Below are 69,246 nucleotides of genomic sequence, written 5' to 3'. Positions count from 1 at the left end.
GATAGATTCCGATTCACCCCCGACTGAGCGACCCCCACTGATGCATTGTGCCCCCCTCTGGCACACAAAGGGTCTGACCCTGCGCTGTCTGGCAGCCGCCCGCTGCGTTTCGGGCCCCTCAGGTGACGCCACGGCTTTTATCTCTTTTTCAGCCATAAATCCTCGTCTTGCTGGGTTATTTATTAAGGTGAAGAATGCGCTCGGCCGCTGAAACTGCAGCCTCTCCCGCCCTCTCTGACTGTCATATTTATACGGCCCCCTCCTGTCACGGCGTCTACACGCCTTCAGCACAAGGCCCCCCGACCACGGGCATAATACTGGCCCATACTCATTAAGCTGACCCCCGTATATGAGGTTAACCCCGCGGATATGAGGTTAACCCCCCGTATATGAGGTTAACCCCGCGGATATGAGGTTAACCCTGCGGATATGAGGTTAACCCCGCGGATATGAGGTTAACCCCCCGTATATGAGGTTAACCCCCCGTATATGAGGTTAACCCCGCGGATATGAGGTTAACCCCCCGTATATGAGGTTAACCCCCCTCGTATATGAGGTTAACCCCTCAGATATAAGGTTAACCCCACGGATATGAGGTTAACCCCACGGATATGAGGTTAACCCCACGGATATGAGGTTAACCCCCCGTATATGAGGTTAAACCCCCCCCGTATATGAGGTTAACCCCCCCGTATATGAGGTTAACCCCCCCCGTATATGAGGTTAACCCCGCGGATATGAGGTTAACCCCCCGTATATGAGGTTAACCCCCCGTATATGAGGTTAAACCCCCGCGTATATGAGGTTAACCCCCCTCGTATATGAGGTTAACCCCGCAGATATGAGGTTAACCCCGCGATATGAGGTTAACCCCCCCGTATATGAGGTTAACCCCGCGGATATGAGGTTAACCCCCCCGTATATGAGGTTAACCCCGCGGATATGAGGTTAACCCCGCGTATATTACATGCCGTTGACCGTTTCTATGTAGTTATTTTGTGGCTAACGCGTTCTGCGTCTCACAGGCTTCTCTTGCGCCCGATTGGAAGTCTACGTAGAACAGGCGTCCGTGGTGGTGGTGGAAGGGCAGAGCATCACGATCCCCGTCTCGTACGCCTCCGTCTCTACGCAGAAACCCTACGTCACCTGGTATTTTGAGAGGCCGCCCGATAAAGAGGTCCAGGTGCGTCTGCCAAATCTTGCCGACTTACCTGTCGTTAGTATCTGTTTTAGTGTTCCCTCTGAGGCGAGCGCTCGGCCCCTGGTACAGCGCTGGGCAGGTCACCTCAGAGGGGACACTTATTGCAGCGTCACCCACTTCATTGGATGTAATCTAATTCTGAATCGTTTTCACTATTTTTGATGTTACTTCCAGATTTTGAAGTATTTGGGGGAAGTCACCAGCATCGAGGAGCCGCAGTTCAGGGGCCGCCTCAATTTCGTCTACCCCATGCCGTCGAGGAATATCTCCATCTTAATAACCAAGGCCCAGGAGATGGACTCCGGGCGCTATAAATGCTACGTGGACGTGAGCGATGACAGCAGCTCCGGGGGGAGTAACGTCGGACTCATTAACGTTACCGTGTTAGGTGGGTAAAAGGACACATTAACCCCGATGGCGCCTGTTTAATTGGCACATTTCACTTCCTGTGGCCTTTATTTATTTCTAGGGGTTTTTTCGCTAAGAGGTCAACTGTGACGATGAATGTCAGCTCTTGTGTTCGAAGTGCAGGGGGGGGGAGCTGTCCGGGGCCGGCCCCTCATAACACAGGGTTAATGAGATGAAATGCTGGTAATGAACCCCCCCGCTGCGATACGTGGTGTTCTGCTGCCACCTAGTGGGTAAACTGGGGTACTTGTGCTGTATTTAGAATCCTGACAGAGAGGACCTTCTCCTCCGGGTGACGGATGCAGGATCCTCTCCCCGACACGTTTATTAAAGTCCAATAAATATCTGATAATCTTCATGACGTATAAAAAAGAAAGAGACGTTCCGTGACATTAACCCCCGAGGACCCATATGGCGGATACTCAGAAAGTGGCGCTGACGCCCCAGTCATTACTGGGCACGCGATGTAACGCAGATGCATGCGCGGACCCGAGCTGGGGAGGAACCCTGCGATTCCTGTGAAAATGTTTTTAACTCCTGAAGAGCCAATAACGCATCATTTTCGCAGCTATTGGGGCGTCTCGGGGGCTCATCGCAGAAGCCAGCAATTATTTATGTTTTTCATGCGAAGGATAGTAAAACTTGATCCTTTTTGAAAACAAGGTGAATTCAGTGTTTTCTTTTGCTGTGACTGTCAGAATGAAGGTGACGTGTGTCCTGTCTTATTCCTTTCAGTCCTGCCATCCACGCCGAAGTGTCAGATTCACGGGACTCCTTACATCGGATCTAACGTGACACTTAGCTGTCAATCATCGAGCGGGAAACCCAGTCCCAATTACTCCTGGATACGGTCGGCACCCAGTACCCAGGTGTTTTTTGCCCCGGCTCAGGGTAAGAAACGTGTCAGAGAAAGGGTTAATCTCCCCTATTGGCTATAGAGCTTTGCTTTCTAATCACACCTCAAAGTGCAGGCTTCCATGTCTTGTTGTCCTTATGGCTCTTACAGTCTGATTCAGAGCGCTGTTGTCGCATCTTTAATGTTAACAGAAATGGTGAGAAATTACCCTAAAATTTAAATCAGATGCCAGGTGGGTAAAAAGCCCGTTTGGGATCCAGTGCAGGGAGAGACACCAATGAAAACTCAGGACTGGTCTCACCGAGCGATTGGCAATCGATTTGTTTCATGTTTATTTTTTTCCATTTTTGATCCAGATGCTGTGAAGGGAACCCTGACCCTGACGAACCTCACGTCCCAGATGTCGGGAATCTATGTCTGCACATCCAAGAACATGGCGGGGAGCTCGTCCTGTAACATCACCGTGCATGTCACCTCCTGTGAGTAGCACATTAATCTCCGCTGGGATCCACTTGTACTGAATACATTAATCTCCGCTGGGATCCACTTGTACTGAATACATTAATCTCCACTGGGATCCACTTGTACTGTATACATTAATCTCCACTGGGATCCACTTGTACTGTATACATTAATCTCCACTGGGATCCACTTGTACTGTATACATTAATCTCCGCTGGGATCCACTTGTACTGAATACATTAATCTCCGCTGGGATCCACTTGTACTGAATACATTAATCTCCGCTGGGATCCACTTGTACTGAATACATTAATCTCCGCTGGGATCCACTTGTACTGAATACATTAATCTCCACTGGGATCCACTTGTACTGTATACATTAATCTCCACTGGGATCCACTTGTACTGTATACATTAATCTCCACTGGGATCCACTTGTACTGTATACATTAATCTCCACTGGGATCCACTTGTACTGAATACATTAATCTCCACTGGGATCCACTTGTACTGTATACATTAATCTCCACTGGGATCCACTTGTACTGTATACATTAATCTCCGGTGGGATCCTCGAGATATGTATACATTAATCTCCGGTGGGATCCTCGATTACTGTATACATTAATCTCCGGTGGGATCCTCGATTACTGTATACATTGATCTCCGGTGGGATCCTCGATTACTGTATACATTAATCTCCGGTGGGATCCTCGATTACTGTATACATTAATCTCCAGTGGGATCCTCGAGAACTGTATATACTAACCTGAAATCTATTTTTTTTTCCAGATTCCAAAACGGCTGTGATTGTAGGAGCCGTTATAGGATCCATTGCTGGAATCTGCTGTTTGGTGATCTTGGTGGTCGGGTTAATCTATTGCTACAGAAGAAGGAAAATGGAATTACAGGAGGAGGTGGAGAACGAGATCAAGTGAGTGACGTCACATACTCAGGATCCCATCGCCTAAACAAAACATTCTTATAAACGTGTGACCAATTCCCCTCCATTCTGATTGGCTGGTAATTTGCAGCCAGTCTGCTTCATCTGATACATATCGGGGGTGTCTTCCCCTGTATGACATGGTCTGGGCCCCCTCTAACTAAATGGTGCTAATTTATGTGAATATAATGTTTGTTTTTTATGATGATCTGACCTTTTCCTGTGTTTTCGGTCTTTTTGCAGAGAGGACTCGCAGGCCCCGAGACCAACGACCTGGGCAAAGGGTAACGACATGGACTTCAAAAACGGCACATTGTCATCAGTAAACACAACCAGAGACCACAAGGCTTACAATTCAAAGTCCCCGTCAGACAGCGCGTCGGTTATCACAGCGGCCGGCAGCAATGTCGGCTTTAAACCAAATGAGAGAGCCCAGGTCACGACGCCAACTCCCAGCATGTCCAGCCAGTCCTTACCCTCGTACATGGCCCCAGCGAATGGGAGTTATTACAACAATGCAGCGGCTCCCAGGGACACCGTCCACAGGCCAAACGGACACCCCCCGCCAGTGCCGAGAAAAGAACCGGCAATGGTGTCTGGAGTCACCCCTTCCAACCTGGTCAGAATGGGCGCTGTGCCCGTCATGGTCCCGGCTCAAAGCCAAGCGGGGTCTCTTGTGTGACCGCAAACTGCCCTTTCTGCCCCAAAAGAAAATGTTTACAAAACTTCTCAGCCAATAACTGTTTAAAACACGTCGGCAACAACACATTCATCAGCCGCATGCGCTGCCGGGTGATCGCTAAGAAGAAGATGGCCTCGGATGCGTTCAAGGGAATGACTTGTTGCCTCGGTGATAATTCCGGGATGTGTTGGACCCTCTTTGCAGTCAGCAAATCAAATTCATTGTTTCACGACCTCGGGGTCTCCCGGCCACTTCCAGCTCCGCTGACCACCCGTTCCCTGCAGACCTTCTCCGGGTTTCTCACTCTCCGGGTTTATTGTGGGAGATGCCTTCGACGCGGCTTAACGGGAAACGCGGCGGGAAGCGGTATTAACGGGGCGGGAGCCGGTATTAACGGGGCGGGAGCCGGTATTAACAGGGGGTCGGGATGCTTCATGTTGCTGGCGCAGTAACGAGGAGGAAGTCCTTGGAAACGCGTCTGTCTTCTGGCCGGGTCACCGCGTTACGGGGAGATTTCCCCATTTATTGACTGTTTGCATCAAAAAAAATTACCAAACGCTGGAGAATTAAAAGCGAAAACGGATCTCCTTCCCACCCTCATTACCCGATCCCTGGACGCGCGTCTTATAACGTTTAGGGGCTGTGGAAACCGGCGGTGAAAAGCTCAAGGGATACAAAGGGGAGAATTTTATGTATTTTACAGAACAAAATGGGGTGAAATAAGTGATAAAATAAACGTTGCGAGGAGAAACGAACATTAACCAGAAATACATTTAAATACATTTCTGATAAAAAATACGCAGCCGGGGCTGGCCCTTCATCATGTATAAGTGCAACTGGGGGCTGCGATGCCCCAGGGGTCTCATTGGGTGTCTGTGCAGAGTGTCACGTCTGTCAATCTGAACTAAAGCGCCCCCTGCTGTTTGTGTCCTAACACACATGCTCGTTACATGTTTTATATCGCACGCGTGTTTTATGTCCTGGGAGTTCGTTACATGTTTTATATCGCACACGTGTTTTATGTCCTGGGAGTTCGTTACATGTTTTATATCGCACGCGTGTTTTATGCCCTGGGAGCTCGTTACGTGTTTTATATCACACGTGTGTTTCATGCCCTGGGAGCTCGTTACATGTTTTATATCACACACATGTTTTATGTCCTGGGAGCTCGTTACATGTTTTATATCACACACATGTTTTATGCCCTGGGAGCTCGTTACATGTTTTATATCACACACATGTTTTATGTCCTGGGAGCTCGTTACATGTTTTATATCACACACATGTTTTATGTCCTGGGAGCTCGTTACATGTTTTATATCACACACATGTTTTATGCCCTGGGAGCTCGTTACATGTTTTATATCACACACATGTTTTATGTCCTGGGAGCTCGTTACATGTTTTATATCACACACATGTTTTATGTCCTGGGAGCTCGTTACATGTTTTATATCACACGTATGTTTTATGCCCTGGGAGCTCGTTACATGTTTTATATCACGCGTGTCTGAGATCCGGGTGTCATATTATTTATTCTTCCGGTAACGTCATGTTACACGCATCGCATGGACCCGACGTGTTATTCACAATTCATTCCGCTCTTAGCTTTATCGACGTAGCTTTAAAGATGGCGCTCGCGTGTTACTGTGTATGGCGCCCGCTGCAGCAGGAGCGCAGTATCAAGCACACGGGGATTGCAGAAACCCATCGATTGTATGGACTGCGGACTCGGGGTTATTTTTTTATAAATGTTATGCATTTTCTGTGCCTCGGGATGTTGTGATTATAAACGTTTCCGTTAAAATGTTTCATCTAAAAAATGTTCAATTCTATGTATGTTAAGACTCAAAATACCGTATATTAAAGGAAAACGAGAGCCAAATAATGTTACAAATATCTGCCATTTCTGGCTCCTTTGCGAGTTTGAAAAGCAGGCCGGGGGCAGTTATAATCGCGTCGGGGGCAGTTATAATCGCGTCGGGGGCAGTTATATCGCATCGGGGGCAGTTATATCGCGTTGGGGGCAGTTTGGACGCGTTGGGGGCAGTTTGGACGCGTCGGGGGCAGTTTGGACGAGCGACCGGATTCATTTGCGTAAATATGACAGATCGTATGTTTTCAGGGCCCAGGCCGGCCATAGGCAGCCGCACTCCCCCCCCCTCGCCATATTTACCGCGCAGCTCCGCTAATGAATATTCTTTCCAGCCCCGCGGAACGTCCAAAAACCTCAGAAAAAATTATTTCATTGTGTAAAATTTGGCTTTTTCAGGGGATGCTTTATTGTCATGTGACAGAAAGGCAGCCTCTGATAGGTCGTTGCCGTACTAACAGGAAACACTTAACGTTTGTGTGATTTGTAAGTAAGAATAAAATATGTTATTTGCTGAACGCAGTAGAGGGAAATGACCGTTTTGATCAGATTTTTTAACTCCCTGTTTCAGCTGCATACACTGCGATAAACATGTCATATTCACCAATATGCTTTTTTTTGCAATAAAACGCTTTCAATTTGTTGAAATTATGCCGTAAAGGTCGTTATCGCGGCCGGGGCGCTTCATTCGCCTCTCCGCGCCTCAACGTGACTAGCGGCTCATGCGCGACAAACATCTCGGCGCAAGCAGAAAAACTATTTATTTCTGAGAAAACTTATATAAACGCTGCGAGGATGAGAGAAATGGAAATAAAAATCATTGCAAATAATCCGGTGTCATTTCTCGTATTTTTGGTTCATTTTAACAATCGTTCATTTTATCCACTGGATAAATTATATTTTCTGTTTTGTAAATGGGCTAAAAAACGATTGATTCTGACCTGGTTGTGTTAAAGGGAACCTCGAGTCCCGCACCAGTTCTAAAACTAGATACAAAGATTTAAGAACAGGTGGCCAATCAAAAAAAAAGGTCAGGTGCATCGTGGGAAATTCTAAGCACAGCAGACGGGGAACGACGCTACAAACCGAATAAAGCGGCAGAAAGTTCTCTTCACTCACATCATTTATCATCGTTTTTATCACTTTTATTATACAAATAATAATAATTATTGTCATTATTTTCCTTATTATTATACAAATTATTATTATATAAATTTTTATTATACAAATTATTATTATTATTATTATACAAATTATTATTATTATTATTATTATTATTATTATACAAATTATTATCATTATTATATACATTTTTATTATACAAATTATTATTATTATGATTCAGAACAAATAGCGAAAACGGGATTTGCTGAATATTTCTCCCAAAGGGTAAAATGACGTTTATTCACGTTTCTGCCCATCCTCCGCTCCCCAGCAGGGGGCGATAGCGCTTTGATTCGCTGAGCTGCCCCGAGACTCATAAATATTAACCCCTTCATGGTCCATCACGAAGATTCTACGCAGCGACAGCCAAATGGCTGTCATTTATTTTTTTGAGAGTGTGAGGTCTTCATTCAATAAACCGAGTGAAGACGAGCGCTGCGGTGATCCAGGCCGCTCTCTGTATAGAGACACTATGGGGCCGCTCTCTGTATAGTGACACTATGGGGCCGCTCTCTGTATAGTGACACTATGGGGCCGCTCTCTGTATAGTGACACTATGGGGCCGCTCTCTGTATAGTGACACTATGGGGCCGCTCTCTGTATAGTGACACTATGGGGCCGCTCTCTGTATAGTGACACTATGGGGCCGCTCTCTGTATAGTGACACTATGGGGCCGCTCTCTGTATAGTGACACTATGGGGCCGCTCTCTGTATAGAGACACTACCCCCGGCTGTATCCCGGGGGGAATTATTGTTAGGGAGCCCCCTTTGTTGGAAAATGGATTGAGGCCCCTGAGATTTACTGGTCGGGTCCCAAAGACGTAACCCTTTCAGTGCCTTGAAGGGCTTAATCCCCCTCCGGCCCTCAGTGTGTTAATTAATTGCCCCAGCAAAGAGCGAGGGGGTGGGAGAGGAGGAGGGACGCGTGGGATCCCGTCTGGTGGGAGAGAAATCCAGGCTCCGAAATATCACAAGTGAGAGGCACACGTTGTCATGGCAACTCCAGGTTAACCCTTAGCATTCGATGGCTTTCAAAGAGTTAATCCTCACTATAACTAAACGCGTCGGCTGTAAAAACGATGATTTCTTATTTCTCCTATTTTAAGGAAGTGCCATAAGGTTAGATTGTAAGCTCACGGGCCGAGTCCTCGCCTCCTGCTGTATCTCTTTGTGTACATATTTAACTTGTACAGCGCCACGGACTCTGTCAGCGCTTAATAAACAAACATCCTAAGAAGTATAAAAGAGGAAATGTTTGAATAAATGAGCAGGGAAGGAATCGCAGGCCAGCTCTATGTGTTTCCTCATCACGCTTTCAAGTTTAGGCGACCGATGTTATGGGCAATGTGAGCTCCCCGGGGAGGAAAAAGGAGAGCCCCAAATAACTGGGATTTCAGAATGAGGTGTGTGTCACAGAAGATTGAAGATTAAGGGCCACAAATAAACCCCGGGGCCCATATTCATTGTAAAAGGTGCTGGATAGAGCTCTAATAACTACCCTTCAATCAGCTCCAGGGGCAATAAACAGGAGCGCGATGCGCGGAGAAATTGAAGGGTTAAACTGAAGTTCCCCTGATTTTGTGGCGTGGACGGGTCGGCGGCTCCGGGTGATACTACCCGATACTCATAGTCAGTGTTTGCTCCGCATTATCAGGTGTCGGACTCGCCCTTTCTATCAGCTCCTATTGGGTTAATTATTAATCAGAAAAAATATCAGATAGAAATGACCTCCGCCACTGGAACCGCCGCACGGCCGCCGCCGCTCCGCCTCATTACTCTTTGAAAGGGCAGTTTTTTGGGTGATCAGCATACCTGCCAAGTGTCCTTGTTTCCCCTCTCTCTCCTCTCACTACTGAGATTCAATGGAAGGATTTTATTACTTTACTGAGAGGGGGGTAGATAAGAGGAGCAGCCTCCCAGCAGAGGTGGTAGAGGGTAATACAGTGAGGGGATTAAACATGCATAGGATAGACATACGGCTCCTGAATCTACGACAAGACCAACGACTGATTAAGGTTCAAGGGTTTACTGCAGGAAGAACGGGCGAGTAGACGGGGGCCACCAGGGGCCGATCTGCCGGCTGGTTCTGTGTCTCTGCATTCAGATCTGGGGTTCAAATAAACGCGGGGTTCTTATTATTTGGGGGCCGGTTTCCTGCACCCTTTACTGACCGGTTTGGGCTGGCGGGTGACGGCTTCCCCTTATCAGTGAGTCAGAGCTCTTTGTAGTCGATAACATGCGCGGCGTTCACTCCACTCTCCAGCTCCAGCGAACATGACACAGAAGTCTCTGCTTCCCCTCCTGATCTGCCTCACTTCATGGAGCGGTAAGGAGCCGGCGACCCCCGACGCATTCTCCGGCACATTCCCCGATGCATTCCCCAACGCGTTCCCCGGTATAGCCCCCGACGCATTCCCCAACACATTCCCCGGCGCGTTCCCCCGGTGCATTCTCCGGCGCATTCCCCGGGGCCCCTGATGCTTGCAGCGGGGGCCGCTGGGGCCGGTCAGGCTTTAGCTTCTCTTCGTCGGCTACATTCCTGCGATGTGTTTTAAATTCATCAGCCAGTAAGAGCCGCCCTGCAGAGACTATATTCGGAATATCTATAGATTGTAAGCTCCTGTGCGCCGGGCCCTCCTCACCTGTTGTCTCTGTTATGTTATATACTATTTGTTATGTCCTCTCCACCCATTGTACAGCGCTACGGAATATGACGGCGCTATATAAATAATAATAATATCTGAGAGGTGGCTCTATCGGTCGCTATTAGAGTGTAAGCTCTCTGGATCATCTGTCTGATAACTCCTCGGGGTAATAAAGTTTCACCCTCATATGTTTGGGAGGCGCTGACACAGAGTGCGTTTAACAGACCAATCGACTCTGTCTCTGGGTATCTGCGGCCCTCGAGGACTGACGTTGGACAGCCTCGGTGGGGCAGTCAGGAGAGAGTCACCCCTCCCCCGGCCTCATCACTAAATAAATACCCCGAGCCTCGTACGGCCCGGCGCTGATCGCTGAATATTATTGGCCGATCCTCGCTTATTTTACACAAAACTAAATCTCAAAAATAAAAGAACCAAATATCAAGAAAAACTAAATTCCCAAAACGCGAATTTTCCGGATCTCGGGGAGCTGTGATTGCAGATTAACCCTTCGCTGGTCATTAATCCCAACGATTTGGTTTGGATTTCTCTTTAATAATCAGTAAAAAAAAAGCTATTTTTCCGAGATCGTTTTGCGAAGCTGCAGATTTTTTGACGTTTCTCTCATTCTTGCTGCGGGGTTATAATCCAGCATCGCACTCCCGACACTAAATGCCCCAATCACAGGTTAATAGCGGGCAGGCAAAGGGTTACTGGGGCAGGCGTATCGCTTTGCCTGCCCGCTATTAACCTGTGATTGGGGCGCTGGGGGTTTTGACACAATGTACCCCCCGGGAGGCCGATTCCGATGCATTTTTTGTTTATTTTTTGCCATATTTGTTTTTTATCAACAAATTCAATGTTCTGACCTTTTGGCGGTGCTTGCAGTAGTGATGGCGGTGCTTGCTGTGCTTGCAGTAGTGATGGCGGTTCTTGCGGTGCTTGCGGCAGTGATGGCGGAGCTTGCGGCAGTGATGGCGGTGCTTGCGGCAGTGATGGCGGTGCTTGCTGTGCTTGCAGTAGTGATGGCGGTTCTTGCGGTGCTTGCGGCAGTGATGGCGGAGCTTGCGGCAGTGATGGCGGTGCTTGCGGCAGTGATGGCGGTGCTTGCGGTAGTGATGGCGGTGCTTGCTGTGCTTGCAGTAGTGATGGCGGTTCTTGCGGTGCTTGCGGCAGTGATGGCGGAGCTTGTGGCAGTGATGGCGGTGCTTGCGGTAGTGATGGCGGTGCTTGCGGTAGTGATGGCGGTGCTTGCTGTGCTTGCAGTAGTGATGGCGGTTCTTGCGGTGCTTGCGGCAGTGAAGGCGGTGCTTGCGGCAGTGATGGCGGTGCTTGCGGCAGTGATGGCGGAGCTTGCGGCAGTGATGGCGGAGCTTGCGGCAGTGATGGCGGTGCTTGCGGCAGTGATGGCGGAGCTTGCGGCAGTGATGGCGGAGCTTGCGGCAGTGATGGCGGTGCTTGCGGCAGTGATGGCGGTGCTTGCGGCAGTGATGGCGGAGCTTGCGGCAGTGATGGCGGAGCTTGCGGCAGTGATGGCGGTGCTTGCGGCAGTGATGGCGGAGCTTGCGGCAGTGATGGCGGTGCTTGCGGCAGTGATGGCGGTGCTTGCGGCAGTGATGGCGGAGCTTGCGGCAGTGATGGCGGAGCTTGCGGCAGTGATGGCGGTGCTTGCGGCAGTGATGGCAGTTCTGGGATTTACCGTTCGATTTGTTTGTCTCTTGGGGTCCCTCCTCGTTTTCAGAGATTCTTTCAAAACCACAAATTATAGAAAACTAGTTCAGAAGTTTGTATGAATCTGATTGCAGAAATCTATTACCCCCAAATACCCCCAAATAACCCCCCCCGTCTCATTTTCAGGCATGGCCGGTGCGGTGGATGTCACCATTCCGGAGAAGGCGGTGGTGGGTAAGGTGGGCTCCAGCCTCGTCCTGCCCTGCACCTACAGCACCTCTGTTGGCTCAGATTTTGTTCTCGAGTGGAAGTTTGCCCCGGGGAACACCCCGCCATCCAACGGGCGCCAGGTAGGGGCATCTTTCGCATTTCCTAAATCCTAACAAATTAACCCTTACTGTGCCTTCCAGAATGAGCTGATTCGTCATCCGATGGTTAATATCATATCGCAACCTGCGTAATATAACACTGGGGGGGGGGGATAAAGGACGGGAGGGAATTTATGTCAAAGGAGGAGAAAAATTACCACAAGAGACCGGAATCCAACACTAGAGGATCAGAGACTGAGATGGAACAGAAGGACGTTTTACTGAGAGGGTGGTAGATCAGTGGAACAGCCTCCCAGCAGAGGTGGTAGAGGGTAATACAGTGAGGGGTATTAAACACGCATGGGATAGACAGACGGCTCCTGAATCTAAGACGAGACCAACGACTGATTAAGGTTTGAGTCTTTACAGCAGGAGAAGCGGGGACTAGACGGGGGCCACTGGGGGCTGATCTGCCGGCGGGTTCTGGGTTTCTAAATATGGGCCAGAACGGCATCTTGTGAAGATGTGAAGCCAGCAGTATGGGGCAGTAAGGAGCAGTATGGGGCAGTAATGGTCAGTATGGGGCAGTAAGGGGCAGTAATGAGCATTAAGGGGCAGTATGGGGCAGTATGGGGCAGTAAGGGGCAGTATGGGGCAGTAAGGGGCAGTATGGAGCAGTATGGGGCAGTAAGGGGCAGTACGGGGCAGTATGTCAGAGCAACAAATACATTTTAAAAAGCAAGCTGTACGTTATTAGCCATTATTGTGATTTTCCCCCCGTTTCATTTCTCCGTTGTTTGCAGATTTATTATTATTCTAACGGGGTGTCGTATAAACCGGGGCCCCAGGCCGACCGGCTCCGCGTTCTCCAGGATCCCCCGACCGCCGGAGTGGCATCAATATCCCTGTCTGATATCCGTCCGTCCGATAACGGCTCCTACGCGTGCGAAGTCAATAATCCCCCCGACTTCTCCGGCACCGGCTCCGGGATCCTTCTGCTCACAGTGCTGGGTGAGAAAACGCTACGTGCCCCTTCTAATACCCCTTCCTCCTGCCCCTGATACCCCATATAATTACCCCTCCCTCGGTGGCAGTAATCTGTGCACATCCGGGGAATTCATGTATTTTACTAATATCTTCAGAAACCCAAAAAACTATATTTCCAGAATCCAGATAAATTTCTGTGCTTCCCACCTTCCTGATATCTCCTTATAGCCACTAATCTACACCCTGTCCCCCCGAACCTACCCCCTGTCCCCTAGAACCTACCCCCTGTCCCCCCAAACCTACCCCCTGTCCCCTCGAACCTACCCCCTGTCCCTTAGAACCTACCCCCTGTCCCCCCGAACCTACCCCCTGTCCCCCCGAACCTACCCCCTGTCCCTTTGAACCTACCCCCTGTCCCCTCGAACCTACCCCCTGTCCCCCCGAACCTACCCCCTGTCCCCCCGAACCTACCCCCTGTCCCTTTGAACCTACCCCCTGTCCCCTCGAACCTACCCCCTGTCCCCCCGAACCTACCCCCTGTTCCCCCGAACCTACCCCCTGTCCCCCCGAACCTACCCCCTGTCCCTTTGAACCTACCCCCTGTCCCCTCGTACCTGCCCCATTCTCTCTCTGCTCTCTGTAATGTGTTTTCGAGACCCATTTATTTTGCCCGCAGCTCCCCCGTCGTCCGCCAGCTGCCAGAAGAACGGGAACCCCACCACGGGGACCGATTTAACCCTTCAGTGCAGCTCCTCGGGAGGAAACCCAACTCCCATCTTCTCCTGGACCTTCATGGGATCCAAAACGCCACTGCTCCCCGGCATGATGGAGAGTGAGTGGGGTAAAGGGGCAAATAAAGGGGGCTGTAAATAACTCAGTTATGGCTTTTCACAGGAGTACTAAGTATTGCCTCCCATAACTAACACATCCCCATACTATAACCCACGCTACTCCCGGCTCCTCCTCTCCCATCACCCCTCTCTTCCCTCCTCCCGGGTGCCACTCCTGACACACACCACACCCTAACACTCACACACCCTAACACTCACGCACCATACCCAACACTCACACACCCTAACACTCACACACCCTAACACTCACACACCCTAACACTCACGCACCATACCCAACACTCACACACCCTAACACTCACACACCCTAACACTCACGCACCATACCCAACACTCACACACCCTAACACTCACACACCCTAACACTCACGCACCATACCCAACACTCACATACCCTAACACTCACACACCCTAACACTCACGCACCATACCCAACACTCACACACTCGCACACCCCCTAACACTAGCGCACCCCCTAACACTTGCGCACCATACCCAACACTCACGCACCCCCTAACACTCGCGCACCCCCTAACACTCACGCACAGTCATGCTAACACCAAATCCAGATACTCGTCCTCGCAGGAAGCCATCTGTTTTTGTGTCATTTCTCATCTGCTTTTTCTGTCTTTAGATCAGAGGACGGGCTCTCTGCTCCTCACCAACCTGTCGCAGGCGCTGTCCGGCAGCTACCGGTGCACGGCCTCCAATGAACTGGGCCAGGCGACATGTGATATAAGCATATCGGTAACGAGTATGTTTCCCCTTCAAACTTTGCTTTTCCAAGAGCTCGGACTGTTTGCCGGGTATGAGGGTCACACAGGGCTTTATTAATTAAACGGGGTAAATAAACCCATTATCCTTCTTATAAATGCCCCGACCACGCCTCTAACCACAATCCAGGTTAAGATTGGGTTTAAATCGGAGCATTTTGGTTAAACGCGTAGTAAGCGACGGATCCCTTTTTTCTTGGCATGACTGACGATGCGAAATGTTTTCAGTACAAGAAATCGATGACATCATCCCTGAATTGTTGGCAAATAAATTAAAAGAATCTGACAACTTCTAATGCAAATAATTCTACGTTCTGAGGAATAATGCGATCCGTCGCTCAGAACGTCCAATAAAAACAAGGTGTTTGGAGGCTGTCAGTCAGGACGTCTCAGTCATTCACACCGCGCTCGGTGAACGGAGGCAGCGGGTTGAACGCACTGAACGCCTCCGTGTCAAATTCACTGCAAACCCGCAATTTAATGACATCTTTTTCTCTCGTTAATTCGGGGAGGAATCACAGCTTTCTCGGCACATTCAGGATTTACACGGACATATTTATACCCCAATGTTTCAGAATTGTGGATATTTGGGGGGGTGTAAGCGTGGGGGGTAATGGGGCAATAAAATAACTGGATGGGGTAACATGCAGGGCCCCGATGCCTCCTGTATGTGGGGCATCAATGATTTTTTTGCGGGGAGTATCTTTTTAAATGAATGCCCCTCGTTAAAGATGTCACCCGCTGAGCGCCCCCTGGGGTGTTGTGGGGTCAGCTTTCTGGGGGGGGTGTTTATTAGCCGTGCCGACAGACATGAAGCAGCGATAATGTCCCGGGGGCCGCGCAGGTATAACACACTTATTATAAATCCTTGTATAAGGGGCATTAAAGAACAAATGTCTGGGGCATTAACCCCTGCTGCGTCTGTTTGCTTTGCAGGCGGTGTGGATGCAGGCGCAGTCGCCGGGGCCGTGGTGGGCGTCCTCTTGGCGCTGCTTCTCATCGGAATCGCCATTTATTTTCTGTATTACAGGAGGAGGAAGGTCCCCAACGCCGATTACCCCGGAAATGACATAAGGTCGGTGGGAAGTTTTTTTAGGGTATCAGGGCAGTTAGCTGGATTTACGAGGCGCGGAGCCGGGTTGTGGCCCCTGGCATGCGCCGCACTCAGCGGCGACGCTAGATGATCAGCGAGAGATTGTAACAGCAGCTCGCCATAAATTCGCAATAAATGTCTGAAACGTACAAAGTGTGACTAAAAGGAAAGTTTCTTCCCCCGACAGAGAGGACGCGACGTCTCCGCGGCTGACCGGTGACCAGAGCGGAGCGAGCGGAGCGAGCGGGACGGACTCCTCCGCTCCGCACGCAGCTCGGGAGAGACGCGAGAACGCCGTGATATAACCGTCCTAAAAACCTATTATTTAAATACTTTTTATATCAATGTTCACGTTATGTTTATGAATCAGAAGTGAAGGTTTTTACATTAATCTCGTTCCTTTTATAGAATGTTTACCATTTTGTGGTTTTTTTATGTAGTAAAACTGCACGTTCAGCACATTTCTTTTGTTATGATATTCTAAAGATGCCGAATAAAGGCTGGTTTGTGATTAGATGCAGTTTTTGGAGCTTTTTATCTTCTTGTGAAGTTGGGGATCTCACAGAACTGTAGATTAGGGCCATGTCCCCTAAATAATCTGTGGTGGGACACGATGACCAGGGATTATACCCAATTCTGCGAGCCGCTAAGCGCCTGTCGAACCCGACGCGTCATTCACAAACTTAGTATCTCTACAGATCTAAAACCTGGATGTTCCGGGTCTCCTGCCGGGTCCTTAGTGCCCAACTACTCACGCTTCTACCCACCTGCCCCAAACTGCCCCCATAGCGAGGAAGGGTTCCAGGGAGGCCCGGGGTGATGTAAGAAATATGGAATTAAGGAATCTTATAAATAATAAACTGGGACTGTTTCTGGATTTTTTATTTTTTTTTCTTACATTACAGAAAATTTTAATTTCTAAAACAGGAAAAAGTGACAATCAGAGAATTCACATTGCAGAAAATAATCCCCGGACCGTTATTGCAGAAGAGCCAAATGCAAACCTCTAAATCAAGAATTTAATGAAAACTCATATAAAACATGCAAACATCACAAAGCTAATTCGCGGAGGAAGCAGCGGAAAGCGAATGAATGAAATCACAACAAATTAAAAGAAAATAATCATGGTGAGCAGGAAGATCACCGCACGCAATGAGGCATTTTCATAGAACAGCACGGAGTCTTCCAGGGGCCGTGGGGGGCTCTATCCTCGGGGCAAACGAGGCACAGCGATCGGGGTTCAACTTGCTGCAAAGGTGATGCTGACCTGGGCACCGTCTGCTTCATCAGAATACAGCCTGAAATACGAAAACTGGAGATGATCATCGAGCGCCGCCAACGGGAATAAACCGTAACTGGAATGCGGGGCATTACACATTGTATTTACTGGACGTTAACCCTTTAATGTACGATATAACCTGACCGCACAGCACATATTACGATATACCGAAGCGCCACGGGGGTCTGATCCGTCTGCTGTCATCACTGAATGTATTTACTCAAAATGTTAAATCTTTGAGTAATTCGTGCAATGAGTTTTATTACTTAAAGTGGATCCTGATGGGTCACAAACCCAGAGGAGGAACTGAAAGGAACCGAAAATATTGCATATCATTCATAATCAATGTATTACTGCGGGTGATGTCACCGGGCACCATATGTAGCGTTTCCTGTGCCAATGACTATGTAAGGTAACATTGTAACAGCGCGGACCAGCTGGCAGCGTTACATGGCATGTCGCTGACATAGGCCGTGGACGGTTGCACCATTGTGGACCAGACCGTGCTGAAGACTGCGCCGCATGGCAGGGTAATGGACTGGACCATGTGCCATCTTTACAGACAGCCTTGTGACATAGTTGGGGTTCATGCCATGTCCCCATTTTATGGACTGTACTAAGTGACACTGTTGAGGACCTTGCCATCTGCCAGTTTTATGGACCGTACCATGCATGACACCTAAAAGCACGCGCTGATGGCGCTATTCCCCGCTTCCCAGATGTCGAAATGTTCCGGCTATAATTAGACTCCTCATTACACATCCCATTAAATGTTCAGGTTGTCAATTAAAATGATTTCTTTCCTCTAAAGGTTAAAACCGCAAAGACTTGCCCCAGATTTGTGCAGTCTTCGTATGGCTGGTAATTATCACTGAAACCTCACTTTCCCTGGGGGTCAGGGATAATATTTCCAGATTTAGGTTGCCTCTTAGCAACAGCGATTAATTGTCTGTTTCTAGGCAGGAACGATACCCCAGGCCTGGATCCTTTACACGGCGGAGCGGACTATCCGAATATCCCGATTTATATCACGACGTTCACGTAAAAAAACATCCCTCTAAAGAGAAACTACCACCAAGATTGGGATTGGTGCAAAACCCTGAATTTAAACCCAAAACTGGGCAACGGGGCAATTTGAGAGACATCTTTGCCAACCACTGAGTATTTTAACGGTGACAGATGTGTTCACGACACTTGAGGGAACCGCATGGGCAGGTATGACATAGATTAGGCCACACCTACTTCAGAATATATTATGCCTATATATGGTTTGCACCACCCAAGTACACAGTATGCCCCACCCCAAGGACCCATCTTTTGTGCTTTAAGGCTCCTGTATTTATCTACATACCCCCTGCAGGGAAGGACCCCCTCGCTAAATCCTTGAGACTAGGGGTGTAACAGAAGTAACATTTGGGGTGAAGAATTTAAAAAAAGGGAAGAGGTCTCAGGAAGAAATGTTCAGCAATTAATTAATTCTCTTGGGATAAACAGACAGGATTATTCCTTCACTTTATAACCGGCCCCTCTAATCAGACCGAAAGCTCGCAGCATATGTTCACTAATTAATTTATACGGAGATTTCTGGCTGCCGTCCAACTAACCGTTTCACTCACCGCCCCGGATCATCACTCTCACCGACGCTGCCTCTGACGGCAGCGATTTTACCCGTTACCGGAAACTCAAGAAAAGAGATAAAAGAGGGACTTAGTTTTGGGGATAAAGTTGGTTGTTTCCGTGTTGGGTTAAGAGTACGAGAGACTCATAGAATTTTCACGTCCTCGGTGGGGGGGTACGGGGGGCGCAGGTTTATGGGGATCGGAGTTTCGGTTGGGACGGCACTCACCGCTCTCCGCTCTCGTTAATCGCCTTCCCCCTGCAAGCTGCTGCTTTCTTTGCTGTCTTTTTTCAGATCTTTTTCCCCACTTTTCATCTTCTTTCTGGTCATGTGCCCGCGGAAGCCGGCCTGGATCTTGGCAGCGGCTGCGTTGGCGTCAGGGTCATCGAGCGGTATGTCCAGAGCTTCGTCCTGCGGCTTCCTGAACGTCTCATTCTGGAAGAAAAAACACAAAGGCAGGCATTATAGAGATCCCGGGGTATCAGGCACGCGGCGCCCGTGTCGGGAGGCGCGATGCACCGGCAGCCTTCCAACGAGGTACTAGAAAGAGCCGCGTAGACTTCAATGCGATGGCGCCGTCGAACTTGCCTGATCCCAGCACAGCAAGCGGCATCTTCTGGGAAACACTGGGGTCCCCACAGTACCTGGGAACTGTCTATATGAGCGGCCCCTGACACCCCTGAAATATTAACCCTTTCATAGAAAATTGTGATGATTCTATACAGTGACTCGCCAAACGTGTTACCCAAATAGCCCCTGCACCCTGAGACTGGGGCAAAAGCCCTAAGAGCTGAAAGGTGTGGGTACCACATATATAATATATATAATAATTATTACTGAGGAGGGGCCCAAAGACCCCTGGCATTCACCTGAAACCCTTCAGAAAGGTCAGTGTAATCGTCCACCATTTCTGGGCCGGGTTCTAGGTCTCCAGCTTTAGGTTCCCCGGTTACATTTTTGGTTTTCAGCCATGTTCTAGGTGTTGTGACTCTGGTTAGGGCTCTAGGTTCTAAGCAGATTCATATCCAGTTTCTAAATTCCTGTCACCAGGTTGCACTCCAGCTTCTGGGTTCCCGGTTCCAATATAAGGTCTGGGCTCCTGGTTCTAGTTCAGGTTCAAGAATGTCCGTTTTTATGTAATAATTATCATCTCCATCATTATCGGTCCCGGCCTGCGACAGACGCAGCATTTCATGAACGATCTGCAGCTCAGGAAGGTGCTGCTTTCAGATTTTAGATTTTCTCCTCTGGCAGGAATTATATAAATTACATTTTGCCATAATTTACCGAATTTGCCACTCCTTTATACTTAATATTTCGCTCAGATTTTGCGCTACAGCCTCGGGTTTATCATCAATAACGACTCTGCCTGCAGCATTTCTATTCCTCTTTCATACAAAGTTATAAATATTATAAATATAAATAAAATAAAAAACACAAACAACCATTTATTTGAAACCAAAATCCTCGTGTAAACCCAGAAAGTCCAAGACCTAAATGCATGTCTTTCAGGAGAATAAAGGATTTATCGATTTATTTCCAGCACAGAAACGTCACAAAAGGCTCATAAATATATACAAAATACGCACAGGGAGTAAAAAATTATCTGCAAATGTAAAATACGAAACAATGCAACAAACAGCAAATTGGGCTGAACCGTTTTGTTTTTTTTTAATTATTATTTAGTGCAAAAAAATAGTAAATAAATAAAAATATATAATAAAATTTTAAAGGATTTAAATAAAAACATAAAAAATAATTTAAAGAATATTAAACCTTTTTTGGTTTGTGATACTGTGTACCAGCAGTTATGGGGTTAAAATGATAGTCTATTAAAAAAAATGCTAAAAGAAAAATAAAATAATAAAAGAAATTATATTGATAACAAAGAATAAAAAAATCTTAGAATAAGAAAAAAATACATGGATTTTTAAATGTGCATACAGCCCGTTCCACCTAATATTCAGTCTTTGTATTGTAATAATTACGCCCACGCGAAAACCACAGCAACCGTTCCCCAAAATCACGCAAACCAAAAGCCCCGGGCTACGAGAGGCTAAGAGGAGGCAACCAAGGCACTGGTGCCCAGAGTGCTCAGAGTACCGTATATACCTCTATATATACCTATACCCTTACATACCTATATATACCTATACCTATATACCCATATATACCTATATATATATATATATATACCTATATATACCTCTATATATACCTATATCTACCTCTACATATATACCTATACCCATATATACCTCTATATATACCTATACCCATATATACCTCTACATATATACCTCTATATATACCTATACCCATATATACCTCTACATATATATACCTATACCCATATATACCTCTACATATATATACCTATACCCATATATACCTCTATATATACCTATACTCATATATACCTCTATATATACCTATACTCATATATACCTATATATATACCTATACCCATATTTACCTCTACATATATATATCTATACCTATATATACCTCTATATATATACACCTCTATAGATACCTATACCTATAAACATATACCTCTATATATACCTATATATACACACCTCTATATATACCTATACCCATATATACCTATATATACCTATACCCATATTTACCTCTACATATATATATCTATACCTATATACCTCTATATATATATACACCTCTATAGATACCTATACCTATAAACATATACCTCTATATATACCTATATATACACACCTCTATATATACCTATATATATATATACCTATACCTGTATAATGGTACATAACACGTAGCATGCAGTCTGCTAGAACATGCCCGTTAAACATATAACGTACGTGGCAGCACTCCATGCCTCGGAGGTAAGGCTCTCGCTCCTGACAGGTAGCAGCAGAAAGGCTCCTTTATTGCAGAAACGTGGATTTTCCTCGTGCGAGAGCCGGAGCTCCACCAGCTGGAAGTCGCGCCACTGAAATATTATCGCAAAATTACCAGAATTCACCCGAGCTGGAGCTGAGTTAGATGGGGGGGAGAGGAGGAGGAGGGCCGAGCAGCGCACTCCCCAGATGCTTCCTCATATCGTATGGACTATAAAAGGCTCCCGACCCTCCCCGATACTTCTCTCCATTCCTTCGCCAGGAACCCGACCGCCAGAGCTTTACCCCGGGGCTGGGGGGGTGAAGGCAGAGCTTTACCCCGGGGCTGGGGGGCGAAGGCAGAGCTTTACCCCGGGGCTGGGGGGCGAAGGCAGAGCTTTACCCCGGGGCTGGGGGGCGAAGGCAGAGCTTTACCCCGGGGCTGGGGGGCGAAGGCAGAGCTTTACCCCGGGGCAGAGCCCACGCTAGGCGGCATTTGTAAATAATAATAAATAATAATAAACGTCTGAAATCCCCGTGAATGAGTCAAAGCGCATTCATTCTAATACCCCGCTGAGTCCCGGGCAGGGGACAGATCTCATGATCAGGGGTCTGCGGGTCGCACGCCCCAGGTACACGGCAACTGAAATGTTTTATACATTTTCACTGCGTCCCAAACAATGATATTTTATAAAAAATGTGAAAATCTCACGATTCGATTCGCCAAATTCTACCAAAAGGCAATTTCCAGAAGAATCCCTGACTCCGGCTCCCCGCGGACCCGAATCGGACTACATTCCGATCTCTCCACATATTTACAACCGCAGTGCTAGCAGTAAACGAGCGGCCGGGGCCGCCGGGGCCAGCATGTACAGCGCTCCGTGTTTTTAATCACCAAATGCTAATTGTTCTTCCTACACATCTTCCTGGCGATGACTCCAAATCCAATGAACACGAAAACAGCAAACACCGACACTGTGTACACTGGCACCACATACTAAAATTCACACGCTAACAACATATGCCGACACACACTAACACCATACGTTTACACGCACGTTATCCATTGTTCTTATAAATGTCTCGCTTAGTTACACCAAAAGCCCCTCTCTGGCCATGCGAAGTGTTGGGCTTCATCGGCTCCTCACGGGTTCGGGGATAAAGACCTAGAATAACCTTGAGACGTCCTGACAGATGGCAGGTATCACAGGTTTGTAGCGCGGATATATTCACAACCTGTTTCATTCACGTACGAGGCACCTCATCCAACATTATAATGTAAGAGGAGTCCCAGGAGGGTAATTACGATCTCTCGCTGGTTGCGCACGCTCTGTTTCGGGTTTGGATCAGTAGAAAGTGGTTCTAAGTGACAGATTGTCACAGATTTCCTCCGAAATTTTCCCAGCGCAGCAACCGCGCACCTACCGCTCACCCGAATTTAGCTCAATTCCCTCGGCTGCCAATTAAAAGAGGAAACGTGCGGCTGATGTACGAAGCCGGAGACGCAGCCTGCTGTCACCGACTGCACAGGAACGTCATACGCAGCATAACAGCCCCCGGGGGGCAGACGACTCCGCTTTCTACCCCCACAGGCCAGGGGTCGGCTACCTACAGACCCCCGGGGACAGATACGTCACCAACGTACCAGCCTCCTCTGCCTCCACGTACGGCCAATCATGTGCAGGCATCCCGCGGAAGTCTCCGGGTTTCGCCAGAGTCTCCAGCTGGAGCGCTGCTTCCCCGGATCTCCATGCTGCGTTTCCGGGATGCCCCCTCCCTGTCCTATTCCCCTCCTATACAAGCTATATGGGACGACCCTGCCAGCTAGATAACCCCACCCACTCCCTTATAGAGGGCGGACTCCTGGCAGCCTGATCCAGGCTGATCAAGACGTTATTTTTGGTTTCATAATATTCAGGATTAAAAACTGACCGTCATTAAACTCACCGGCTCTGGATTGGCTTTTAAATTCTGGTCCCTTCGCGTTACGGGGCGTTCCATATCATTTACATTTCCTTCACATTTTACCTAAATTTACCTTTTCTGCTGAGTTTCCCACTTTGTCAGAGTCCGTCTTGTTTTCAGCTGTGACGGGAGAGACGTTTGTTTTCGTTGTGCTGTCGTCCGGAGTGGGTTCTGTGGTGTCAGGGGTGGGTTCTGCGGCGTCAGGAGTGGGTTCTTTGGTGTCAGGGGTGGCGTCCGGAGTGGGTTCTGTGGTGTCAGGGTTGGCGTCCGGAGTGGGTTCTGTGGCGTCCGGAGTGGGTTCTGCGGCGTCCGGAGTGGGTTCTGCGGCGTCCGGAGTGGGTTCTGCGGCGTCAGGGGTGGGTTCTGCGGCGTCAGGGGTGGCGTCCGGAGTGGGTTCTGTGGCATCCGGAGTGGGTTTGGTGGTGTCAGGGGTGGCTTCTGTGGCGTCCGGAGTGGGTTCTGTGGCATCCGGAGTAGGTTTTGTGGTGTCCGGAATGGGTTCGGTGGCGTCCGAAGTGAGTTCCTCGACCTCGCCGTCGGTAGTGACTCGGGATTGCTCCGTTACGGTTTCAGCGAGAAAGCGGAGAGTCTGATCCTCACTGGAAACGAGTCGCTCCTGTGTTTGGAAACCAGAAGTCTCTGCGCTTAATGCCTCTTTTTCCAAAGCAGGGTCTCCCGCTTGCAGGGTGCGTAGATCCTCCGGTTCCCCGACTCCTTCCCCGGCATCTCTTTGCACTTCTTCGCCATCCTCCGTTTCACCCTCCAGAGCATCAGCCTGCTTGGTCTCTCCTTGAACATCCGCTAATATTTCAGCGTTTAAGACCCTCTCGAGTCCTCCGCCAGTACTGTCCCCACTGTCAATATCTGTTGTAAGTTGTTCCTCCCCATGGCTTGGGCGCACTGCGGCGTCAGACTCGTCAGCTGTGTGTTTTTCTTTATAAATATCTGGGTTTTGTGACATGCCCTCCGGCTCTGAATCACAAGAGGTGGATTTCAAGAAGCTAAAATATAATAAATATTCAGATTTTATGTTCAGCTGCAGAATCTATTTACAGGTCGCGTCTATTTATTGATTCAAAACCCAATTGATAAATGCTGATTCAGGCGGCGGACGCTACTGGGACAAAAATAGCTATTTTCAAATACAAAATGTGTAAATCACATGCGGTTTATACAGAGTTAAATTATATACACTTTATGGGAAGTGAGAATGCTACATTTTTCCGATGTTTTGGGGTAGAACTCTCCTTTAATGAGATAAATAATATATAAATAATAACGACGTGTATAATATTAATAATGTTATAATACTGTCATGGCGGTAATTAGCGTCGCGGCGTGCGCGATGCGTTGGCGTCTTTGCACCGGCCGCAGTAAGTGGGGATGAACACAACAAACGCATTTACTTCTCGTCCGTCGACGTCTTCGGTTTGTTCGCCTCCCGTCTGGTGAGGTGACCGCGGAAGGCGGCTTGGATGGCGGTGGCGGCGTTTATCTGCCCCGACTCGCCGGACCTTTCCACCTCCTGGAAGAAAACATATGATTAGCCATGTTACAGGCGTGTGCGTTCTGCATCTCCCGCAGCCCTGAGAAAAGACACTAATTATAACGTTTGCTGTAACATGTGGGACACGTTAAATTACACGGTACATACGTGCGCTCAGAACGAGCCGTGGTTATTCCCAACATCTGGCTGATATAAACAAATATATCAAAAACCTGGAATCGTCTTCTTCCCCCTTTATCTAATGAGGCGGTTTAAAGGTAAAATAAGATAAGTGCCGCTCAGCACGGGGTGGAGGTCGGGGGGGGGGGGGGAGACATTCCTTAAAGTTATTATTATTATTACGTTTAATGAATACGTACATATTGTACGGATTACACGCGAATAAAGAATCACAGGAGGTTATTTTAACTAATATTTCAAGGTCAAAAATGAGAGAAAGTCACCAAATTAAAGAGCAGAGTCTAAATAATTAGCTTCAGAAAGACTATAAATAGCCCCGTTTTTGCCCTAGTTCTGTGAACGATGGATCTAGTACATCAGCGATGCCAGCGTGGAGAAAACCCCGCGCCTACCACAGGAATCTGTACATTTAATGCATATTCTGTACATTAATGCACAATATACTATGTATAAGGAATCTGTACATTAATGCACAATATACTATGTATAAGGAATCTGTACATTAATGCACAATATACTATGTATAAGGAATCTGTACATTTAATGCACAATATACTATGTATAAGGAATCTGTACATTTAATGCATATTCTGTACATCAACCAGCGGCGGCCGAGAACCCGCGTCTCCACTTCCCAGCCCCCTATAGCTAGGAGTTTAAAGGGTCCAAAGAAACATTTGGAAAGTGAAGGAGCAGAAAATGGTTCAGTAGCAAGTAACAAAAAAAGGTAAAATGTTTTCAACTCAATAACTGAACCCAAAAGACATGATTTTGTTGTCACAGCTGTAGGACGGGGCGAGATTTCTTCAGGTTCTGTGATATCAGGAATTTGATGGCGCTATATACATCGTTACGGAATTTGATGGCGCTATATAAAATAATAAATAATAATAATATCATTCCCCTGCAGACGTCCGTCCGGTATTGCAGTACCTTTTGGTCTTTATCTGCTGAGCGATAGGTCGGTTCGGTAATGTGCGAGTTCTCCGGGACAGAGGCGTTCCGAGCGCCGTCCTTTCGCACCTCTGCAGCGTCGGCATTTAACTCCGCGCGCTACAATCAAAGAAAACACAATTACAGCTGAATTTCATCGCAATTTGTGAAAAAGATGGCAATCTATAATTATTATTATAAATAACACATTATGGGGTACACGTGCCCCCCCCAGCCATGTTTACAAAAACCATGAAGATGCCTTCGATGAGGACAGCCTGTTCATAACGTTAGACCCCCTAACAGATATAATTCAGCTTCTCCCGCCAGGAAAAGGCTCCAGTTATAAGGAAAGCATTCCACTCGCCCACGAACCCCCAAAATCCCCCTCCAACGTCAGAATTCTCTTACAAATAACGTGGCTTCTCGTTTATATAGAATAATGGGATAATGCATGAAGTTATCGAGTCACTTTATTCAGAATTAGGAAGCCTCGTTAGTAACCGGGACAGATTAGCAATTCATTTAGCAATTATTTGTAACGGACACATCCTTAAAAAGGGACTCCAGAGACCGGCCTGAAAGACACAGAAAGTGGCACCTGACAGCTTGATGCCCACACTGGGGGCACCACTGGAAATTCTTCACATTTCTCTGATTCCTGCACTTATGGTAATTTAACCCTTACAGTAGCAGGGCTAGGGTTGCACTGGTGAGCACCGCCAGCCCCTGCGCCGCGCAAACAGTTAATACATTAACGTTTTTATTTTTGTCTCGAATTGATTCCTGCTTCCTACGTCTTGAAAGAAATCTTTACTTTGCCACTTTTCTTGTCATTTTCCACTAGAAGCCACTCCTGCTGTGACTGGAGGAAGGAGAGAGGCCGCTCTTTCTGAGGCATTTGTCACGGCGAACGCTGCTTTACAGAATAAAACAAACAGCAATCAGCAGATCCGGCAGCCAACGCTCCATTAAGCTGATTGATATTTTAGAAATGAGTTCAACGCCATTTGGGTTTTGTAAGCGAACGACCCGATCTTTGGAGAAGGTTTTCTTGGCATTTAAACGCGTGTCGGGCGCGTACGCGGCGTGTGGGCCGGGGAGCTATCACAATAACACACACAGTGCTACAGTTTGATGACGAGAACTTCCAATGTATTAGGTGACAGCCGAGCACAGAATGTCTGAATGCACAGATCGTTAACATGAAACACGTGCCTGGCTGTGGATTATAAAGCGCTGCTCCCTGGGGTTAGGCTGTTTGTAAAGAAATTTCAATATTTAATGGGAAGAATGAAACCCGTCCAATAAACTCCGTCTTTGGATTGTAAGCTCTGGGTGACAAGACTCTCCAAACCCACTGTAACATTGTACAGCGGATGCTGGAACCTTCATCTGTTCCTAAATCATACCCTCACCATCCTTCCACCGCCCTCTCCAGTCCCACTGTCACCACCTTAACACCCCTTCCTGCCCATCACGTCACCCAACACCCCTTCCTGCCCACCACATCGCCCAACACCCCTTCCGGCCCACCACGTCACCCAACACTCCCGGCCCACCACATCACCCTTACCCCATTATTCCTCCCTTGTCCATCTGTTTAATGATGGGTGAGAAAAGAGACTTTCATCCAAGAAAATGACGAAACTCCTGCTCAACAAACTGATGCTTCCGCGGCGACTGGCATCACATACGGTGCAAACGTTACGTCACGTAACATTCTATTTACAAACGGGCAGAAACCGACGGTTCCCGCTCTGCGCTCCGGGGGAAGGAGGCAGAAACCGCTGGAACAAACTTTCACTTTTCACCCCCAGCTCTAGCCGTAACTTGCCTTGAAAGCGTGGTTGTTGTAGAACCTGTCCTCGATCGACGCTCCCCATTCCGCTGAATCAAAGTTTGTCTCTGAAATAAGGAAAAATCTTGGATTAGAAAGAAACAAATTGGTCCCTCAGTTACCGATAAGGTGAAATCTTGCATTCTTTGGAGGACATTAATCGATAATCACCCTGGGGAAAGCAGATGGGCCAAATCTATCTTATCTGCCTAATTCTATGTTTTTAGCCACCTGTGATCAAGCAGGGATAGCTTCATTTAGTATTTCTGGACCTTACCCGCCCTTTGTTTCAGGAGTCCTTCAAAGTACTTGGCGCCAAACAGCGGGATATCTTTGGGCTGCTCTCGTAAAACTTCCCTGGTGAATCCTTCCAGAAGGTTGGCGAAGCCTCGCGGGATGCGATAGTTTGTGTTTGAGAACGGAATGGACATCTTTTCAGGATTTAACTTCCTATAAATATCATTAAAGGAGCAGAGACAACCCGTTAAGACAGCATATATATGTATATTATTTACACATATATATATATATATTATTATTATTATTTACACACATATATATATTATTATTTACACACACATATATATATATATATATATAATTATTTACACACACACACACACATATATATATATATATATATATATATATATATAATTATTTACACACACACATATATATATATATATATTACCGTATATGTGTATTACCGGTATATGTTATATATATCTACTGCCATCTAGTGACGTGTAACGCAAATAGCATGTATATAACGGATAACCGAGAAGATACCCCAGGGGAATAATGGGTTTTATTTGCCCCGTTATATTTATAAAGCCATTTCCTGCTCTTTTCGTTACCATATACCTGGCCTCTCCTGGGGTATTATTATTACCCCTGCCTAGTCTGTACCCGGGGGTATTATTATCTTCCCTTGAACAGCCTGTACCCGCAGTGTTATTATTACCCCTTGCCCAGCCTGTACCCGGGGTATTATTATTATTACCCGGTGTAGTAGTATTATAATTACCCTGCTCTTCCTCGCTCAGTTATCAGTTGCGCGCTGTCTCTGTGCCGCTTCCTTGTGTAGCTTCATCTCCATGACAACGAGCTGAGGCTACGGCGAGAGGAATGGACCAGAATTCCGCCTCCTCGCGAATCCGCCCCCTGGTCAGCTCTGGCTGTTAAGGGTTCCTGTTCAGCAACTTTCCGGGTCAGTGACGTGGAGGGCGGGGGTAACTGCTGCTAAATGCCCCCAGTCTACCCAGCATTGCCCCCAGTCTGACCAGTATAACTTTATAGACATTTTTATTGTAGTTCGGACCTGCTGCCGGTCTGCGCCATTTTCCCCCTGCCGGGTTCGCACGGTTTGGAGTCCGGCTGGCATTAGATCTGTGATATGTTGATACAGGAAATATATGAATATTTTACTGTACTTTACTGAGAGGGTAGTAGATAAGTGGAACAGCCTCCAAGCAGAAGTGGTAGAGGGTAATACAGTGAGGGTATTAAACATGCATGGGATAGACATACGGCTCCTGAATCTAAGACGAGACCAACGACTGATTAAGGTTTGAGTCGTTACAGCAAGAGAAACGGGCGACTAGACGGGGGCCGGATGGGGCCGATCTGCCGGCATGTTCAGGGTTTCTATAGAGGGTTACCGGACCCTCCGTGCCCCGTTAGTATTTTATGCATAGCCTCCCTCGCCGTATACTCGGGCCCGGCGTGGCTCCCGGTGACACTGGGACCTGGTGACGTTTTTTACACAACACGGGGGCAGTTCATACAAACCAACCCAACCACGTGAGAGCCGGAGGAACGAGACAGACTACTTCTCGCAGACGGACTGCCCGGGGTGGGGCAGAATCCTCGCCTTGGCTCTGTAACTCCGCGTTTACCGCACAGCTTTCACGGGGCCTGTAATAGAGACAGATACCCCGGGGGGCAGAGCTTTGGACACACACAGGTTGGGGGCTATTGTTCGAACTTGTCCTTATGTTGCTCCTTGAACGGGCAAATAATAAATAATAATAATAGAAATAATAATTAATAATAGAAAACATAATAATAACAGGAAAAAAAATTATAGAAATAAGAGAAAAAATAACAATAGAAAAAATGCTAAAATAAATAAAAATAATATTTATAATAAAAACAGCAATAATAAATAATAAAAGAAGTACCCCTGGGGTAGAGAGTTAATTTCCTTGTGGGGGTATTAACCCCTGGGGTGCAGTGTATAATGTCTCTGGGGTATTTACTCCTGGGGTGCAGTGTATAATGTCTCTGGGGTATTAACCCCTGGGGTGCAGTGTATAATGTCTCTGGGGTATTTACTCCTGGGGTGCAGTGTATAATGTCTCTGGGGTATTAACCCCTGGGGTGCAGTGTATAATGTATCTGGGGTATTTACTCCTGGGGTCCAGTGTATAATGTCCCTGGGTATTAACCCCTGGGGTGCAGTGTATAATGTCCCTGGGGTATTAACCCCCGGGGTGCAGTGTATAATGTCACCATGGAGACGGGTGGAGCGTTTAACACCTGCGTGGCTGGTGTTGTCGCCGACAGGAGCCGTGGCCCCTCCTCCGGCACAGATGGTGTTTATGAAGCTGCCAGCACTTCCTGGTGGAGCTGGGAGCGATGTCCGGGGCCCGGGCGCTGCTGCTGCTGCTTCTGGCTCTGCTGGGCTCTGCAGGTAGGGGCCGGTATCCCGCTCCATGCACATTAACCCCGCGCACCCTCCTCTGCTGTACAGGCTCCCTGCGTTTTAGTCCCCTATTTTGGGTGGCATTCAGTGCCGCGCAGGCTCGGGCCCCCCACTGGATCATTGATGCCCCATGCGCAGTAAGGGCTGATGCTGAGGGGTGCACCGAGGTCCTTCACCTGCTCCCCCCTCCCTGTCCCCAGCCTCTGTATGCTCCGCAGAGATATTCCGAATGGATTCACCTGTATTCAAGCAGGGATTCCAGCTGCGATAAAGCACCAATCGGGTCGCTGATTACTGTGACTTGGCAAAGGGCCAATCCGGATGCTCCCCATTCTCCCATCGGCCCTCCGCCCCCCGTGGCAAAGGGCCAATCTGGATCCTGCTGTTCTCTAACGCCCCTCCGCACCTCTGGGCAAAGGGCCAATCCGGGTTCCTGCCGTTCTCTCCCCAACCCTCCGTGGTTGGCGTCTCATTGCCCAGGTCTCATTGCCGAGGTCTCGGGGGCTGCTCCGTTCTCACCGGTCCGTGTCCCGTGACTCTCGTGAAATGCTGCCAGTGGCTGCTCTGGGATTCCTGGGGCTCCGAGGGCCGGTTTAATAATAAAAACGAATGGTACGGGATTCGGGGCCCCAGGCGCGCACGGTCGACGTTTTATTTGGGTCCCCTTTCTATGTTATGGGGTGTTTTTCCTGCGGAGGAGAGAACCCATTTCATAACAGATGAAAAGTCCCAAAGCGGGTTATGACATCACCATGCGCGACGTGATGTATTAAACCAGACGCACCCAGGCTGTGTCTGCTCTTAAGACTGAAACCTCGGCGGTCTCCTCCCTATAATATATCTAATTAATTCCCCGTATAGTATAATCGCCGGTCTGTTTCTGTTACAATGTAAATAATATTTCTCTGCCGCAGGTTCCACGTTCCGATTTGCGTCGTATTATGGCGATCACATGGTGCTGCAGATGGCGCCGTCTCGGGCCTCGGTCTGGGGTTACGGGGAAGTGGGGGCCACGGTGACCGTGTCTCTCTACAAAGCACGGGACGCTCTCTCCAAAAACACGGCCTCCGTAAAAGGTAACACGGGCCGGGGGTCTCTCTCCCCCCCACAGGGCCGGGGGCCTTTCCCCCACGGGGCCGGGGGTCTCTCTCCCCCCGCGGGACATGGGGCTGGGGGTCTCTCTCCCCCACGGGGCTGCGGGTCTCTCTCCCCCACGGGCCTGGGGGTCTCTCTCCCCCGCGGGACATGGGGCCGGGGGTCTCTCCCCCACGGGGCTGGGGGTCTCTCTCCCCCATGGGGCCGGGGGTCTCTCTCCCCCCCGCAGGACACGGGGACGGGGGTCTCTCCCGTTGGCTGGTCACATGGTGCATCGTTCCCGCCGTCTCATCCTGATTCTCTCCTGCAGGTGATGTTGGGGTGTGGAAGGTCCTCTTGGACCCCGTGGCCCCCGGGGGTCCGTATCGCTTGGTCGCTCATCACTATTATGATAAAAAAGTAGAGAACATCACCCTGGAGGACGTTCTGTTTGGCGACGTTTGGCTGTGCGGGGGGCAGAGTAATATGGAGATGACCGTCTCGCAGGTACCGCAGTTATCGCAGTTATAGCATAATGATCCCATAGGGGCAGCTTGGGACGGATCCAGCACAGGAGGAAATGCCATCCATAAACCTTATTCCTGGATGCCTCTTGTGGCTGTGGGTGGAACTACAAGTTGCAAAAAATGGGGACCAGAAGAACCAAAAACATGAGCCCTCCTGCCCCTTCCCCGGCCCACGCCTGCCCCGGCCCACGCCTGCTCCTTCCCCGGCCCACGCCTGCCCTCCTGCTCCTTCCCCGGCCCACTCCTGCCCTCCTGCTCCTTCCCCGGCCCACGCCTGCCCTCCTGCTCCTTCTCTGGCCCACGCCTGCCCCCGGCTCTCACCCGGAGCCATCGTCTCTTTCCCAATTTATATACTTGCCATGTTTTTCTCTCCTTCTTGTGCAGGAAAGCTCTTTTGTGTAGATACGGGGCAAATTAAATGCCCCCTGTGTAAATAAGTTCACTCGGTTCCTGGGGTATTTATGACCCCCGTAACCGCAGACCCTGTCATTAATCAGATATTCAACGCCAGCAAAGAGCTGAAGAAAGCCCCTCATTTCCCTCACGTCCGGCTCTTCACCGCCGCCCTGGAGACGTCGCAGGTGGAGCTGGAGGATCTGGTCAAGGTGGATTTGCCGTGGTCGGCGCCGACCCCCAGTAAGAGACGGTCGGGGTTCGTATAACGGTATTAAGGTGTTTTCCTGATAATCGCATCATTTGCCTGATGTTTCTGCTTCCGGTTGGCAATAAGGTAACCTCGGACAGGGGGATTTTACCTATTTCTCGGCGGTCTGCTGAGCTGTTTGGCCGCCATTTGTTTCACCGGCTGAAGTATCCGATAGGATTGGTGGAGTCGGTTTGGGGGGGGACGCCGGTGGAAGCCTGGTCCTCGCGGAGAGCTCTGTCACACTGCGGCCTGCGGGGAGATCCTGAGTGGGGCAAGAACAGGTAAAATATTCCTTAATATAACAATGGGCCACGGTCACACAAAATGAAGAGGGTGGTAGATGGGTAGAACAGCCTCCCAGCAGAGGTGGTAGAGGGTAATAGAGTGAGGGTATTAAACATGAATGGGATAGACATACGGCTCCTGAATCTAAGACCATTCCCCTCGTCTCTCTCTCTCTCTCTCTCTCTCTCTGTACGTATTGAGTCACCTAAAGTAACCTCAATAGAACTGGAACGTCTTATAGGAACATGCAGTCTAGAACCCATGGTTCCGCTCCCTGCCTGTATCGTGTGCAGTTGATTGACGTGTCAGATAACGGGTTATCTATCTGCAGGTTCTATTTTCCCGGAATGTTGGCGGGGCCGTGCGACTACTCCGTCCTGTGGAACGCGATGATCCATCCCCTGCTCAATATGACCATCAAAGGAGCCGTTTGGTATCAAGGTGAGAGGAGAGCGCTTGTAGGGAGCGGAACGTAACGGAACCTAGAACATGCTTTGTCTCCTCGCAGGGGAGCAGAACACTGTGACGAACCCCGACCTCTATAACTGCACCTTCCCAGCGCTCATCGATGACTGGAGGCGATCGTTCCACGAGGGCTCCGGGGGCCAAACCGGAAGAGACTTTCCCTTCGGCTTCGTTCAGGTAGTGAAATAAATCGTTGGGTGGATTTCCGGTGGGAGCTCCAGCTGCCCAGAGGGATCGTTTTATTTAACCCCAGTGGGAGCGATAACGTGCTGACCTCAGAATACTGCCGAGTCGTCACTCCTCCCTGCCTGCTGCCGAGTCTCCGCCCCCCCCGCTGCCGAGTCTCCGCCCCCCCGCCCGCTGCCGAGTCTTCCCCCCCCCCGTCCAGTACTGTGATTTGGCGCTGATTCGTTTATCGGCCACCAGCAGCGCCAGCGTTTAATGAACTACAATTCTCATCATCCCCTGAAGCCACTTGTGGTCCTGTATTGAAGGCGTGGGACCTCGGCGTGATGGATATCTGATGTATTCCAGCTGTCGACCTATCAGAAGAGCAAACCGCACGATATGTACCCCGCGATACGCTGGCACCAGACGGCCGACTACGGCTACGCGCCCAATCCCAGGATGGCCAACACCTTCATGGCCGTGGCGATGGACCTCGGGGACGAGCAGTCTCCGTACGGAAGGCACGTATTTATCTATGCTGTGTGAGCGGGGCACTCCGAAATATAGCATAGGGGCAGAACCCCTCAACATATACAAGCAGAGCACCCCAAAATATATATGCACAGAACACCCCAAACTATACAACAGGAGCGTGGCACCCCGAAATATACGAGAACACCCAAAAATATACGCACAGAACACCCCAAATATACAACACGCACGTGACACCCCAAAATATATACGCACAGAACACCCCAAAATATATACGCACAGAACACCCCAAATATACAACACGCGCATGACACCCCAAAATATATACGCACAGAACACCCCAAAATATATACGCACAGAACACCCCAAATATACAACACGCGCGTGACACCCCAAAATATATACGCACAGAACACCCCAAATATACAACACGCGCGTGACACCCCAAAATATATACGCACAGAACACCCCAAAATATATACGCACAGAACACCCCAAATATACAACACGCGCATGACACCCCAAAATATATACGCACAGAACACCCCAAAATATATACGCACAGAACACCCCCAATATACAACACGCGCGTGACACCCCAAAATATATACGCACAGAACACCCCAATTATACAGCACGAGCGTGACCCCCCCCCGAAATATACGAGAACACCCCAAAATATACACACAGAACATCCCAATTATACAACGCAAGTGTGACACCCCAAAATATACGCACAGAACACCCCAAATATACAACACGAGCGTGACATCCCAAAATATACCCTACGGGCAGAACCCATCAACATATACAAGCATAACACCCCAAAATATACGGACAGAACACCCCAATTAAACACAAGTGACACCCCAAAATATACAACACGAGCGTGACGCCCCAAAAATACAACACAAATGTGACACCCCAAAATATACACGCAGAACACCCCAAATATACAACACGAGCGTGACACCCCAAAATATACACGCAGAACACCCCAAATATACAACACGAGCGTGACACCCCAAAATATACACGCAGAACACCCCAAATTCACACCCCAGTAGCCCCCACATGAGCGCGGAAGGATGTGTCAGCCGAGGTGTTTATCGTCTCCCGTTACTCTGGGGGTCTCCCCCCGGATGTCCGTCCCATCGATCCGTCTCCCCCCGCAGCGTTCATCCCCGGGATAAACAGACCGTCGCGTACAGACTCTTCCTGGGGGCCCGAGCCGTCGCCTACGGGGAGAAGAAGCTGCCGTTCCAGGGGCCGTTCCCGCGGGCGATGGTCGTGGACTACGCGGGGTCCTACATCAACATAACGTTCGACCAGAATCTCCTGGTGACCCACCCCAGCGACACCATCTTCGAGGTACGGAAACGGGCCGATTAAAAACTGGTGAAAGAGGGTCTTATCACCATAGCAACCAATCAAACGGTCCAATAAGTAGGAACTTCTCTCTCTCCCTCTCTCTCTCTCCCTTTCTCTCCTCTCCTCTCTCTGTCTCTTCTACAAAAGGGTTAATGTGGAAAATGCCGGTAAAATTCAAACTTGTTGCTTTTATGAAAAATGTTCATTTTTTTGCCGGCAGGTGTTTTGCGCCGGGGATGAGAATGCAGAGGATTCTCTCCGGTGGTCTCCGGCCGCTCTGCGCTCCGCGTCCCCCAGGGTGGTCACCGTCCGCTTTAAAGGATGTTCGCGGGTCTCTGCCGTCCGCTACGCCTGGGCGGACTGGCCATGCGAGTACAAAGCCTGCCCTATATACAGCGCCGACGGGAAGCTCCCCGCGCCCCTCTTCCTAAAATATTTGTGAAAAAGCCAAAATTACGCATTTTGAGAAAATCCTCTGCTGGAAATGATTATTTCTTTCTGCGAAGCCAAACAAGACGTCGCTGGGATTTCTACTTCGCTTAAGGGGCGGAATAAATGAGCGTCGCTCTGGGTAAAATCTTACTTACTGGATCCATTTATCGATTGTCTTCTCTAAAGTAAAAAATTATATCAGGAAAAAAACCACAAACTCATCGTTAATCCAAAAAATGAAGAAATTCCGCTGGAGTCGCCTCTCTGCACCGCGGGGGTTAATGTGTCGTCATATACCTTATACATTCTATACGTTACTGTTACTCGCAGATTATATACGGGGCTTCTGTCTTCTAAACTTTGGTTGTAAGAAATGGATTTTATAAAAGCGACCGGGGGTCATTACATTTTTTACCAAATTATTTTGTCTCCGGTGCCTTTTCTGTATCTGGTCGGCCGGCGGGTCATACGAGGCCAGAACGCATCGCTGGTTAGTGATCCCCCCGCCAGGGAACGTCCCGCGGATTCCAGGCAGTGTTAACAGCGCATTGGCTGGGGCATCGTGGGGTGGTGGATAGGTGGAGCTGCCTCCCAGAAGAAGTGGTAGAGGGTAATACAGTGAGGGTATTAAACATGCATGGAGTAGAATCTGAATCCTGTATCGGGTCGCTGATACGTTTTCGCTCCGACTTGTTCCACTGATTTTTTTATTTTATTTTTTGCGGCCCCTGTGGGATTGGCGCACGTCCCGGACCCCGCCGAGTACACGGCAGGTCACGGTTACTCAGGAATTTCACCCGCCGCTGTCCACAAGTTTTATTTTAGAGCCTTGCGAGCCCCAGTCGTGTTTAAGTGTCCTCCCCGCAGGCTTCTTTCCGGATAAATGTCAGGAATAGAGAATCCACACGAGGGGTAAATACACGGGATCAGCCATTTAACCCTGAACGCTGCATTGTTACTCCTTTGGCACTTAAAGGGTTAAACGGTTTCCTGCCGAGATCTGGGGCAGAAGGGAGCTCCGAATGCAGGTGTCGGCAGATGTGAGTGGTACATGCCCCGTGCAAGGGTATTTTGGGGCAATTTAAAAGAAAAAACAACTTTAGCAATCTGGAGGACCATTCCATTGGTTGCTATGGTGATTGCTCTAGATTTTGCACTTTGCCCAATTGTCTTGAGCAGCTGCTGCAAAAAATACAGAGGATTTACAGATAAGAGGTGCATGCGCGTCATTATCCCGAAGTGCATCGGACAGATTTATCCCCAAAGTTGGGACCCCTGCAGTAATAGCCTGGCTACTTGCATAGTGTGTGCAGCTAGAAAGGCTCCAGGCGGTAAGGGTGTGATGAGAGAGCGAGTGTGTGTGTTAAGATGAGAGAGTATGTGTAAGTGTGTGAGCATGTGTGAATGTGCGTGTGTGTGTGTTAGTATGAGTGTGTGTGTGTGAGTTAGTGTTAGTATGAGTGTGTGAATGTGCGTGTGTGTTAGCATGCGTGTATGAATGTGCGTGTGTGTTAGTATGAGTGTGTGTGAGTATGAGTGTGTGAATGTGCGTGTGAGTATGAGTGTGTGAATGTGCGTGTGTGTTAGTATGAGTGTGTGAATGTGAGTTAGTGTTAGCATGCGTGTATGAATGTGTGTGTGTGTTAGTATGAGTGTGTGTGAGTATGAGTGTGTGAATGTGCGTGTGAGTATGAGTGTGTGAATGTGTGAATGTGTTAGTATGAGTGTGTGAATGTGCGTGTGTGTTAGTATGAGTGTGTGAATGTGAGTTAGTGTTAGCATGCGTGTATGAATGTGCGTGTGTGTTAGTATGAGTGTGTGTGTGTGAGTATGAGTGTGTGAATGTATGTGTATTGGGGGTGAAGTCGTCTTTACCAAAAGCCCTGAAAATGCAGCGAAATTCTAAACAAAAGCCCCCGATGTTAAATCCGCAGCGGATAGAAAGAACGTCTCGTTCCCCGGAGAAACACAAACTAATTCAGGAGCGAATTCTGTTTATTGACGCTCACCGACCCCGTTCATCTAAAAACGTCCAAAACCTCCTTAAAATGACACTCGGGGGTAAAACCTGCAAACAATTTATAGCAAGCGGCCGGCACCCGGACAGGCGATTCATGTCAGCGATCGGCCGCCGGGCGGTGGGGGTTTTCTTCAGATCCTAATTAAAAGTTTTATTTAGAGCAGCCAGCCCTGTAATTAATCCCGCCGGGCGGCCCAGGCCACAGGCGTTCTGTAATTGGGGCTTCGTGGTCGGTAAATGACGCAGTAAACGGGACGATCTGTACCAACCTTCGCTCGATTTGAATCCCATCCTACAATTTTGGTACATAAAGGGCTTTATATTTAGAAAACGATCCCCTCGGCATATAAAGCCCCCGAGCCTCGGCCGCAGAGCATCACTCGTGGGGTCCGACTGTCCGGAGGCTTTTTGGGGATTCAGTCTCATTTCTCACTTCGTTTTTCTGGATTTCCCATCAATATGTCGCTGGCACAGAGAGCGGCGGAGTACATGCTCTCGGATTCTTTGCTGCCGGAATCCAACCCTCCAAACAAGAAGCGCCTGCGCCTGGAATTACCCCTGGACCGGATCATTAAACTCGTGTCCATCGGCCTCCCTCTGCTGCTGGTCTCGCTGGCGTTCGCTCGAGAAATCACCAACGGTAACATACAGGGACCCTGTACCCAGCAGAGTATATTACCGGCAGACCCCTGTATAATGTATAGATAAATCAGTGACCGGCCCCCTGTATAATGTATGGATAAATCAGTGACCGGCCCCCTGTGTAATGTATGGATAAATCAGTTACCCGGCCCCTGTATAATGTATAGATAAATCAGTGACCGGCCCCCTGTATAATGTATGGATAAATCAGTGACCGGCCCCCTGTATAATGTATGGATAAATCAGTTACCCGGCCCCTGTATAATGTATAGATAAATCAGTGACTGGCCCCCTGTATAATGTATAGATAAATCAGTGACCGGCCCCCTGTATAATGTATAGATAAATCAGTGACCGGACCCCCTGTATAGTGTATAGATAAATCAGTGACCGGCCCCCTGTATAATGTATAGATAAATCAGTGACCGGCCCCTGTATAATGTATAGATAAATCAGTGACTGGCCCCCTGTATAATGTATAGATAAATCAGTGACCGGCCCCCTGTATAATGTATAGATAAATCAGTGACCGGACCCCCTGTATAGTGTATAGATAAATCAGTGACCGGCCCCCTGTATAATGTATAGATAAATCAGTGACCGGCCCCTGTATAATGTATAGATAAATCAGTGACCGGCCCCCTGTATAATGTATAGATAAATCAGTGACTGGACCCCCTGTATAATGTATAGATAAATCAGTGACTGGACCCCCTGTATAATGTATAGATAAATCAGTGACCGGCCCCCTGTATAATGTATAGATTAATCAGTGACCGGCCCCTGTATAATGTATAGATAAATCAGTGACCGGCCCCCTGTATAATGTATGGATAAATCAGTTACCCGGCCCCTGTATAATGTATAGATAAATCAGTGACTGGCCCCCTGTATAATGTATAGATAAATCAGTGACCGGCCCCCTGTATAATGTATAGATAAATCAGTGACCGGCCCCTGTATAGTGTATAGATAAATCAGTGACCGGCCCCTGTATAATGTATAGATAAATCAGTGACCGGCCCCCTGTATAATGTATAGATAAATCAGTGACTGGACCCCCTGTATAATGTATAGATAAATCAGTGACCGGCCCCCTGTATAATGTATAGATTAATCAGTGACCGGCCCCTGTATAATGTATAGATAAATCAGTGACCGGCCCCCTGTATAATGTATAGATTAATCAGTGACCGGCCCCTGTATAATGTATAGATAAAGCAGGGAGCCGGGGCCCTGTATGATGTATAACGCGCTTGGTTTGGGTTTCAGGCCCCCAGGTGCTCTGTTTCCCCCCCGGTAACCTGTCGGAGAAGCACGTTCAGTACGTGGAGAAGCATTGCTGGCATTCCCTGCGGCACCACGAGGTCACGGCGGCCGGCGGCCCCTCGGAGCGATCGTTGTGGGTCCATAAGGTGATTATTTGAAACGTTAAATTATTAACGACGGCCGCACTCTGTACACAATGAAGCGAATAATGCCCCGAATCCCATACTGTGGGGCGTGGGGGGGTTTCACGCGCCGCATACATTACATCTTTCACCCCCCCAGGTGTACCCTTATATATTGCTGCTGGTTTCCGTGGCGATGTACATCCCCGCCGCTCTCTGGAAATACGTCTCCCGGTCTTCGCTCTCCACCGATCTGACGTTCATCGTGGATGAATTGGATAAATCTTATAACCGATCCATCCGGCTGGTGCAGCACCTGCTGGACTCGCACCGGACGTCGGCCGACCCCGCGCTCTTCTGGGAGGAGATCAGAAGGTGAGCGCGTTTCATGTCTCCCCGCGGGCCCCGCGCGCTCCGTGTTTAATGTCTTGTTGCGTGTCCTGTGTGCCTCCGTGTTTAACGTCTTGTGTCCCGCGTGCCCTGCGAGCTCCGTGTTCTCTTGCAGCGCGCGTTCCGTGTTTAATGTCTCGTCGCATGTCCCGTGTGTCTCCGTGTTTAATGTCTCGTCGCGTGTCCCGTGTGCCTCCGTGTTTAATGTCCTGTGTGCCCCGTGCGCTCCGCGTTAAAGCCGCGTGTTTTCTCTTGCAGCGCGCGCCACGTGAGATACTTCGAGTTCCCGCTCCTGGAGAGATATCTGTCCTGCAAGCAGCGCTCCCATCGCCTGGCGTTCGCTTACCTCCTGCGCCACGTCCTGCTGCTGGCGATCATCCTCGGCACCTGCGCCTACCTGGCCGCCTTCCACCTCACCGTCTTCTACCAAGACGAGTTCAACTGTCACGTAAAAGGGGGCTTCCTGAGCGCCGAGACCCCCGCGTCTCCCTATGTCAACTGCAAGTTTGTGTCGCTGTCCGTGTTCCAGATCGTCAGCGTGGCCAACGCGGCCGTCTACATCCTGCTGCTGCCGCTCATCGTTTACAATCTGAGCAAACTGTTCCGCTGGGACAAACCGTTCCTCGACGTCTACGAGATGCTGCCGGCCTTCGACCTTCTCACCAACAAGATGCTGGGCTGCCCGCTCAACGACCTCAACGTCCTCATCCTCTTCCTGCGCGCCAACGTCTCCGAGCTGCGCTCCTTCGGCCGGCTGAGCGTTGTGTGCGCCCTGAAGGACGCGGCGGCAAACGGCCAGAACATCGACACGGTCGTCGACTTCATGACGCTGCTGGTCGGGATGGACATCGAGAACTCGACCCTGCACAGCCCGGCGGCGTGCGAAGCCAACCCCGACGGGAACCGGCCGCCGCCGCCAAAGGCGCAGTCCTACGGTGAGACGCGCTGGGAAATCCGGTCAATGAGCGCAAGCCGGTAATGCGGCCGGGAAAGCTGGGAATTTGTTAAACTTTTTGCACTTTAAACACAGAAAAAAAAAAAGCTTCATTTCACCCAAAAATCTGAATGATCCCAAATTTAACTTTCATTTATAATCTGTAAAAAACAATGAATTTTCCAAAAAGTCATCCAGCACCTGCTCCTTCCCTGCTTAAGGTGCAGTTCCACTCGATGTAATTGTTTTATGCTTGGTCCGGGGTGTGAAGATTCCCGCCAGGACCTCGAACGTAACGTATGGTTCTGCGCGTAATAAACGAGGTCGCGTACAGCGGTGCAACGCTCTGCGGCGATACTAATAATAACAACTCCGCGGCTCTGGTTATCCTCTGTCACAGCCGAGCCATAAAGATCCGACCCCCTGCTTTTCGTAACGACCTCCCCTGCGTAATTTAAGGCAAAAACACTGACTTTTAAATCCTGTTTTTCAGAAATGGCAAAAATGCAAGAAAAGAAGTAAAGAAAGAATAAAACCTGCGCGAGGAGTGCTGCGGACTCTACCCCCGCGGGGGACTCGCCGGCCTCTCCTTTTGTTTCTTTAATACATTTTGTTTCTATTATGTTTTTTTTTTTACTGTATTTTAAGCTGCAAAATAACTCTGGAAACTCATAATTACCCCCCAGGCAGAGAACGCAGTACGTGCGATGAATGTACAGGAACCCCGTTACACGCCAGGAACATGGAGCCCACGCCGGACTGCCCGTAAATGATTTAGGGCTTTTTCATGGGCTGTAAGGAGGGGGGGGCATTAAAGGGACGGCGTGCGTGGAAGCTGCAGCAGGGAGCGATCTAGATTTTATTTATGTTGTATTGTAAGTGATGGCGTGTAACGCGATGGCGTGTAACACGTCGGTGCGAGCCGTGCGTAGAGGTGAGCGGACGCTACAGCCGGGAGCAGGAATTACAGAAACTGCAGATATAGAACGGATAGCATGTGAGCGTCACGGGGAATACACAGTATAAAGCAGGGGGGGGCAGTACACGGCACGGGGAATACACAGTATATAGCGGGGGGGGCAGTACACGGCACGGGGAATACACAGTATAAAGCAGGGGGGGGCAGTACACGGCGCAGGGAATACACAGTATAAAGCAGGGGGGGGCAGTACACGGCGCAGGGAATACACAGTATATAGCAGGGGGGGGCAGTACACGGCACGGGGAATACACAGTATATAGCGGGGGGGGCAGTACACGGCACGGGGAATACACAGTATATAGCGGGGGGGGCAGTACACGGCACGGGGAATACACAGTATATAATGGCAGTGTGGGGGGGTACATGGGGCAGCGAGAGGGCTGCCCCCACCCTGTAACAGAGCGCAGCAGCTGGTGCTCCGCTTGGCCAACGTCCGTTCTTTGGGACAGCGTCCGGATGCCCTTCCTTAACATATTACGATCCGGGTCGACCTCTCATACCCCGCGCTGCCCGGGGGGGGGGGGGGTCAACCCCTCAGTTTAGTAAAACAGTTCTCAGGGTGAATTTTCTATTTTTGCTGCCGTTTCACAAGATTCCCAAAATAAACAAAAGCGTCGTCTCTCTCTGTATGGTTCTGTGAAATTCAGCAAAATTTACAATAAAAATAATAATCCAGGGCAGGTTCATTTTGGTCTATTTACGTTTAACCCTTTCCGCTCCAGAAACGGGAAAAAACGCAAAAATAAGCAATCCACAAAAATCGGGATCTTTCAAGCAGGTGCAAAAAGCCGCGTGACGGCAGAGAGAAAATAATTTATTTAAAGACATAAAAATACTCGATAAATAGAGCGGCGAAGGGGCTACTCCGAGGAGCAGGACGGGGACTTTGCGTGCAGCGCGGACGCCAGCTGCGCATGGGATAAGAACATTTCCGGATAGCTTGAGATGTAGTCGTGGGACGCGTGGATCTCAGGAAGATCTAGAACTTCTTAAAACAAAGAAACAGGATTAAGATTTTGGGGCGTAGTCCCTGCCGCGGCTCCTCTCCTGCAAATAACCAAAAGACCCTAAAACGAGTAGATTCCGTAAAACCCGCAGGAAACGGGAACTTGTTTTTCCGCATTATTTTGGATGCGGTTTTAGAGCCGGCGGGTGATCCGGCCCCTAAATATCACCCGCTGAGACTCGGAAAACTCTGACGCTATGGCGTAAATAGCGTTAAAGACCAGAAACCGAAATCCCAGCCAAGAAATTACAATATAAAAAAAATTCCATTACATTCTGACGCCCGAAACCCGCGAGCATTTCTGCAAAGTGATGTCACTAACCAGCTGCACCACTGTGATGTAATGACAGCCAGACAACCCCACAGAGGAGGTAGGGGGTATTTTATTGCTGGATAGGGGGGGTAATTTACGCGGCAGAAGCTCCCGTAGGTCGGTCTCTCAACCAACTCCCCCCCACCCCCCGTTATAAGGAAAACCACGCAAGTTACCGGATAACACAGAGTCGGTTTTCATTTCTTCAAAACTCTGTCTGTGAAAAGCCTCGAAGTTTACGGACGCGTCGTTTTCATGAAGTTCGTGGGGAAGGCGGCCGTCGCCCGGTCTGCAGACCTCAAATCTCACCCACTCGTAGCTAAAAAGAAAGAAAACCCTTCATTCTCACAAAGCATACGACACGGCAACACGTATGTCTTTCTAAACGTGTAAAGGAAAGAGAACGTTCACATCCAGGTCATCGCGGAGGACACACGGGGCAAGCGGGCTTCGGGACTCGAGAAGAAGCAGAGGAGATGCAGACGCTGAATGTCGGCCCAACGCACTTTTACGTATAAATCACACATAAGGGAAGAATGATCGCACCTTGAACATTTCCGGGCTCCGGGGCAGCTCTGTATTAAATTCTGAACGGTGGGGTGCGATAAACCAAAGAAATAAACCCCGGCGTCGTCAGGAACATGCAACGTACTCCCCCTGAAACGCAACAAACACGTGTTATCGTCTCCAACGGATCCAGAGCGTCCAGGCATTGCGCGGCCGGCGGTCAGCTACCGGCGAGTCCCACGATGGCAAACACCAGCGCGTTTGTGGCTAGCAGATCTGGCGCAGGCGGCTTTGCTTACCGCGCCGCAGCGATGGTTTTCAGGAGGAGGGAGTGACATTCATTCGCAGAGTCGGACACGATGGAATTCTGAGGATCGTCTTCTGGAACAATCTCAAACTGCAACCAAGAAAAAAAAAATGGATCAAATACCAGATTCCGGCTTTCTCTTCGTTAATCATCGGGAGAAGAAGACAAAAAAGTGTTTTATACCCAAACGCTCCCAAACCTTACCCCAGTAATAAAACATCAACAATGTCTGATCGGCGACGCTCCAAGAAGGAGATCGACCCGAGCTTTCAAATTATACAGACGCTATGAGAGCCCAATATATTCATACAAGGAGAGGGGGGGGACATGACAGCAACGTTCAAACACATAAAGGGTTAAATAAAACACAAGAAGAGAAATTAAATCAGAGAGCGGCCAGAGGGTCCGGTTTTCCTGCGGCTCGTATCTACCAAAGGTTCTACGTTCTCGAAGAAGTTCCCCGCGGGTCTTTATACTTGGAACACACCTGCGGTCCCGTGACGCCGTCTTTGATCTGACACGTGTAAAGACAGCGCTGCTCGGGGTGTCTCGCGCTGACGTACACTCTGGTGCTGCAGAAGCCGACGGGGTAAATGGCCGCTGTGCTGTGGAAGGCAGGCCGGTCCGAGACAATCTATGGCGAGAAGAGAGAAGTCGGCGTTACCGGCTGGGCCAGCGGGAGCCCCCCCGCCCCGAGGATCTGGCGACCGGCTGTCTTCCCACCGGAGACCAAAGTATAACAGAGGAACGCTCTACCCCGGGAGGGGGCGCCATTAAAATGAATTTGCGTGACATCCTCAGCCGCTGGAGGAAAGTCGGATAAAGTCAGATTACATTACATTTATTTATAAAGCGCCGGCTGATTCCGCAGCGCCGTTACATTCATTAAAACAATTTATAAACACAAACACATACAACAAAAAACATACAACACATACAACAACACATAGCTCACCTCCCCGAGGCTGTAAACGGTCAGATCTTCCAGGGCAATCGGGAAAACAGGCCTTCCACAGGAGTCCAGGGGAACGGGTCGGACCCCCCGCCGAGCTCCCCCTTCCGGAACCCTCTTCCTTTTAGAAGATTTCTTCAGAACTAGGAGCAGGAATCAGAACGCGTTACGAGAGAATCCCGGCAGCCGCGCACGCCGCCCGATCCACCAACCTACCCCGGGGCAAGCGCCGCCTCTAACCTTCCGACTTGTCTTTTTCTCTTTTGTCCTTCTTTAACTTTTTACCCAGAGCTTCGTCCACCACATTCGCCGAACCCCCGTCCGCAGCGGCCCCATTTACCCCCCCGCCGTCCGGCGCGGAGAAGCCAGCGGACAGACTGGAGTTATGAGACGCCGGCGGCTCTTCCTCCCCCAATGCCTGCAGCTGGAGGGTTCTTTTTAATAAAAACCTGAAACAGGGATAAAAACAACTATTTTCACTAAAAGGATGGTCCAACGAGACGGCCGCTGTTATCACACGTTGGATATTTACGCTCCGCTTACCTTCTTTCCTCTTTCGCCCGGAGGAATTTACTTTCGATGCGGGAGATTTCGTCACACAGAGCCGCATTTTCCTTATAAAACACAAAACAAAATTGTTAGGTAAAAAAAAAAAATATTCGGGTGCAAAGGAAGACGTTTATGGAAAATGGCGCCCGCCGCGCAGAATTTATTAAGAATGATCTGCGAACACCCGAGTGCTCCCGGCGCGTTTCACTCACAAACACCATGGCCTTGGCGACGCGCTTCAGGCGCAGACACTTCCGCCGGTACTTCTCGCTGTGGCTCCGCTTCACGCACTTTTTACTCCTGGGTTTGCCGTCTCGATAGGGAGAGCGAGGAGCGAAGGAGCCGAACCGATTCATCCTTCCTGCAAACAGAAAACGTCAGAGCGGCGGAGAAACCGAATGACCCAATCGGAGCCGAGAACAGAACCCGCGGCGGAAGATCCGCTTCTACCCATCGTACTGCGCCGTGGAATATGACGCCGCTATATCACACAATAAATAATAATAGGTCATTTCCGGGCCACTCGCTGCCGGGCGCACACAGGGTTACAATAAAGCGTCTCCCGGACCCCTGCATCAAGCAAAGCCTGTCGCATATCGGCTGCATAGGCTGCAGCGCAGCACACACAGTGACACTGTACAGCACTAACATACGCCGCAGTGCAGTACAATCATCCATAATGTATAACCTTCACTGGATGCAGGGGTAACACAGGCCTCACCCTGCTGCCGGGTACAGTTAGCCCGGGTATCACCTGCCCCTCCCCGGCCCTCCGCACCCCAACTCCTCCTCAGTGACCATTAAAACAGCTCTTCGGTGGCCGACTAACCTGGAGCGCTAAACCCCTAAAACGGATCCCGTCTGAGCGATAAACACCAGAGACTGCGTGGCTCGCAGTGTCGGGGGATGCCGGACTGACATTTTCTTGGAGTCAACCAATGCTTCATGGAGTATGTCTCTAGTGTTTGGAACTCTGCGCCGGCAGGAACAGTGACGCTCCTGTCGTTATCGCCCCGCGCATGCGCCGTGGTTAGAGAATAGGGCCTGTTATACAGAGGTAGCTGTGGATAGAGAGAGCGGTGGGGGGTATTATATAGATGGAGTGTTATACAGAGAGGGGTGGGGTATTATATAGATGGGGGAGTGTTATACAGAGAGAGCGGTGGGGGTATTATATAGATGGGTTTTATACAGAGAGAGCGGTGGGGGGTATTATATAGATGGGGGTTTATACAGAGAGCAGTGGGGGGGTATTATATAGATGGGGGAGTGTTATACAGAGAGAGCGGTGGGGGGGTATTATATAGATGGGGGGTTTATACAGAGAGCAGTGGAGGGGTATTATATAGATGGGGGTTTTATACAGAGAGCAGTGTGGGGGGTATTATATAAATGGAGTGTTATACAGAGAGCGGTGGGGGTATTATATAAATGGAGTGTTATACAGAGAGCGGTGGGGGGTATTATATAGATGGAGTGTTATACAGAGAGAGTGGTGGAGGGGTATTATATAGATGGGGGTTTTATACAGAGAGCAGTGTGGGGGGGTATTATATAGATAGAGTGTTATACAGAGAGTGGTGTGGGTATTATATAGATGGGGGAGTGTTATACAGAGAGAGCGGTGGGGGTATTATATAGATGGGGTTTTATACAGAGAGAGCGGTGGGGGGTATTATATAGATGGGGGTTTATACAGAGAGCAGTGGGGGGGTATTATATAGATGGGGGAGTGTTATACAGAGAGAGCGGTGGGGGGGCATTATATAGATGGGGGTTTTATACAGAGAGCAGTGTGGGGGGTATTATATAAATGGAGTGTTATACAGAGAGCGGTGGGGGGTATTATATAGATGGAGTGTTATACAGAGAGCGGTGGGGGGTATTATATAGATGGGGGAGTGTTATACAGAGAGAGCGGTAGGGGTATTATATAGATGGGGGTTTTATATAGATGGGGGAGTGTTATACAGAGAGAGCGTTGGGGTATTATATAGATGGGGGTTTATACAGAGAGCAGTGTGGGGGGGTATTATATAGATGGAGTGTTATACAGCAAGCGGTGGGGGGTATTATATAGATGGGGGAGTGTTATACAGAGAGAGCGTTGGGGTATTATATAGATGGGGGGTTTATACAGAGAGCGGTGGGGGTATTATATAGATGGAGTGTTATACAGAGAGCGGTGGGGGTATTATATAGATGGAGTGTTATACAGAGAGCGGTGGGTTTATTATCCTGCCCTTAGTAAGCGCTCACCCGCTAGTGCCCCGCAGTAACACAGACCGGTATTACGCTTCTATACTATGGAGGGAATAATAATATCCGTCCAGCGACAGCGTGTAAGTGGAGCGCGCCGGGGACAGCGGGGGAAACTCAGCGATTCCTGTTACTGTCTGGAGAAAAATCTTTAAAACACCAGAAATGTCATTATTATTATTTTACAGACTAAAAAACTAAACATCAGTCCGATGGCAATATCTGTTTTTATTGTAATTTATTATAAATTGTTGGATTCCGGTACATTTTAGTTCACCATCGAGCCGCAGTTGGTCACGGTATTATGTGCATCAGACGGGGGCAGAAGTGAGTCCGAGGGGAGTCATCGGTGGAATCTCCGGATACTGGATCTTATTGGATCGTATTGTATTTTATTGGATATTATTGGATCGTATTGTATTTTATTGGATTGGATTGTATTTTATTGGATATTATTGGATCGTATTGTATTTTATTGGCTATTATTGGATCGTATTGTATTTTATTGGATTGGATTGTATTTTATTGGATATTATTGGATCTTATTGTATTTTATTGGATCGTATTGTATCCGAAATTCCATCAAACTCTGGCTTGTCCGTGCGCGGTGTGGATGGTTTTGAGCAGAGCTCTCCTGATCTCTCGATTCCTCGCGCTGTATATCATGGGGTTGAAGAACGGAGTGGCCAGCGTATACAGCAGCGACATATACTTATACATGTTAAAGGAGCTGATATCGGAAGGAACGACGTACAGAGCGATCAGCGTCCCGTAATACAGACAGACCGCGGCCAGGTGAGAGCTGCAGGTGGAAAAGGCTTTGCGTCTCCCGGAGGACGAAGATATTAGGAATATCACCTGGAAAATGCACAGATAGGTGGTGATTATAAATGCAAAGGGCAAAAGAGCGAAACACGAGGACAGGATGAATACTTCTGTCCGTACGATGAACGTGTCGGAGCACGAAAGCCTCAGGAGCGGGGAAACATCGCAAAAGAAGTGATCGATCAGTCTGGAGCCGCAAAACTCCAAACGACTGACGAGGCCGACTACAACCAGAGCGACAGCGGAGCCCACAAACCACGGCCCGGCGGCCAGGTGACGGCACAGTTTGTGGTCCATGACGGCGTTATACCGTAGCGGCTGGGAAATCGCCAGAAGTCGGTCGTATGACATCACGGCCAGCAGAAGACACTCTATGGTCATGGAGCAGCCGATGCACTGGAGCTGCGTGAGACACGCTGCAAGCGATATCGCGCCTCCTTCATTCAGGATAAGGAACAGCATGTTTGGCACGATGCTCGATGTGAGGAAGATGTCTGCCGAGGACAGGTGACCGAGGAAGAAATACATGGGAGAGCGAAGAGCGCGAGAGAAATTCACCAGCGCGATGATCAGAAAGTTCCCCATAATTGTGGCGCTGTACAAAAGAAAGAGCGTGGCGAAGAGAGGAGCCCGGAACCTCGGCAGCTGGAACCCCAGGAGGAAAAACTCAGCCGACGTCTGATTCTGTGTCCGCGTTAATAGAAACATTCTTCCCGACCCAGAACGAAGAGATCGGCTGTAAAAAGTGATATAATTACAAAAAACCCTTCATGGCCGCATGAAACCGAAAGAGATCACGCGCCGGCGCCTTCCTGGGTCCGCGTGACATCGCATCCGGCTCTGGCGCTTCTTCTTACATATGGCGGTCCTTCGATGTGGCAAATAATTTGGACGTTACTATGTTACTAACCTGGGGGAAAATCTATGACCAGAGAGTATATAATATATAATATGAGGGATATAACGGGATTAGTTATACGGGCCGGAGAGTATATAATACATATAATATGAGGAATATACAGGGATATAACGGGTTATAAGGACGGATTAGTTATACGGCCGGAGAGTGTATAATATATAATATGAGGAATATACAGGATATAACGGGATTAGTTATACGGGCCGGAAAGTATATAATACATATAATATGTGGAATAAACAGGGATATAACGGGTTATAAGGACGGATTAGTTATACGGCCGGAGAGTATATAATATGTGGAATATACAGGGATATAACGGGTTATAAGGACGGGATTAGTTATACGACCGGAGAGTATATAATATGAGGAATATACAGGATATAACGGGATTAGTTATACGGGCCGGAGAGTATATAATATGAGGAATATACAGGGATATAACGGGTTATAAGGACGGATTAGTTATACGGCCGGAGAGTATATAATATATAATATGAGGAATATACAGGATATAACGGGTTATAAGGATGGTATGAGTTATATGACCGGAGAGTATATAATATGAGGAATATACAGGGATATAACGGGTTATAAAGACGGGATTAGTTATACGGCTGGTGAGTATATAATATGAGGAATATACAGGGATATAACAGGTTATAAGGACAGGATTCGTTATACGGCCGGAGATTATATAATATGAGGAATATACAGAGATATAACGGGTTATAAGGGCGGGATTCGTTATACGGCCGGAGATTATATAATATGAGGAATATACAGCGATATAACGGGCTATAAGGACGGGATTAGTTAAACGGCCGGAGAGTATATAATATATAATATGAGGAATATACAGGATATAACGGGTTATAAGGACGGGATTAGTTATACAGCCGGAGAGTATATAATATGAGGAATATACAGGGATATAACAGGTTATAAGGACGGGATTAGTTATACGGCCGGAGAGTATATAATATATAATATTATTATTATTATTATTATCCTTTATTTATATAGCGCCAACAGTTTACGCAGCGCTTAATACAATACATAAATTCAAGGGATATGACAAGACAAGAATTGACAGACTAAGACAAACTGATACATTTGGTGGAGAGAGCCCTGCTCGCAAGTTTACAATCTAGAGGAGGAATCTACAGGATATAACGGGTTATAAGGACGGGATTAGTTATACGGCCGGAGAGTATATAATATATAATATGAGGAATATACAGGGATATAACGGGTTATAAGGACGGGATTAGTTATACGGCCGGAGAGTATATAATATATAATATGAGGAATATACAGGGATATAACGGGTTATAAGGACGGGATTAGTTATATGGGCCCGGAGAGTGTATATAATATGAGGAATATACAGGGATATAACGGGTTATAAAGACGGGATTAGTTATACGGCCGGAGAGAATATAACATATAATATGAAGAATATACAGGATATAACGGGTTATAAGGACGGGATTAGTTATACGGCCGGAGAGAATATAATATATAATATGAGGAATATACAGGGATATAACGGGTTATAAGGACGGGATTAGTTATATGGGCCCGGAGAGTGTATATAATATGAGGAATATACAGGTATATAATGAGTTGTATGGACAGGATTAGTTAGAGCTGTGCGAACGATAAGCTTTAAATAAAGACAAATCCCGTATACAATTTGAGTGCAGTAAGTTTTAACCAGGAAACTTATAGTTTAAAGGACAAAAATACCAAATCATCTCTAACCTTTGGGGTATCGAATAGATCTGGTCATCAAGTGGTTAATTTCCTTTTATTCTATAATTACATGTAAATAAAACATAATTTTCAACGGCAAACGCTTTTAGTAAGATGCGCGTTTACCTCCCCGCTCAGGATGAAGGTGCTTTTCTGTGTTACAATGTAACAGCCAGTAATCTAACTATATATATATATGATTGGGGGACTAAATATTAACCAACATCATAATTACATCATAATTACACCACTTTTATCGTTCTTATTCTGTTTCATTTTACTAAATAACAGAAGTGATTTCTGATGCTGCATTTAAAAAACAGGAAATTGGTAAAACTTCCCCCGCGTCGCTGAGTGCTTTATACGCGGTTACCGCTTAAATATACTTTGCTGATTTACAAAGAAACGGGATATTTAAGGCATTTTTGTGAACCAGGAAATATTTACAATAAATGAACCAACCCCCGCATTATTAATGTACGTGGAATAAAAAGGGGTTTACACTGCTGCGCATGCACTGGGGGTGCGGGGTTCAAACCGTAAATATTTATATACATATTTTTAGATATAATATTTGTAATGAATTAGGTCAATAAAAGCAATATGTTATTTGGTAGTGAATACATACAGTTTATTAATCTGTTCGATTAATGACTTATTGTTGTCATTTACGTTCTAATAAAATGTAATCATTTACTGTAAATTTCTTTGGCAAAAGTCTCCCCCCCCAGCAAAGACCGTTAGCGGTAAAATCCCGGTTTAGTATCCCGTGCCCTAATAGGACCTACCGTAGCAGAAGGAGCTGGTGGAGGGTAGGGAGCGGTTTGGAGGGAGCACTATTTGTTCTCCAATATATAGAGAGGGAGGAAGAAGATGGGACCCTCCAGGCACCCGAAATAAACACTCGGATTACTCTGGGCGCTAATTAATGATCCCACTGCAGGGGAATAGGGCGACTAATAAGCAGCTGCCATTCATAACCCCAAATGGTTTTATTAGTCGTGCAAAACATGGAATAAAAGAGACAACAAGTTTAATAAGAGACACAATTATAGAAATAAACAGTTAAACACAATCATTGTGAAGATGATAATAATATTGATAGTAATAATATTCCTGTAGACGGGAATACAATGTAGCAGCCCTTGGATCCGACTTTAATATCACGTTAATAGAATTGATTCGGGGCAAAAGGTTCCTTTTTTTCCGTGAATTTATCAGATAAAACCGCATGTTAATGTTTGTACCCGAATTTTAAAAAAATGTGAATTTACAAAAAGTTAATATAAATGCGGACTCCTCCTCCATGGACATATTTGGCTATACCTGCCCTGAGTCCTCCTCCTCCATGGACATATTTGGCTATACCTGCCCTGATTCCTGTCATATTTGGCTATACCTGCCCCGCCCCCTCCTCGCATGGAGGTTATTGGCTATGCCATCCCACCCCCTCCTCCAGGACTCTTCTCTCTGCACTGATATGGGAGCCCGGATAGCTCAGTCGGTAGAGCATCAGACTTTTAATCTGAGGGTCCAGGGTTCAAGTCCCTGTTCGGGCGCTCATGTTTTTTTCTTAAAACTCAGCTGGAAGGGACTCTCTTTGCACGGCAGACGAACCCAAAACCCCAACATCCGCCTCTCATTTCCGAAATACAATACAGAGATTTAACATATTTCTGCACCGAGTTGGATGTAAATGCATGGAAAAGTCTTCCAGTAGAAGTGGTAGAGATGAATCCAGTAAGCCTATCCAGGACAGGTTAATTGTAAATGTTCCATCAAGAATTGTCTCAATTTCTCCTACATCCAGATTGTTTTGAGATGCACTACTTTTAGGTCCTGTGTGTACTGCGCTCTGGAGTATGATGGTGCTTTATGAATCAGTACATGGGCACAGATTATTATTTGAGCCCCGTGAGGCGCGGCGGTTAATTCTGTGAAGGGTATTTGTTTGTGGAAGGAATTCCCGTCTGTTTACGGCGTTCGGGTCGTGGTTCGGATCTTGCCGCCATTCCTAAGTGCATCATAGATCGCGATAACAGAGACAGCGGCGATCCGATGGAACTCAGGGCATTAATGCGCCATCTTTTATCATCGCGTTTCCCGGCCTGGCGGACGGGGAGCTCAGCAGCCTCCCTGTTAGCCCCGGTTCGCTTCCGTGAAAAATGACCCAAACAGCGCCCAAATATAACACATTTGAAACAATTGCACCAAACCAGATCTAACTGACCTAAATTATGCTTAAAATGTTGTTGTAAGTTATGCTTACAATTTTACACATTTTTGTCTCAAAAATTATCGTGCTAGAAATCCCTGAGGCACCCTAGCCGTGGAGAAAAAACTGCAATGAGAGACTAAAAGAAATTCGCAATTCTTCCTCACTTTGCTGTTTTGGGGCAGGAATTGGGAAATACTATCGCTTTCTGCGTTTTGCCCTCTCACAGTGTGCCTCAGAGGAAGAAACCAAGATTATGGCGGCCGCTACTCCAGGCGACATATTCTAAATTATTCCCTAAAGTCTCTGGCGTATAGCACTCTAATAGGCTGCCTCCGGTTGCGCGAGCGGAAGTGAGATCAGAGAGGCCGCGGTAAGGTCTCGCGAGGGCCGTCGAGATCTCTCTCTTTCTGCTGCAGCCGCCGACATGGTAGGAAGCAGGAGGAACGCGTGCGACTGGGCCCCTGAAAATGGTGGCTTCTGAGGGGCCACAAGGCCCCTGCGGTTGGTTAGGTTTCCTCGGCAGGCGGGCAGAGGGTGATCCGGGACGCTTAGTCCCGGCAAGAGAGGGAGAGAAAGGGGGTATTGGGGACACGTGTGACCGGGGCGGGATGAGGCCTCCGGGGTGGGTGACGTATGTACTCGGTGCTGTACTTAAAATGGGCTCTGTGCAGCAGCTTTTTATATTAAAGTCTGTGTTCTCGCCCCGTTGCCCGTGGCTTCTGCGCGGAGTAGTTCGCGGCCGGTGACCTGCAGACGTCCCTCTGATAAGGGTTTAAGCCCTGAAAGCTGTTATGTAGTAGTTGTCGCTGTTTGGGGCCGGCAGTCTGCGATGGTTTGTGGCGTTTCCCGCAGGGGTTTCCGCGTTAATCCGCGTCGGTTGCTGGCGGTAAATCCCGAGGCCAGAGTCACATCCTGGCGCGGCCGGTCGCCTCGGTGTGCTAGGGCTCTCGCAGAGCAAACTCTGACCTGTATTTACTGGTTGGGTTTTGCCGTAGCTCAATCAGTCACCGGGTCAGTGACAGGTCTCCACGGTCTCCCCTACATTTGCCAGTTTTTTTTTTTTAACCCATTCTGCTCTTGACTCTGCCATTTGTTTTCTTTTGACAGCCTTCCCGCATGAGAAAGACCCGGAAGCTGCGTGGCCACGTCAGCCATGGCCATGGCCGCATCGGTGAGAGCCGCCATCGCGCTCCGCGTGTTTAATATGTAGTAAGATGCAGCGAATCCCGAGACTAGAGTCACGTCCTGGCGCTGCCGGTCGCTTGGTTGTGCTAGAGTCCTCGGAGAGAAAGTGCGGAGCTTTATATACCGGCTGATTCTCCATGTAGCTCAGCCGGTCACCGGCTCCGTGACACCGGCCAATCACTGGCCCCGTGACGCCAGCTCTGACACACCGGCCAATCACTGGCTCCATGACACTGGCTCTGACACGCCGGCCAATCACCCACTGTTGGTGACTTTGGTGAAAATGTCATTTCTCTGGCCTAATGTGTTGGTCTCTCGATAGGTAAACACAGGAAGCACCCTGGTGGACGCGGTAACGCCGGTGGCATGCATCACCACAGAATCAACTTCGATAAATAGTGAGTATTGTTGGGGGCCGTCCGCGGGGGCTGTCTACCTGTGAATGTTTGGAGTTGCTGGGGGCTGGATCTCCTGCCGGGTGACTGAATATCATGTTTTCTTTACAGCCACCCTGGTTACTTTGGGAAAGTCGGTATGAGACGTTACCATCTCAAGAAGAATCAGCTTTTCTGCCCAACTATCAACCTGGACAAGCTGTGGACCCTCGTTAGCGAGCAGACAAGGCTGAATCACGCCAAGAACCCCGCGGGACCGGCCCCCGTCATTGATGCCGTTCATGCTGTGAGTTGTATGTTTAGGAAACGTGTTCGGTAAATCGTCTCAGCGAGGAGCGGAGACCCCGACATCTCCACGTCCTCCAGCTGTGGATTCTGCCTCCTATCTTCTCCGAATAAGCTGGTTGGAGTCCATGGTGCAGTATGTGGGGATGGATGGGGCAGAGTGTGGCAGGAGGCGGCCCTCGGGGGTAAATCCTGACATAAGAGGGAAGCGGGGTTAGCGTGACTGTGGGTAAAGGCCAGAGCGTTCACTGGGTGATGTGGGACGTTATACTTGGTGCCCGGACAGCAGGATGATTTAGTGCCTCGGAATTATCCGGAAGGAACTGAACCCGAGACTAGAGTCACATCCTGGCCCCTCCGATGGCCTTGGTGTGCTAGAGTCCTCGGAGAGCCAACACTGATCTCTATTCACTGGTTGCTTGTTCTTGTCGCTCAACCAGTCACCAGTTCAGTAACATTGTGTTCCGGTAACGTGGAAGGTTCCGGATGGACAAGGCCCTGGGGCGCACCGCTCTTACCGCCCGTTTTCTTCCCTCTGCAGGGTTACTACAAGGTGCTCGGAAAGGGTAAACTCCCCAAGCAGCCGCTCATCGTGAAGGCCAAGTTCTTCAGCCGGAGAGCCGAGGAGAAAATCAAGGGTGTTGGTGGCGCTTGTGTTCTGGTCGCTTAAATATTCCGACTGCGATTAAACGTTTCTTCTTTACGCTCTGTGGTGTCGTTACTGAGCGCGGAGCGGCGTTCCGGTGATAATAGGATTAAGCTTTATTTTTAACCCTTAATGAGTAAGCAAACAAACTAAAAGTAGGGTTTGCACAGTCGTTTTCTTAATCATTTGCATTGCAAAAAAAACTTTGGGTGAGCACTTCCTGTTTGTGATGACATCACAGGTGGTGAGAGGCTGCAGGAAGTGCCTGGCTGTATGGAAGCTGCCCCCTTAATGGCCGTTGTACAGATTGTAGTTTTCATGTGAAGCGAGGCTTTCTTAATAGTTAAAATCTTTTCATGTAACTCTAAAGCGTGGTGTGTGCAGAGCGTTTCATGTGGTCTGTACAGCGCCGGCTCCCGGTTATACGCAGCAGAGCTCATCCCGGTAGTATACCATAGGAGCCCCCCCCCCCCCGTGGATGAGCCACTCTTGGTGCCCCAGGTGAGACGCCCGGCAGGATTTAGGTATTTTGGGGGGTTGGGCGACATTTCCCCACGTGTTGTGAGGTCTTCGGGGTTGGCATGAAGAAGTTGTGTAAAAAGTGACTTCCGGTGGATGGCTTAAATTGGATTGCGGCACAAATTCTTGGAACCCAGAGCATTAACTGAGTGCAATCGCCATGGAAACTGATGCACCGTTAATGCAGATTGTGGTATAAGATGCCCCGGTATCGGTCGTTCTGTAGAAAGACGCCCACGGCGTGAAACCTTTGGAAAGTGCGAGCCGCGAAACCAAGAAGTGGAAATAACAGCCGAGAGTCACCGGTCACCTGTGCAAAAGCAGAAGAGAGAAGCCTCTCAGCGCCGGACAGGGAAGTGGCTGAGGCTTCTGTTTAAGGAACAAGATTTTCCAGCTGCGCCGCCGGATTGCGGTGTGATTTGTGCTAAAGCATACAGGAAGTGTTGCTGTACAGCGCTGCGGTATATGATGGTGCTACGCGAATAAAAACATTCATTTAGGTGAGAAAAAGACGCAAATTTATCAGGTCCGGAAACTTTAATATAAATCTGCAGTTTGGGAAATCCCTGGACTTTGATCTATTATTGGGACTGGGCTGTTGGGATTGGGGGTTCTGTCTGCTATTGAGCTGTGTTATTTCAGGAGGCTGGAAGGCGGATCGGTTGTTGTGTCGGTGACGCGGTCACCGGTGCGGAATGAATGACGGTTTCCTGCGCGGTGTTTTAATCGAACGTCTGATAAACATGAATGGAGTTTCTGGGCCGCCCGGTGCGATGCCGGTCAGTCGCCGCGAGGGGGCAGTAAAGAGGACAATGACTGTAACAATGTATCCGCTGCCTCGTTACTGACAGCGGAGGGGCGGAGTCTCGCGGCGCATCCCGAGCCACTCGAACACGTCCTAAAAAGCGACAAATACCTGCAGGGGTGAGACGGGGCCAGCCGGGTATCAGGGGCTCTGCCCGGGGCACGGCGGGTGAGAGGGATCGGGATCAGTGACTTCCTATCAGCCGGTTGCAGAGTCTCTGCCGCAGGAAGCCGCCCCCCCCCCTCCGTCCGGGAGTCACATGGCCGAGTGCCCGGGGTGACGCTTTAACCCTTTCCGTGCTATGGCTGCGAAGGAAGATCTATACAGCAAAATCATCCCGAGGCGGAACCGGCAGCACCGCGCAGGAACCGTCAAACATGGATCCTCCCTGGAGATCCTGCTGTCCATGGGATTCCCCAAAGCTCGGGCGTGAGTGGCGGCTTTCCTTATCTATTTACGGGAGTGCCGGGGGGAGTTACGGTACCGTTAAGTCGTACGGGGGGGGGGGGTCGGAGACCCGCAGCGCTCTCCCCATATAATAGCATTTACGGGGCGGTGGGCATATCTTCCAGAAGCTGTCCGGTAACGGGTTTCTTACGCTGCCGTTGTCTTTGCTGCCCTCGCCCCACCTTCATTCAAGTTCATATAACTGCACCAGCCTGGGGCAATTTTTACCCCCCCCATCACTTTGTGAATTACCCCCCTGTCATGTACCGGTAAGACCCAGTTTGCGGCCGGCACGTTTTTGGGGCAGATCCTCAAACCCAGACCCACCCCCGATGTTGGCCCTCGGGCCGGCGTTTGTTGCCGGTTCTGATTGATATTTAAGCGGTGCCATCAGGGGCCGGGTTCTGTTACGCCCCGAGAGGCGGCTGTCGTATGAAGCCCCCCGTAGCGGCAACTGAAAGAGTTCCCGGGAATGAAATAAAAGTTTAGAAAGCTTTCATTATATTCTGTCCGCGAGGGCCGGTGGCTTTTTTAAATTATTTAACCCCTTGTGGCGGTGAGGATGTTGCATGTATTGATGTAGCGCCAGCACACGCTGTAGCGCTGTTACCATAACATTAACGTTCCCAGGATACAATCTGACGGCGAGATTGACACCTGTCAGGACGGCCCCGCTCCCAGGAGCTGACGATCTATTAGGAGAGGAAGGAGGGGGGCTGCATGGGCTGAGGGTGATGTGATTGTAGCGAGGGGTATGTTGAGAATTCGGCGGCCGGAGGTCTGGAAGGTGGCGAGGGCAGATGTCGTCTTCAGGGTGCTGGCTGAGGGTATTGGGAGGGTAGATTGTAAGCTCCTCTGGACAGGTGGGGTAGAGAATAGGAGCAGCGGAGAGAGAGAGAAGCAAGTGGAGGGCAGTTAGGAGGGTATTTGGCGAGGTATAGAGGGCGCAGGGCTGTTGAGGGCTGGAGTGACCCCAGAGCGGGTTTTTATGTTGGACGGGACCCTCGGCTCGTTCCGGTTCCCCTTTTACCCGGTGAGAAATGGCGGCCGGCGCGTTTTAACCCCGGATTGGTTGCTTCGCGGGTCGCCGGGGTATGTGGGCGATATAACGGCCCCGGCGGTCGCGAGACGTTTATTGGGATGAGGCCAGGAAAGCGTCTCGTGCGTCGGGGTAAGAAACGCCCTCCTTTCAGCATTAGAGGCGAGAAACGGGTATTTGCCCCGGCGGGGTATCTGCGCCCGGACCTGGCCTCATTCTTTTGATTGGGGAGATGAGGCGACCCGAGGCTCTCGCTCAATTACCTGCCATTATCTGGGGTAAATAAGGAATAATTAACCCACAACCTGCAGGTAGAACGGCCCCATTCGGGCCCCCGTCTAGTCAGTCGTTGGTCTCGTCTTAGATTCAGGAGCCGTATGTCTATCCCATGCATGTTTAATACCCTCACTGTATTACCCTCTACCACTTCTGCTGGGAGGCTGCTCCACTTATCTACTTCCTTCCATCTCAGCCTCTGACTCTCTAGTGTTAGATTTCGGTCTCTTGTAACTCGGGGTGACGCTGATTCTCGGATTCTGGGAGTCGGATGTTAAGTGGCTGTGTTTTTTTTTTGTTTTGTTTTTTTAATCAAAGTTCACGTGTAAAAAAGGACAAAGTGGTCATTGAGGCCGAGCTCTCTCTCGGCTCACCAATCGGAGATCTGTCCCGGCGGCGGAGCGGAGAGCGACGCAGATCCGCGGCACAAAAGGCTCCTATTCACAAGATAATCAAAATGTTGAAACAGAAGCGTTCCTTCCCGACGTCGCCGGTGGCCGCGAAACGCGTCGGACGAGCAGAATATTTCCAATATATTTATAGTGCGGCCGGGAGACGGGGGGTAAAAGGTTAATATAGAACGGGTTTCCGGCTCCTGCGCCCGGCCGTGCATCTGGGGACCCCCCCCCCGTTACCCTCTCCTGTGTGGTTACCCTGGGGGGCAGATTCTCTGTGTGTTTGCCCGTTTAATGTGTCTCTGTGGGGGACCGAGGGTCTCGCTAATCCCAGAATGTGATTAGAAGCCCCCCCATACCCCCGTGCCGGTGACACTTTGTAACGATTCCCCGGCAACAAAACGACAGATTTCACAATATTTTCTACGGAATTCGTCCAAAGCGCTGGTGACAGCGAGCGGGGCTTCAACCGCTTAACGGCACGCGCCTGGTCTGTGTAACACGCGTGTTACACGACCCCCGGACTCCGCGCGCTGCGAACGGCAGGAGCCCCGGGGCTTTAATAATACGTGAAAACACTTTAGAAACAATTAACCCATTGAGTGCCTCGCGCTCGCAAAATGATTGAAATTCTACAGAAAACGGTAAATAATCCGGGAAATAATAATATAATCTACATTTCTATATCGCCGTCGTAGTCCGCAGCGCTGCATCGCATTAAACCTGCGCCTTCCTGATGCGAACGTCTGGGTTTATCCCAAAAATTTTCTATAAAATATATCAAATTTTTTCCGGATTTTATAAATCGAGGCCACGTCGGTCTCCTGGTGACCCATTTCTGTATTTTTAGCCGTTATTTGTCATCTCAGTGGAATATTTTTAGATCATTTGGTGACGCGAAAAAGATTCTTACAGAAATGGAACAAAAAGTGGTGGAAATGACAGCGGAAACCGAGCCGCGAGGGGGGGGGTCGCTGCGAGGGGGGATGGGAGTTGCTTGGGGGGGGTCGCCACTGGTTTCCAAACTAAAAACAATTAAAATAAAATAATTCCGCAATGAGCTCTTTGGCTCCGTTCAGAGATCATGTGCGGGGGGGGGGGTCATTGATAGTTACACCGTTGTACTGCGCTATGGATTATGATGGCGCTACATAAAACAATAATAAATAATATTTAGATATAATGTGAGCAGTTTTAGTTTACTGAGAGGGTAGCAGATAAGTGGAACAGCTTCCCAACAGAAGTGGTACAGGCACCCCCCGCCATGACATCACACAGCAGAGCCGTTCTCTAGAACATGCGCAGTGCAGACACTCGAATACCGGAGCCGACTCTGTCCTGACCCCCCCCTGCTGGGATCGTATATAAAACTTTTTGCCCCCCCCCCCCCCCAGTATGTTATGGTTGATCTCCCTGCTTGAATGCAGGTGACTCCATTAAATGTGTCTTTAAATAGTGACAAGTCAAGGTTTCCATGACAACGGTTATTAGAGCCGTTCACGATGGGCTATTAAAGGGTTAATATTCCAGGCAATTCTTTTGGGTAATTGGGACAAACCGAGGGGCAGAAACGGGGGGCGTCGCTGGGTGTTTGTTATTAAATGAGTGACGGGGCCCTTACTGTTCCCTGTCGGGGGCGGGTGAGTTTAACGCGGTTCTCTGTTTCTCCCTTTCAGGCAGAAAGCGTTGGCGTCGACGGGAGGGCGGAGCGTCCAGGCGGCCTGTGATTGGTAGGTTCCCGCGCGGTCTGCGTGGGCGGAGCCGCGGTTCCGGAGGGCGGGGTTCTTATATCTGCTCTTCCGTTGCAGGCTCTTCTCTCACCTGGACGACCCGTTTCTGGATGACCCCTTGCCCCGCGAGTACGTCCTCTACTTACGGCCCACGGGGCCGCTGGCGCAGAAACTCAACGACTTCTGGCAGCAATCGAAGCAGACGTGCGGAAAAAACAAAGCGCACAACATCTTCCCGCACATCACCCTCTGCCAGTTCTTTGTGGTGCGTCCGGCTGAGGGTGATACCTGCACCAGCGACCGGGGGGGGGCATCAGGGCTTTAAGAAAACAACAAACGGCAGTTTACACTGTGATGGCATCGCCTGGGGGGGGCACCTTCTCTTAGCCCGCCCAGGGGGGGGTCACCTTCTCTTAGCTGCCCCGGACCCTGGGGCGTCAGTCGGTTTCTGCCCCCCTGGCTCCTAAAGTGTTAATGTTATTATATATGATGGAAGATTAACTCTTTGTTGGCCGCTCTGCCCGCAGTGTGAAGACGGTAAGGCCGACGCTCTCTGCGAAGCTCTGCAGACGACGGTTTCGAGCTGGAAATCCAAGGTTCCCGGCCCCGCTGCCCCTGGAGCTCTACATCTCCTCCAACTTCATCGGCCTCTTCGTGTCGGACGACTGCGCCGACGTCCTGAAGATATTCGCCGCCGACTTCGCTCGGGAAGCTTTGGAGAAAGCGGGGTGAGAAAACGTACAGCGCTGCGGAGTACGACAGCGATATATAAATAATAATAACACATTGTACAGCGCTGCGGAGTATGACGGCGATATATAAATAATAATAATGACACATTGTACAGCGCTGCGGAGTATGACGGCGATATATAAATAATAACACACATTGTACAGCGCTGCGGAGTATGACGGCGATATATAAATAATAATAACACACATTGTACAGCGCTGCGGAGTATGACAGCGATATATAAATAATAACACACATTGTACAGCGCCGCGGAGTATGACGGCGATATATAAATAATAATAATGACACATTGTACAGCGCTGCGGAGTATGACGGCGATATATAAATAATAACAACACACATTGTACAGCGCTGCGGAGTATGATAGCGATATATAAATAATAACACACATTGTACAGCGCTGCGGAGTATGACGGCGATATATAAATAATAATAACACATTGTACAGCGCTGCGGAGTATGACGGCGATATATAAATAATAACAACACACATTGTACAGCGCTGCGGAGTATGACGGCGATATATAAATAATAACACACGTACAGCGCTGCGGACTATGACGGCGATATATAAATAACAATAACACATTGTACAGCGCCGCGGAGTATGACGGAGATATAAATAGCACGTTGTACCAGGGCCGGCCCAACAATTAAAGCGGAGGAGCGAGAGGGGCGCCGAGTGGTTTTCGCTTACCAAGTTGCCCGCTCGGCGCCCCCCTCTCTCCTCTGCGAGCCTCTAGCTCGGTCTCGGTGCCGGTTTGTAACGGTGAGCGCAGGAAGATGATGTCCATTTCGGGCGCTCAGCCGGCACCGAGACCGAACGGGGACACTCGCCGCAGGACTGCTGAAAGGGAAAGTATAAGGGGGGGGGTAGATAAGAGGGAGAGGAAGGGTAGATAATGGGGGGCAGCATTTTAAACTTGTCTTGGGCCGGCCCTGCGTTGTACAGCGCTGCAGATTTCACTGATTATATGAACTGAAAGGCTTCCTCTCCCTGCAGCTCCTTGGTTTAGTAGATAAAGCCCTATTATTTCCAAGCATTGGCCTTGTTATTGTGCCATCTTTTCAGTTGATACAGAGCCGGACGGGATCCGCCGCCCCGCGGCTGACTCTGCCGGACTCCGGATCTCACTGGTTTAGCTGCTAATCTTCTCCCCGAGCACCTTGCAGCTCGGCCAATAGAAAGCGAGTGTGGATGATGTCATGACTTCCTGTCCGTTATGATTCCATTTCCCTTCAGGAAGTTTTACTCAACAATAACGACCCCAGAAACATCTCTGGCGGCCGGGCGATGGGGCGATACTGACGCTCACCGCCTAAAAATACCCATTTTATTCTATTTCAGAGGATTCTTAAGATTTCATTTTTAAAAACAGAAAGTAACAGAAATGACTAATTTTAAATGTCCCTTTTCCCTTTAAAAAAACAACAAAAAAACAATCATTTTCGTGTATATCTGGCCATAAAAGGGTTAAGGTTTTGGCCGGTTATCGGTTTTTGTTATGAAAATATCCGATTTATTTTTTTTTTTTTATTTGTTTCCATAACGAATCGGAGCTGAAAATGTTACAATCTTCACTATTTCTTTATAACAACAAAAAAACAAAAAAACAAAAACTTTGTTGTTAGTTCCTGTGTCCAGGGTGGGGAGATGGGGGGGGGGGGGCTGGAGAAGAAGGCGGGGGTATGGTTGGGTGTAGAAGCCGGCCCCCGAGGGGATTGGAGAAGACGCCGGAGGGGTATATGGCAGGGGGGGAGGGGTTTGTTGGGTCTAGATGCCGACCTCCAGAGGGGAGGTTGGTTGATTGTAGACGCCGGCCCCCGGGGGGATTGGAGAAGACGCCGGGGGAGGTATATGGCGGGGGGGGGGGGTTTGGTTGGGTGTAGACGCCGGGGGCCGCGGGGCTCCTGACGCCGTGTCTCTTTCCCCAGAGGTCCGCGTGGAGCCGCACCGGAAGCAGCTGCACGTCACGCTGGGCGTATCACTTCCAGGCCGCTCACCTCCCCGCGCTGGAGAAGCTCGCCCACGGCATCGACGTCACGCTGGGCTGCGATTGGGTGGCCGCCATATTCTCCCGAGACATCCGATTCGCCAATCACGAGGTAGCGTTACGCGTATAAACCCGACTGGCCGGCCGCCCCCAATCCCACTGAAGCATCCCTCCCAACTGTCTCGCTTTGTGCAGGACAGTCCCGCCAGGCTCTGCCTCTTCTTTATGAGGACAAAGGTAGAGCTCGGCGGGATTCGCGGTCCTGATTTAATTCGGGGACCCCGGGAATGCGTGCTGCGCATGGACAGTAGCTCTGCCGGTTCGAGTGACAATCTGCCCCAGGGAGGGTAGGAGTTGGGACGCTGGCTCCCGAGGGGATTGGAGAAGACGCTGGCTGCCGGGGGTAGACGCTAGGGGGTTGGTTAGGTGTAGACGCTGCCCCCCGGGGGGGACGAGGCGTTATGTGCCAATCCATGGGGGGGGGGTTATGATGGCGGCGGGTTCTGGCACCCGGCTCCCCGCTACGTTTGGGGTTAACCGGCGGTAACAGGTGACGTTTTATACGCCGGTTACCGTGGAAACGTGTGATTATTCCCCGTTCTCGCTCTCTCAGACGCTCCAGGTCTTGTACCCGTATTTGCCGCAGAACGACGACGAGCTGGAGCTGCTCCCCGGCGACTTCATCTTCACGTCTCCGGGCGGAACAGAGTAACTCGAGCGAGGGCTGGACCTTCGGCACGTCGCTTGGCACCGGGCTGCTCCGGGCTGCTGCCCGAGAACTACGTCTCCAAGGCCGACGATGTGCGGGACCTGGGTGTTCCACGGGTGAGTCGGACGCGAGCCGGAGCCTGGAGCTTTCCGGGTTAATTCTCCTCCCGCGGACCCCGAAACGCCAAGCGCCCCCCTGAAGCCCTCTGATTTCTCTGCAGATCGTATTCCCTCCTGAATTCCTCGTCTGCCATCTGCGTCGGGGACGGCGGCTTGGAGAGAAGATCGCACGACGAGAACGTCCTTGGAGACGCGGCGTCCCTCACCATCATCTGTCAGCCCATGCAGGTCGGCGGTTCCGGAAACATAGAAAGCTAGAACCTGTCGGCCCCCATCCGGCCCCTTCTAGTCACCCGTTTCTCCTGCTTAATCAGTTGGTCTCGTCTTAGATTCAGGAGCCGTATGGCTATCCCATGCATGTTTAATACCCTCACTGTATTACCCTCTACCACTTCTGCCGGGAGGCTGTTGCATTTATTTATTACCCCCTGAGTGAACCATTTCCCTTTTGTTATGATGCCTGTATTGTTCCATGGGGACTGATTTCTCGATGTCTTGTTGGCCGCAGCCGCTGAGACTGAACGCCGCGTCGGGCCCCGGGAAGCGCTGCCTGTTTGTCTGCCGTCACGGGGAGCGGATGGACGTGGTGTTCGGGAAATACTGGCTGTCCAGTGCTTCGACGCAAAAGGTGCCGCTAATTCAGACAGGGGGGGTATCTGCGTGCTGTTGGGGGGGGTGTTTATTACTGCCGGGGGGTATTACTGCCGGGGTTAAAGTAACGCGCGGTTCTCGTTCACAGGCCACTACGTGCGGAGAAATTTAAACATGTTGCCCAGTTTGCCCCCGAGGAGCGGAGGTTACAGAGAATACGAGAAGGACGCCCCAATCACGGTGCTCGGGTGCAAACAAGCGAAGCTGGTTGGTAAGTCTAAACCCCCCCCCAGGGTCATAGAACTGCCCCCCTCAGACCCCAGCCTGTGTCAGACAATAACTGCCCCCCCAGCATGTGAGTGAGCCGGGGGGGGGGGGGGGGAGCTGTGATATTCTGAAACCCGGCTGCAGGGGGTTAATGCTCCGGTTGTATGATCGCACAGTTTACACGCGTGACGCTTACTGCTGTGTTTTGTGATTCCAGGACAGGCTCTGTTAGAAAGTAACACCGTCGTGGACTTCATCTACTGCTCGCCGTCACTGCGCTGCGTCCAGACCGCGCACAACGTCCTGAAAGGTAACCGCCGCCCCGGGGCCTCTAATAATATTAGTTATAATAATAATAGCGATAATAATCATAATAATCATTTAATAATAATAATATCGATAATAATAATAATCATAATAGCGATAATCATAATCATTTAATAATAGTAATAATTATAGCAATAATAATAATAGTTATAATCATTTAATAATATTAACAGCGATAATTATAACTGTAATAGTGATAATCATAACTAATTATAAAAGTGACAATAATCACAACAATCACAATTTTATGATTATTAACAGTAAAAAGAAAAGTAACAACGTAATGCCAATAATATAACGATAATGACTATAATTCGAATAATAATAATAATTATAATAACTGTAATCATAGTAACGATAATAATGATGACACGATAACTATCGTAATAACGCTGATGATCTAAATAATAATAATTAGCAGAATTCCAGACAAATTGTTAGAAGAAAGCTTATGTGATCGTAAATATTATTCCTGACAAAGACATAAGAAAGCAGGGAATGTCTAGTCAATGATATATGGACGAGTTTCCGCCAACACGTCTACTCTAAGTTGTTCTATATATATATGTGCAAAGGGTCAAGTCTAGGCCATTCTTAATTATGCAGCTTAAAGAGGTGTAACTTGCTTGAAAAGTAACCAATCATAATAATGCATGCTATTAGAAGTAGATAAGATGCTATATAAACCATGTAATTCAAACATGTAATCAGACAACGCTTCGACTTTTGTGTGTTGTGTGCCTTGTCTCGATTATGCGCATGATCTAATTAAAGGAAAACTCTTTCTGAGGAGAATTCGACCATTATTTCAACCAACACAAATAAAGCGAATCTTTTAGGTCTAAAACAAGAGAATAAAGGTAAAATCCGGGTGGAGCCGGGATTATTTGAGTGGACGAAGTGGGTTTCCGGCAGCTCGCTGCCCCGCCTGGATCCCCCCGACAGAGCTGGCGGCGGCCAATCTAAGCGTCGATACGAACATACAGGTAAAAGATGGCGTCCGACCTCCGGCAACCTGCGCTGCTCCCGTCCCCCATGTGCCCCCCCCCCCCCCGGGTATCTGCGAGATCCCAAATCCCCCCGTTGTGTTTCTGCCCTCAGACCTCACCTCCCCGCCAGCAAGCTGCTGCCCTCCGAGACGTACGAGGCGTACATCAGCCGAAGCTTCCACGTCACCAAGGAAATCCTCAGTGAATGTAACGGGAAAGGTGGGTCCCGCCTCCCGCGTGTGCTTTGCGTGTCCTTTGCGTGTCCGGCACGCGCTCTGGTGTTGGTGGGGCTTTTACTACAGATCCGTGCAGGCGAAGCCGGGGTTTTTTTTTTTGTCTCCTAACGGAACCTGCGGAGGGGAACTCGGAGATGGTGATTTTTTTTTGTTTGTTTTTCCCCCTTTTTCCTTGTTTGCAGGAAATAACGTTTTGATCGTGGCTCACGCGTCCTCGTTGGAGGCCTGTACCCGCCAGCTCCAGGGCCTCACCCCGCAGAACGCCAAGGACTTCGTGCAGGTCGTCAGAAAGGTCAGAAGGGTCGGGGGGCCGCTACGTAACCCCCCCCCCAGCTGGGATCATATAGAAGTTTGCCCCCCAGCATGTTATGGGTGATGTCCCTGGTTTCCATGACGACCGGTATTAAAGCCATTTGGCGACTCTTTATGATTCACTGTTAAAGGGTTAATATTAAAGGGGGCTGCTTGTAGATCCCCCCCCCCCCCCCGCTTTATTGCCCAAATAGCAACCTTCAAACTGGACGTCACCCCTTTGGTTTTGTACGGCCCCTGGTTTACCCCATCAGGGGGTAAATGAATCTGATAATCCGGGTAACCAGGCGGGCCTCGCGTCTGAGATTTCGCCAGGATTTGGGGTTTTCCATTCCGTTTGGTTGCTATGGTGATGGCACATATTTAATGCACATCCCGCGGAGTGTTAGCTCTGCAGCCGTCGGCCCCTTTGGCCCCCGGGTGTTTTCGCTGTAACCGGCCGCGTCTCTTCCAGATCCCGTACCTGGGCTTTTGCTGTTGTGAAGAACTCAGTAATTGCGGAATTTGGCAGCTGACGGACCCCCCGATCCTTCCTCTAACGCACGGGCCCACGGGGGGCTTTAACTGGAGAGAGACGTTACTTCAGGAATGAAAGGGGCCACAGGGGCCCAAAGAGTCTGAAAGCCTGACGTCCGGAGGCAAGCGAAGCGCGCCGGCCGAGCGCCGCCTAAACCTTCTGCTTCTGAGTTTACAGAAAAGCTTTTATTATTTGCGGCTGAAACGGCGCTAATCCCCCCCCCCCCCGTAACGGGGGCCGCATCGCGCTTCCCATCCACCGCCATCTCCTTACGCTCCGCTAAAACCCCGGCCGCACGACGCGTGCGGCGATAACGCTACGATCCCATTGGCTGCCGCGCACCAGCCGCTGGAAACGTCGCACCGGGCGGCAAACCGGGGCCCTCGGGGTCTGCGGGGGAGGAACCCCTCGTCTAAGCGGCAGAACTGCAGAGACCCCGTCGGGCCAAAAGGTGAATAAAATGCCCCAGA

The 69,246-nt window shown here is 49.3% G+C and overlaps 7 protein-coding genes, 4 non-coding genes and 1 pseudogene across 11 annotated transcripts; 10 read left to right on the top strand and 2 right to left on the bottom strand.

The window, feature by feature from the left end:
- The first annotated feature begins 40 nt into the window (after nucleotides 1-40).
- LOC149271638 (endothelial cell-selective adhesion molecule-like) lies at nucleotides 41-4,552 on the top strand. The gene is made up of 7 exons (XM_089507256.1): nucleotides 41-122; nucleotides 1,026-1,183; nucleotides 1,376-1,589; nucleotides 2,345-2,500; nucleotides 2,822-2,944; nucleotides 3,720-3,861; nucleotides 4,114-4,552. The coding sequence occupies exons 1-7, from the start codon at nucleotides 41-43 to the stop codon at nucleotides 4,550-4,552; spliced, it is 1,314 nt and encodes a 437-aa protein (XP_089363382.1).
- A 7,539-nt stretch (nucleotides 4,553-12,091) lies between these two features.
- LOC149271637 (V-set and immunoglobulin domain-containing protein 2-like) lies at nucleotides 12,092-16,220 on the top strand. The gene is made up of 6 exons (XM_089507255.1): nucleotides 12,092-12,253; nucleotides 13,015-13,222; nucleotides 13,875-14,030; nucleotides 14,684-14,803; nucleotides 15,759-15,897; nucleotides 16,103-16,220. The coding sequence occupies exons 1-6, from the start codon at nucleotides 12,092-12,094 to the stop codon at nucleotides 16,218-16,220; spliced, it is 903 nt and encodes a 300-aa protein (XP_089363381.1).
- A 15,501-nt stretch (nucleotides 16,221-31,721) lies between these two features.
- Nucleotides 31,722-36,278, top strand: LOC149271636 (sialate O-acetylesterase-like). The gene is given in 10 exon segments (XM_089507254.1): nucleotides 31,722-31,884; nucleotides 32,214-32,389; nucleotides 32,907-33,045; nucleotides 33,140-33,183; nucleotides 33,185-33,336; nucleotides 33,672-33,781; nucleotides 33,849-33,982; nucleotides 34,340-34,494; nucleotides 35,641-35,836; nucleotides 36,057-36,278. Coding segments are annotated over 10 exon segments (1,452 nt in total). The 5' UTR covers nucleotides 31,722-31,760.
- A 2,469-nt stretch (nucleotides 36,279-38,747) lies between these two features.
- LOC149271635 (pannexin-3-like) lies at nucleotides 38,748-41,690 on the top strand. The gene is made up of 4 exons (XM_089507253.1): nucleotides 38,748-38,928; nucleotides 40,203-40,345; nucleotides 40,482-40,696; nucleotides 40,970-41,690. Exons 1-4 carry the CDS (start codon nucleotides 38,748-38,750, stop codon nucleotides 41,688-41,690), a joined length of 1,260 nt encoding a protein of 419 aa, XP_089363379.1.
- Nucleotides 41,691-43,487: 1,797 nt separating this feature from the next.
- Nucleotides 43,488-46,617, bottom strand: FYRD1 (FYRN and FYRC domains INO80 complex interactor 1). The gene is made up of 9 exons (XM_089507252.1): nucleotides 46,474-46,617; nucleotides 46,256-46,326; nucleotides 45,953-46,161; nucleotides 45,716-45,855; nucleotides 45,248-45,394; nucleotides 44,753-44,850; nucleotides 44,493-44,603; nucleotides 44,123-44,265; nucleotides 43,488-43,615 (listed from the first exon to the last, which is right to left on the bottom strand). The coding sequence occupies exons 1-9, from the start codon at nucleotides 46,615-46,617 to the stop codon at nucleotides 43,488-43,490; spliced, it is 1,191 nt and encodes a 396-aa protein (XP_089363378.1).
- A 2,485-nt stretch (nucleotides 46,618-49,102) lies between these two features.
- Nucleotides 49,103-50,053, bottom strand: LOC149271633 (olfactory receptor 11L1-like). Its single transcript, XM_089507259.1, has one exon. It carries the CDS (start codon nucleotides 50,051-50,053, stop codon nucleotides 49,103-49,105), a length of 951 nt encoding a protein of 316 aa, XP_089363385.1.
- Nucleotides 50,054-53,508: 3,455 nt separating this feature from the next.
- Nucleotides 53,509-53,581, top strand: TRNAK-UUU (transfer RNA lysine (anticodon UUU)). The gene has a single exon. It is a non-coding gene; the product is annotated as a tRNA-Lys (tRNA).
- A 1,551-nt stretch (nucleotides 53,582-55,132) lies between these two features.
- Nucleotides 55,133-55,264, top strand: LOC149271631 (small nucleolar RNA SNORA3/SNORA45 family). Its single transcript, XR_016279704.1, has one exon. It is a non-coding gene; the product is annotated as a small nucleolar RNA SNORA3/SNORA45 family (small nucleolar RNA).
- An 88-nt stretch (nucleotides 55,265-55,352) lies between these two features.
- LOC149271628 (large ribosomal subunit protein uL15) lies at nucleotides 55,353-56,776 on the top strand. The gene is made up of 4 exons (XM_089507258.1): nucleotides 55,353-55,411; nucleotides 55,748-55,823; nucleotides 55,932-56,106; nucleotides 56,647-56,776. The coding sequence occupies exons 1-4, from the start codon at nucleotides 55,357-55,359 to the stop codon at nucleotides 56,773-56,775; spliced, it is 435 nt and encodes a 144-aa protein (XP_089363384.1). The 5' UTR covers nucleotides 55,353-55,356; the 3' UTR covers nucleotide 56,776.
- Nucleotides 55,466-55,597, top strand: LOC149271630 (small nucleolar RNA SNORA3/SNORA45 family). Its single transcript, XR_016279705.1, has one exon. It is a non-coding gene; the product is annotated as a small nucleolar RNA SNORA3/SNORA45 family (small nucleolar RNA).
- LOC149271629 (small nucleolar RNA SNORA3/SNORA45 family) lies at nucleotides 56,434-56,565 on the top strand. The gene has a single exon (XR_016279703.1). It is a non-coding gene; the product is annotated as a small nucleolar RNA SNORA3/SNORA45 family (small nucleolar RNA).
- A 1,600-nt stretch (nucleotides 56,777-58,376) lies between the features above and the next one.
- Nucleotides 58,377-68,851, top strand: LOC149271627 (ubiquitin-associated and SH3 domain-containing protein B-like; annotated as a pseudogene).
- The last annotated feature ends 395 nt before the right edge of the window (nucleotides 68,852-69,246 follow it).

Source organism: Sceloporus occidentalis, unplaced genomic scaffold (genome assembly GCF_023333645.1).
Source record: "Sceloporus occidentalis isolate IW3139 unplaced genomic scaffold, rSceOcc1.0.p SCAF_481, whole genome shotgun sequence".
Lineage (NCBI taxonomy): Eukaryota > Metazoa > Chordata > Lepidosauria > Squamata > Phrynosomatidae > Sceloporus > Sceloporus occidentalis.
This window is presented reverse-complemented; position numbering and strand designations above follow the sequence as displayed.

Coding starts and splice junctions, on each gene's coding strand:
- LOC149271628 (XM_089507258.1), top strand. CDS start 55,357: ATGAGAAAGACCCGGAAGCTGCGTGGCCACGTCAGCCATGGCCATGGC. Junction 55,412..55,747: donor CCATGGCCATGGCCGCATCG/GTGAGAGCCGCC, acceptor GTCTCTCGATAG/GTAAACACAGGAAGCACCCT. Junction 55,824..55,931: donor AGAATCAACTTCGATAAATA/GTGAGTATTGTT, acceptor TTTTCTTTACAG/CCACCCTGGTTACTTTGGGA.
- LOC149271635 (XM_089507253.1), top strand. CDS start 38,748: ATGTCGCTGGCACAGAGAGCGGCGGAGTACATGCTCTCGGATTCTTTG. Junction 38,929..40,202: donor CGCTCGAGAAATCACCAACG/GTAACATACAGG, acceptor TTTGGGTTTCAG/GCCCCCAGGTGCTCTGTTTC. Junction 40,346..40,481: donor GATCGTTGTGGGTCCATAAG/GTGATTATTTGA, acceptor TCACCCCCCCAG/GTGTACCCTTATATATTGCT.
- FYRD1 (XM_089507252.1), bottom strand. CDS start 46,617: ATGAATCGGTTCGGCTCCTTCGCTCCTCGCTCTCCCTATCGAGACGGC. Junction 46,162..46,255: donor CGGGCGAAAGAGGAAAGAAG/GTAAGCGGAGCG, acceptor TCCCTGTTTCAG/GTTTTTATTAAAAAGAACCC. Junction 44,604..44,752: donor AAAACCATCGCTGCGGCGCG/GTAAGCAAAGCC, acceptor GTTGCGTTTCAG/GGGGAGTACGTTGCATGTTC.
- LOC149271637 (XM_089507255.1), top strand. CDS start 12,092: ATGGCCGGTGCGGTGGATGTCACCATTCCGGAGAAGGCGGTGGTGGGT. Junction 14,804..15,758: donor TATAAGCATATCGGTAACGA/GTATGTTTCCCC, acceptor TTTGCTTTGCAG/GCGGTGTGGATGCAGGCGCA. Junction 15,898..16,102: donor TACCCCGGAAATGACATAAG/GTCGGTGGGAAG, acceptor TTCCCCCGACAG/AGAGGACGCGACGTCTCCGC.
- LOC149271638 (XM_089507256.1), top strand. CDS start 41: ATGCATTGTGCCCCCCTCTGGCACACAAAGGGTCTGACCCTGCGCTGT. Junction 123..1,025: donor CTGCGTTTCGGGCCCCTCAG/GTGACGCCACGG, acceptor TGCGTCTCACAG/GCTTCTCTTGCGCCCGATTG. Junction 1,184..1,375: donor CGCCCGATAAAGAGGTCCAG/GTGCGTCTGCCA, acceptor TGTTACTTCCAG/ATTTTGAAGTATTTGGGGGA.
- LOC149271633 (XM_089507259.1), bottom strand. CDS start 50,053: ATGTTTCTATTAACGCGGACACAGAATCAGACGTCGGCTGAGTTTTTC.